Source organism: Blennius ocellaris (genome assembly GCF_963422515.1).
Source record: "Blennius ocellaris genome assembly, chromosome: 21".
NCBI classification, from domain to species: domain Eukaryota; kingdom Metazoa; phylum Chordata; class Actinopteri; order Blenniiformes; family Blenniidae; genus Blennius; species Blennius ocellaris.
Genome location: NC_137670.1, coordinates 9,004,321 through 9,065,229, shown reverse-complemented (window position 1 = coordinate 9,065,229; position 60,909 = coordinate 9,004,321). Strand labels below are relative to the sequence as shown.

Sequence of the window (60,909 nt, the reverse complement as noted above, 5' to 3'; positions counted from 1 at the left end):
AAGAAGGGTAAAGGACTTACTTCAAAAATAAACCCAAAATAAGTGAAGGAGAGCATTTGGACAAACTGAAAAAAGAAGAAGTACAACACAAATTTAGATAGACATCAAGATTAGGACTTCGGGAAGATGCTTAAAGGCGTTTGTTCAAAAGCAGGCAGATAAAGACGGAACAGCAAAGCTACAAGATAAAAGGAAATGAGGCACTGACAGAAAAGGTAAAGCGGGAATTTTCAATTTCAAGACCACCTAATCCAAGACTGTGTCTCGGGTACTTCAACACTAATCAGTCACATGAGGACAAACAGAGATTGACCATAAAAAAATATTAATTACATGTAAAACAGGAAGCATGGGAGTCATGAAAAGCGATCGCAGCAAGAAACAAGTCAGGGAAACATCAAAATGAGACAGACGGGGAAGACAGACACAGAAAAACAAATAAAACACTCATGTTCAAGGTAGAGTTGTGACTCACTGGACAATAGTGACAACTTTCTGAAAGCAGATTGAGGCAAAAGGGATTAAGAAACATGTTTGTTTGTTGTTGTTGTTTTAAATACTGAAAGAGCTTGAAACAAAATTGATATATGATGATTTTTATGTCAATTTATTGTGCATTTTTGGCCATGAGGACAATGAATGAGAGTGTGGGAGGAGGGTGACTGGAACCACCTGCAGCTCATCAAGGGCTAACCACCTCCTCTCCATAAGAGACTGGGAGAGTTGCATAGAGCCGAGCCGAGCCGAGCAGAGAAGCCCAGGAAACAGGGAGAGCACTCTGCAGAGGACTGTGTGATCTGGAAGGTAGCAGGACAGTAGGACAGTGTGGGTCTCTGGGAGAGCTTGATTCTGCCTGAACAGTGGTGTGTGGGTGTTGGTTGTGTGTGGTTCTTCAGTAAAGATGGTAAGCCGGGAAACTAAACCAGTGGCTCCAATCACCGTCCTCCCACAGAAAGTATCTTGCCCTCCATAAGACGTATTGAGTCAATCAAATTACTTTAGTTTGAAATATCTAAGACTCATCTTCCTGTTTATTTCATGTATTTATTTTTTCTTAGAATAGCAAAAACTTTTCAAAGCATAAATTTGTATTTTCACAGGAGGGTTTCTGTGGCGTCCCACAGGGGCCATATACTGTTCTAACTCCAGCTGTTGCCTGTGACTCAAATAATAATCCATTTTGGTTGGATGTCATGTAATTTATAAGCGGATATCATTCAAATATATTAGTCATTCAAACCCAAAGAGAGCAAGCTTTGGACCCGTTGTTTTTTTCAGTGGTTCTGAACAGTTGTCGCGTAAAGAGACATCCAAAATATAACAAAGGTTTTTCATTTTTACTTGAAAATGTTGTTGCATAAACGCCTGAGAGGAGTTGAAGTTGTTAGAGTGACGTGTTATAAAAACCAGAAAAATATTGATGCATGATGATATAACTTCAGTTTTAGTGCATGTACGTTTTCCTTTAAAATATCAATAGGATTCTACATTTTTAGGAGAGTTGGGGTTGGAAATATTCAATCACCTTCGGTCTAAAAGAAATTCTTAAAATCAGCTATAAAACTGTATCTCATATCGTTACGGTATCCATATAAAAGGGGTCAAGGAGAGTCGTAGTGTTTTTTTCCCCTTATTTAAAGCCCTGTTACATGGTGCTGTTTTGCCATCATGCATAAGTGACACATGTAGAAGAAATACGACTGGTCTTTCCAGCAGACACACTAAAAACAGAGTATATACTACACTGGAATTGGGCAGGGATTTGCATGCAATTTCTCAAAACTGTTTTAACTTTTCTTTACCATGACATATTATATGTTATTTCAGTTTCACTTAGTTCTCTTCTACCCTGAGGAACTCCAACTACATCTCAGGCAGATTCCCTCACTCTGCCTTCTATTTCTGATATGTATTTGTAGTGACCGAGAAGCTATACTGGACATGTGAGGAATGCTATATTTTTGTTGCAATGACGCTGGAAGGAGCAGCAATGTCCTTTCATAATCGCACAGATTTGTCATCCATTACTATTTTGGATTGCAAATGATTTCACCCGGTGTGTTAAATTACTAACCATGTCCAAACTGACAGAAATTTGAGTCTCTGTTACATATCACCTTGTTGAAATTAAGTAGGCCAACCATGACCTGAGTGGTGTTTACCTCCCCTCCCTACTGCAGACACTTCAAACACATCCGCTGTGCCTGCACCAACAGCCCACATCATCTGAACCAAGTCTCACCCTCAGTCTTCACAAAAGGCATTTCCTGGAAAGTTTCGTAAGGATGTGATCAAGTCCAAATCTTTTCCTAAAATAGCAACTGTTTTGGAGAATGGTATTGAAAATAAGTGGTGGAAATGGAGTCAAGATTGTGTAGAAGTTAATGATAATATTCACCCAATTTTCTTTGCAACCTTCCGTGGTAAACACGTCTTTGTCGTTCACTGTAGAAAACTAAACCTCTCTGGGAGGCTTTTTCTGATCCCGTTCACATTACTGACCGAGTAATGGTGAACCTCATTATCTGTGAGACGATCAACGAGAAACTTGTCCAAGAGGAGACTTATACCTTTCAGCAATTGTAAGCGGAGCTATGATTATTTGGGATGAAGCAGATCAAAGAGATGAATAGGTGAATGGATGTTCCAAAAGGTGTATTTTTGCTGTCGTCTTTATATGGCTCAGCTTTTTGCAGTGTCTTAAGGTTTTTTGAAACTGTATGGCTTCTGGGAATTAATCAGCCTAGTTTGTTGGAGCTTAATTTTTTGGGGAAAATCTCCCACTGTAAGCGAAAATATAATGAGAATTTAAAAAAAAAAAAAAAAATACTTTTTCAAAAAACAAAAAAAAAGCAGATTTCTAAATACATAGACATCTCATTATGTTTCATAAGCTTTGGTTTTGGAAACTACAAAATGTTCTCCAAATCAAAAAAATTGCTCAGCTATGTTTGGAAAGGAGCTGGAGAAATGTTGTCATTCTTACATGAATACTCTACAGACGCACACTATAGTTTCAGATCGAAGCTCATTTAATTCTGGTCTTAAAGTGGATCTCAAACATGTTATAAAAAAAAAAAAAAAATCCTACTCTGAACCCTTTATAAGCCTCAGTGAAAAAGCAACAAATGAAACACTGGGTGAGTTTTGTTCTCTTTCAAAAGCCCAAAATTACACCCTGAAGATGGACCTGGGGTTGAAGCTCCCATTGTGATTTCAAGTGAATCAAACATCTGACTCGACACGCCACTGTTTGAGAAAGATGAAAGATTATCTGACTTCTCTTTCTTAACGTCCCCACCGGCAGAAAGATCGTCGTACAAAAAAAGACTTTCCAGAATGTGAAGCACCATGACTGACACGAAGAGGCACAAGGTCGTGTTGTGGATGACGCAAGTACTCCCACTGTGAAAAGTCCCACTGGAAAGAATACAAAACAGGTACTGTCACATGTTGGCTGCAGCAGTTGACACATTTTACCAAACAAAAGCATCTAAATTATTAACGAGGCCACAAATATTCAACATTCATTAACAAAAAAAAAAGGTGGTGTCATGCGACTGACACAGACGAGTGTGTAACGGTTCATTTGTTTCCTGTCGTCATGCAACTTGGTCTTAACAACAACTATTCAGGAAGTCAATCACACGGAACGGACAGCACTTCAGGAGACTCCAGAGCTTCCAGCACCCGGTGGCGACTGCTGAACAACCTTATGCTTAAACAGAGCCAAGGCTTCTTAAACACACTTGTGCAGAACTGTGAATCCACAAGTGTCTTTAGGCGAATTTTTGTTTATGTATGCAAGAAAATAAAGGCGTCTGTTTGAAACAATGCTTTCATGATTGCCCTCATACTTCTTTGTCAGAAACTTTCAGGATTTTTAGATTTGTGTGTGCATTATCGAGATTACTGAAGCACTCTCTGCTTGTAAGGTGTTTTCAACAACATGTTATGTAATTGTAATACGAGACAATGAGTCTCCATTATTAAAACCTAAATATTTCCCAAGAATGCAAATTACAGTTTCCCCCTCAGCCAAATTTTTAATTTAGACAATCTTGATTCAATTGTTTTTTCAAGCATCACATCTTGCTATATTAAATTATAACTAAAGAAAATATGCAACTGAAATGTCTTCCTTTCAAGGAGATGTTTTGTCAAAAGGTATTACATGAACTGTGTCTGGAAAAACAAGAAAAATCATGAAAAGTCACCTTGCCTGTTGTTTTTTTTTTCTTCAGTGTTTTATTCAACTTGGAGCAAAACACATCATTTAAAACATCCCATTTACAGAATGTGAACATTGAATTAGGCATGACAACAATACACTAAGCACCATTAATGCACATTCAACTTATACTTATTCCTGAAAAGTCATCCCTGGTCCTCCAATTACACCTCTCTTTTGCAATTAATATTTTTTTAAGCTCAAAATCAACAGTTTCCTTCTAAAATATATCTGAACATTAAACTTTTCTTCTTTTTTTTTGTGCTAACATCAACACAAAGACTGTATTTAGATACTCTGGCAGCACCGGGTTTACCGTCAACCCCTTAAACCTGTATCTGAAGGTGACGTGAGACTGTAAACATGGTGAAAAACAATGACAAGACAAGCAAGTTGTGCTTGGCGTGACAATGATCGAACAGCAAAATGACAATATCAAACATACACCCATTGTGGTGATAAAAAAATGTTTCTCCTTTAAATGCATTGATGAGGTGAAAAGCAAGTCTCAGATGCTTTTTGTGTGTTTCACATATTCAATGATTGTTTTTTGGCAACGTGCATGTGTTTGTGTGCAAATGTTTTCTTTGCTAAACTGCATAGATCTGAGCAACATATGGAGGAAGGGCAGCAATACAGCTCTGACTGGACACCTCCAACCCCGTAATTCTGCACCAACAGTGGTGTGGTACATGTAGAATACTGATCCAGCATCTGTCAGTCCGGGCAGCACTGTTGTGTTTACGTATTGCACATAGTCACCAGTGAATACAACTCCGAGGCTAATTGAGTTTGTTTGTTTGTTGTTGTGAGTGAATCATGGACCACGGACTCACTGATGGAAGGCGGTACTGTAAAATGACCGATGGGTGATAAAGGCCACAGAAGAACCTCTTACATTTTTTTTTGTTGTTGTTAAGATTTTAAGACAGAGAAAACAAAGTGACTGGTGAAACCTCCAAAGGAAATAAAGACAACCTGGCTTTGCACATGTTCCAACGCTCAAGTCCATTCAGTCAAATCGCAGTCTGTCACGTTCAGTCTCGTGGTGCCACCTTGTGGTAAAACTAGTGAATGTCCTCTCCCAACTGTGCCTTCCTTTTGTGGGAATAAAGTTGAACTCTGAGCGTTTTGGGAAAATGTTTTCCCCTGCCAGGCCACCAGGAAGTGTCTTTTGTTTTTGCTTGTCGGGGGGGGGGGGGTCACTGCCTCTTGCTGTCCAGGATGGCCCTCCAGTCGTCCGCCCAGGACAGGAGCCGCCGTTGCGGCGCCTCCACTGCCAGGTGCTTGTTGTGGCAGGCAGTGAAAAGGACGTGCTCCCACGTGGGCTTGGACTCCACGCCTGATTGATAAACACACACACGCACGCACACACACACACACAAAACCGCTTATGTAACTAACCGACCACACAAATGTACCAAGTACACCGACACCGAGTCTTCAAAGAATCTGAGCGCACGTCCGTCCGTCTGTCCCCAACAAAGCTTTGAAGACAAAGCCAAGTAATTAAAAACCCACACGACATTACACGAACAGGGTTACACAATCCTCATCCTTCAACAGTATCTCCACTCCATCCTCATAATCAAGGTTTTTAGCTCCGACATTTACAAGACGCATCATCTCAGTTAAAAGGTACAACATGAAACATTTTGGAGAGAAACACTTCGATCTGAGGTTCCGAATGTTCGTCAACCACATGAGTCGTGCTCCGGCTAGCAGGCTAATCAAGGTGAATCTGCTCAATTTTCGTTTGTTTGGAAGATAATTTCTCAGCTGTAACAATGGTTCTTTGCAAAATCCTGTCCTACTGTAAAGCCCGATTTCTTCCCTTTTTGATGAAACATGCATTTGTGGGGGGAAAAAATCTGCCAATTCTTTTCTGCGAGTGTCAAACGGCTTCGAGGGATCGGCTTGGGCGCACTGTTGCTGCCATGAATTTGTCACAAATGCTGGTGAAAGAATGGGATCCATCCCACAGCAGTGTGTGTGGACAGGCTGGAGATCAATGAGGAGGAGGAGGAGGAGGAGGAGGCCAGGATGCTGTGGCTGTTTGAGACTCCCATTTATGCAACAAAGTTTCAAGTGAAAACGCATTGTTCTTGCGTCAGACGTGCTTTGAAAATGATGATTATATTGTTAGAAGACAAAAAGCTCTTGTGTTCTACCACCGGCTCAGCAGCACACCCAAACAAACGTGCGTGCACTCACCAACGATGTCTGGCTTGTCGTCGATGAGGATGTCGCCGCTGATTACCGTCTTGTCTCGGGTCAGGATGACCTGCTCCAGAAAGTCGTGGCCGAAATGCTTCTCAACCCAGGCACACTAAACAGACCAACACACAGCAGGCCAGCTGGTCAGATAAATGAAACGTATGAATCATTCCCGCGGGGGGGGTAATTGCACGTGTTGCTAATTAAAAAGAGGGCGTCACCTTCTCAAAAGGGCAGTGCTTGTATTTTTTGATAGGGCTGGTGCAGATAAAGACGTCTGTGCTGCAAGAGAGAAAACAAAGCATTTTTAAAATAAAAAAAAAAAAAAAGAAAAGAAGATTACAATCATGTTCATATTCCTGCCTCAAAACACGTCTGCTGTTCAGGAGTGAAATCCATGGGAGTATGAAAGAAGATGCAAAGGAACAGAACGCTAAAGCATGAAACTGTAACATGGAGAGAAAAGTCCCAGATGCAATTTGGGATATTTGCATCACACTATATTAAAAAAAAGAAGGGATACGCAGTTTTCAGGTGAAATGTCAGGATGCACTTTTACAGGTGAACTTAATGTGACCTTCGCTCAGCTTTTCAATGCACATGTCCAACTGTTGTCACCAGATGAGCCTTTGGTGGTGGTGTCACAGTGTGGACAGGCCTGCGAGTCAATACTGAACTGCCCCACACTTTGTGAATGGCACAGTGACAAACCCCCAAATTACGATTCAGTTGCACTAGAATTTTGCTCATGCAATGGTAATGGTAGTACACACGGCTCTAAATCAAGCTTAACTTTTTAGATCATATATGCCATTGTGGCTGGTAGATTTTTCAAAGTTACAAAGCAATCAGTGTTTGTACCAGACATTTCTATTTTATTGAAGAAATTAAACCCGATTGTAAGTGTCACTGAGTGCATTTAATCATTTAACCTGCATTTTGTAATAACTGTTGCAAAAGTGTAACAGGCACATTTTTATTTTATATGTTCAATATCACTGTAGCATAAACTTTTTTATGTTTTCCAGAAATGTCCCCTGAGATATCCCCAATGTTTTGTGAGTTGTGTATTATGTGGTTTTTCTTACAGCTTTTCTGACTGTATTAAATCTATCTTGTAAATAAATCTTTAATAATGTCCCAGACCACCGTAACAATGTGACATCAGACCATGTTGTCCAGTCAGATGCTGGCGGCTAAAAATACCCATACATTTCCAGTAGGAGCGTGAGCATAAACACACAATTCATAACAGTGCAAGCTATTTTTAGATACGCTGTATTGCAGGCTTTGGAGAAAGCAACCGGAAATTACATTCACTGCCTCCTTCGTGTTGATTCTGATTAGATTGGAACAATATATATATTTTCACCAGGGAGCATCAGGAGCACGTGGCTGGTTTGTGGTCTGGTCACATCTCTGAGTGTGGCTTTGCTGATCAGAGCTTTTGATAAGTGTCGATTGAAAAGGAGATGTTGTCAGAAGTACATGAAGCGAGAAGTAAACTATTTTTGCATTGCATTATACTCACACTTTTCTATTAAAACCAGTTTAGGTTGGATTGGACCAATTCGGTCCGACTTCAGTTCCACTTCACTTCCCTTATTAGACTACATTTGATCGAAACTTCCCACTGCAGACCAGTAACAATTGACAAAAGCTGCAGTGTCAGACCAGTGACATTTTTTTCTATTGCTAATAAATCAACCACCGAATGTGTTCATGCCAGTCGGTTCGTAGTAAATCTTTCTGCTGTGGAAGTCATTCCGATTTGTTCTCTAAACCCACAGCCCGTCTGCATGACATTCTCCCACGTGAGCTTCAGCCAAAGCCGGCTTCTACGTCAGACAAGCAGAGACGTACTTATCCATCTTGGCCATCTCCTGGACCGCCTCCACACCTCCTGGCAGCGGCTCCAAGTCAATGAAGAAGTCTTTGGATTCCCAGATACTCATGGCTTTTGCCTGCAGTAGGAGCACAAACACATGTTTCAAGAGTCAAGTATAGCTGAAATATGAATGTGTCTGTACTGTGGATAGGACTCCTTGAAACATTTGTGTCAACATCCCTTGATATAGTTCAGGTAAATAACATAGACTCCATTTTATTTTTCCGTCTCAAATAATGAATTAATACGGTTATTATATCCTCTTTTTTGTTTCTATGAAACGTCTGTTAATATGCTCCATTAGAAATGTCAACAATCCTGTTGTAAAACCTGTTTGAGCACAAAGTAGGTGGCGGGCTGGTTTTTTGAAGGCTGGGCTTGAGAAGTCAGGCATTTTCCGTGTTAAATGTGAAAAGTTATGTTGTAATCAGATGTAATATTTAGATGCTGCCATAAGAAGTGACTTTAAACTCAGGAGGATTTCATATTATTCCAGTTGGGAATTCAGAGTTTGACCTCATGACACCATAAGTGACTGGGCACTGGGAATGTCTGTAAGTCAGAGTGCGGGAAAAAAACAAAAAACACCTGAGTTACGATATAATAGAAATTTAAAGATACAAAAGTAACAGAGATGCAAGTCTAAAGTTTCTCAACCTTGCATTTACTTCTACTTTAATCACTAACTGGTGAATTGGGAAAGTTCTGACAAAACAAAAATGTCATTGTGTGAAGTGTGTTCAAAAAGTTCCACCTTGCCAACTGTTTTCAATTGGCTCCGAACACACCTAAAATGCAACCCCCTTTTTTTTCTTTTTTTAATTTTCACTGGAAAACCTTAGCCTTAACCTCAGGATAAATTCCATAAACGTCAGTCTTGTCATGTTTGATGCGTAGAAATGTCTCTACCATCCCAGAATTGATAAGACAAGTTGAAAAGAGTGATGTCACTGTGAAACATGGCAAAGCACAGTTGTACATTGCCCCTTTATCTATATTGCTTGGTAGGTATCTCTGTGTGACTGTTCACAAGGCTGGCTGCTGTGACATTGACCTCTCTCACCCGTGGGACAAATAAAGGTTTAGCTTATCTTAAAAATTAAAAAGCAAGAGGACCCAGGACTGACTCTTGGGACCACTTAATTTTTCCCAGTTACTATGAACGCATCATAAAGTTGGTGTTAAAGGAGGCGTGACCTGTCAAAAAACAATTACACAGGAAGGAAAAAAAGAAGAGTTCCTGGGGAACTTTCTTTTCTTTTTTTCAAACTGAGCTCCTAAATAGTAATTTAAAGTGTCCCAAGTTGCTCCCTGTCTGTCTGTAAACATTCAAACACAGCAGGTTTGTCTTACACACAAGTCGCTCCTCAGCTGTTGGTACTGCGTGGACACCCAGAAGCCCCTCCGCTCGTCCAGCGTGATGAAGGGCTCCTCCGGGTACCGGGCCCGGTACTTCTTCAGGAAGCCCCCCTCGAAGTCCGCAAGGACGCCGTCCATGTCCACCAGGACCCGCAGTCGGCTCTTAACGGAGGAGGACGACATGCTCATGGACGTCATCTTAACCGGATTACGGAGGGAAGTGTGTCCTCTTCGGAAGAGGCGTGTAGCGCTCAGCAGCGACATCGCCACGAACCCCCCCCTACGTCCCCCCAGCTGCTAATAACTGTCACAAAACGGCCTCTGGAAACATTAAATAAAGTCCTCATGGGAGTCTGGACGTTTTAACTGCTTTCTGCACTTCCAGTGTTGTTGTGTTACTTGTTTTTTGTTGGAGGTTTTGTGGCTTGGAGGTAGTAAACAACTGGTGCAGCGGCGGCGAGGACACACTGTACTACAAATCCCCTCTGCGCAAAGATACGGGAAATCAAGACGAGGGCTCACTCCGCAAAGCAAAAAAAATATTTCTACACCGTAAACTACAGCAGCATTCAAACAGAAGGCAAATTATAGTGCTTTGCAAGGAAATAAGGGCCATGCATGATACACGAGAGGTTTACATTCAGAAGAAAATGCGTGTGAACCCTGAAGGCTCTACATCTCCACGGCAACAGACGCTGATCTGCTTGATCAGCGTTTAAAAAAACAAACAATATTCGAAACGGCCAAATATATAAAAAGCACCAACTCATCTAATTAACAAGCTTCACATTTTCATATTTGAATGGTTCAAATTGACTAAAGATTGTAGGAGAAATAGTGCAGTAAGTTGCAGCAAAAGCAACTTACAGCTGAAATATTGCACTATTCTAGAGAGTTGCTTTTCACAAATACACAATAAATAAGCAAACAAATGGTCAGGTATACTCTTTTTTTATTCCTATCTCTTTTACTTATGCAAGTATTTCCAACAATACATACATGTTGATATTTACATGCTGTACACATTGGCCCAAGACTCACTGGAGAGACTATGTCCATTTGTCTTGGAGCAACTTGGGGATCACCCCAAGAAGAGATAAGCTGGCACAAGACAACGGTGTCTGGGCTTCATTGCTCTCTACACGGCCAATGTAACCATACGGAGGTGGATGGATGAATGAATTGAAACTACCCACACAGAAAGACCGAATTTTTTTGATATGAGATTAAATTGGGCTGTATGTGGCCCCTGAACTAAAATGTGTTTGACAACCCTGCTTTATCTTACACAGGAGCTCTTTCCCGATAAATGATCTTCGTTTTAAAAAAAAATATCAATCTTCGTCACTTCCTGTGCCAGTTAATTCTGAAAGGAAGTAGGAAGTAAAATTTAAGTTTGTGACTATCAGAAATAGCTAATGTTTACACAAGAAATATTATAGCAATATTAAATGTTTCTCATTTAAAATATAAGCATTAAAATTTAAAGCGATTACGAGTTGAGTTAATGGTGTGTGTGTGTGTCACTTTAAGAGTCGAGAGTTGTTTTGGTAAATCCCGTTGCAGTGTCTTCGCTCTCTGGGATCTCGCGATATCTTCTCCCCAGTGGCGGCTGTGTGGCCCCCTGTCTCATTCCGGACGGAGTAGTTTCTGACGTTTGAATGAAAAACAGTGCGCATTACCTCCACTTCGGACCCGGGAAATAATGGCTTCAGCCTTGGAGCAGTTCGTGAACAACGTGCGGCAGCTCTCCGCTCAAGGTACGGCGGCGGAAACTCTCCGGGAGTGGGGAAACTGTTAGCCTGTTAGCTCGCATGTGCTACCCAGTGCTCAGAGCCCTCTTTTTCTGCTTTATCATGTAAACACACCGCCAAAAACGGCTCTCCGCGGTCCGGAGAGACCCATAAACCACCGTCGGGAGGTGCGTTTGAGTGCGGGGACACCGGGGATCAGCTCTTAGCGGAAATGTCATCAAACTAAACGTGAAAATTATACTTTTTGTTTTTGAGCTAGAAAATAATTTCTGGGGACTGCCTACCGGTAGTCCCGCCCCGGCCGACTCCAATTGGCTGGCGGACCGAATTTGCAATTCTTATTGGCTCTAAGGCAGCTGTCAATCCCACTTGCATCGCTCTCTTGCAAGGCCTTGACAGGACACTTGACCGGCCATTTCTGTCTTAAATACTCCACAAATCCATTATTACAAGCTATTTCATTACTAAAATTCTGTTTTACAAACGTTTAGGAAACCTTCTTGGGGATCTTAAACCAGATCATTTAGATTTTAGCATTAAAAACACGTGGGACACTATTTGACTAAATGTCCTCTGCATTACATAGAAATCTCAAATTAAAAGAGTTTTATAATAACATTTGCAGCTTCATTATAACAATTTCTTACACTTTTATGGAAGAGCCAACATTAATAAACCAAATCGATTGACGTTCTACACAGTGATGTTAAATCTGAGCCTTAAAATCAGATTTATTATTGAAAGTCTGTGTTCAAAGATCAAAATCACACACAGTGGTTTGATCTGAAAAATGTTTTACTTTGTCTAACTCCAGGCCAGATGACTCAGCTGTGCGAGTTGATCAACAAGAGTGGGGAGCTGCTGGCCAAAAATCTGTCCCACCTGGACACGGTGCTGGGGGCCTTGGACATCCAGGAGCACTCCCTGGGCGTGCTTGCTGTGCTGTAAGTTCCCACATTAAGTTTCAACCTGTCCTGTCTTGTGTTATCGGCTTAATTTCCCTTCAAGGTACAATTCTGTGCCTTTTTGAAGGTAATTCCTGTAATAGGTAAAGTTATCGAGGCAGAATAAACCATCAAACCTCACTGCTTCTAATAATAATTAAGCTTGCAACTGTGTTTTGTATATGAAATCTTTTTCTTCAAGGTGAATTTTTGTGAGAACTGTAAAACTGGAAAGCTACCTGTTGCATGCTAAATTAATAATGTAGCTCTACAGCAGTGAAGGCCACTGTATCCTTTTATTTAGTAAGTCAACAAGTATTGTGTTGAACATTTTAACAGCTATGCGAGTGAGTTTAAGCAAGAGGTGTCAAACAGATTTTCATTCAAATTGGCTTCATGTTGCAATTGTAATAATTTTCAGTAGTAATTGATTGTTTTCTATGAAAATATAGATATTTCCATGTATTCTCTGCACAACAACAAAGAAAACATTTAAAGTTTATATTTAAAAGTTATGGCACTATTTTACCATTCTGGCCTTCTCAAATTGAAATGTATGTGGCTCTTGAAAGGAAATGTATGTAACACTCGTGGTTTAAAGCCATATCACACAAATATAAATAATTTGGAAGTCATCCATCTTCTTCCTATACTTTACATCTTTATAGTTTTCTTTCTCAACTTCCTTTGGTCTCTTTTATCAGAATAGTCTTTATTGTCAATGTTGGAAAAACAACAAACTGGAAATGCTCCAATTCTCAATAAGTGACTCTGAGAAGAATTTCCACAAGACCTGGGAACCTTTTCTGACATAGTTCCACAACACTCAAACAACAAGATGTAATATATTACAGCTCCCAACATTTGCTCTCAATCTTGATGGTACCTGGCTCCACAATCTATCACTTTTCCTTTGCAAATTACACATTCATGTCATATTTAATGGTGAACATAGTTTTTTGGTTTTATTTTGCCAGTGTCCCGAAGGGACTGTGGGTGGTGTCGTGTTGGGAGGATGGATCAATCAGTCAAACCTATGAATGTGACTTGTGACGTGTATCTGCCCCACCTCGGGATGATTGTTGGAAACTGTTAATAAAAAGATTTTGTAAAGAAAGGGAAAAAAAATAGTAAATGCAATCTGTGACTGTGCCACAGTTTAAATATATAAAAGGAGTTAGAAGGTTTAAAAGTGAATAATAAAGTGCAATAGCAGCATACAACAGTCATTTATTAGACTTTGATTTCCATTGTAATTAGTGGTTTAATCTGATTGTGGTCCTTGTGTAGAAGCTGTTTGGGTCTATTTGTCTGGTCAGCTGTTTAAACCATCGAGTGTCTATTAAAGTTTGTTTTCCCCCGCTGCAGATTTGTGAAGTTCTCCATGCCAAACATCCCTGACTTCGAGACACTCTTCTCCCAAGTCCAGCTCTTCATCAGCACCTGCAACGGGGAACACATTAGATATGCAACAGACACTTGTGAGTGCAGGTCGACTTTCAAAATCCCCGGGTTTTTTATTGTATTATTTTGATCCAATCTTCAGAATTATAACAAGGCACTTACTCTCTCCTCTGTATCTGTATTTGACGCAATGCTATGTAACCCAAACCGTCTCTTCTCATCCTTCTGTTTCCTCTCACAGTCGCTGGTCTCTGCCACCAGTTGACAAATGCCCTCGTAGAGCGGAAACAGGTAAGACCCTCAAACATCTCTTCCAGACTCCAGATTAGGCGGCGCTAATCTCCAACCCTAATCGTCGCACTATTCAGATTTCTGCCTTCTGCACTATGAGGTTTAGTGATCGCTCTCTGTTCAGTTCATCTTTGTGGTTTGGTTTTAACCTTTATTTTCAAAAGAACCATGCTGGGTGAGGGGGTCTCGTTCTGGTTTCTGTCTTTTTTTCTCCGCTGTTTTCACAAGAAAATCATGACGCAATTCATGATATGCAAACCTATTTAAGACGATACCATTCCAAAATACGGTATCGTGAAGATGCCTGCAGTGTAACCAGTGTGAGAACATGTTTTTCCTCATAGAGCTGGAAAGAAAATGACAAACTGGTGATTTCCTGAAGTTTTAACTGAAAATCTAGAGGATGAAATGACTTTATATTTTGAGCCTGAAGTTGCAGCTTGTTGATATCTTGACCTTCCACTGAGCTTGTTCATATTAAAACTGATATGTTAGTAATGGCTATTCAGTCGAAATGATCATTAAAAGGAGAATACAAGTTGGCTAAAAATAAAATTCCTTGTGACATTCAGCTTTTACCTGAGGTGTCAGGTTGGTGTTTCCTCCAAGATCAGGATTCAATGAGCAGCTCCTCATCAAGCGAACCCTTCATATTAAAACAAAAGTTGTGTCATGGTCTGAATAAGGCCACAGAACCACCTGAACTCCGAGCTGTTTTGGATGTCTATGGATGTGATCAACGTGAATAACGCCTGTGTTTTCTCCCACAGCCTTTGAGAGGCGTCGTCGTCCTAAAACAGGCAATAGACAAAATGCAGATGAACACAAACCAACTTACCTCAGTTCACGCAGACCTGTGTCAGGTGAGTCACGCTCGCTTCATATTGTCGTCATTCTGCCTCACACTGCGATGTATACCTCTTGTAAATCCAAAAACTGCACGAGCTTTCCATGATCCAGCAATTGTTTGTTCCTCATTATCGTCCGCAGATTCAGCTGAAACGTTACAATTGATCACAAATCAAAAAACACACCTTATATGTATCGCAAAAGTTTACAAGACGTGTGTTTCCACACACTGTGCATTCTAAATAACGGACTGGAAACTGCTTTTAATCATAATTTACGCATGAAAATTGTGCAAATTACTAATTTAAAAGTCGTAATCGATAGAGTCCGAAATGTTTCATACCTGGTGGTCACAGGGAAGAAGCCAAAAGATCAAAAATGGCAAAAATCAACCTTTTGTTGCTCATGTGGTCGAGTAGTTTGTTTTTTTTCTCCCATCATGCGTGTCTGCAGTTTCAGACTTGTTTACAGGAGAAAGAGCTGCTGGAATGGGGTGGGGATGACACAACTTTTTGAAAATCCTTTGCCTCTATCTCTGTCAAAACCAGAAAATGCAATTTTTTGAAAATACTCCGTCTCCATGGAAATGGGAAAATTGCAAGTTTCCTTACAAAACCACCAACAGCACTAACTCGCGGGCCCACATGCCAACTACATTGTTTTTCATAACGTTACAGTGAGAACGGGAAACGTTTCTGAAACAAGACACAAAAATGATGCATTTTCAATTTGAATCGTTCTTCTGAATCTTCAAGTAGATATGAGATTAACTTTAACCCCTCAACACCCGACACACAAGTGAACGAGTGAAATGCGCATTTAGTTTGGGATACTGACCCTCTCTTGTTTCTCCTCTCCCTTTCAGCTGTGCTTGTTAGCGAAGTGCTTCAAGCCCGTCCTGCCCTTCTTGGAACTGGACATGATGGACATCTGTAAGGAGAACGGCGCCTACGACGCAAAGCACTTTTTATGTTACTACTACTACGGTGGCATGATCTACACGGGCCTGAAAAACTTTGAAAGAGCACTGTATTTTTATGAACAGGTACGGAACGTGTCCGTCTGTAAGACAGTTGTCTCCTCCGCCCTGTGACGTTCTAATCATTTGACCTCTTGGCCCTCCCCCTTGCAGGCAATAACCACTCCAGCCATGGCAGTGAGCCACATCATGTTGGAAGCCTATAAGAAATACATCCTGGTGTCGCTCATTCTCCATGGGAAAGTGCAGCCGCTGCCCAAATACACCTCACAGATAGTAGGAAGGTTCATCAAGGTGAGCGAGGTCATACAGGGAGCAGATCAGGTTGACCATCTGATTTCATTGGGATTGAAGTCCACTTTATTATTTGTTTAAGACGAAAGCTATAAAATGTCTATTGTCCTGGTGTGTATTTTTAATGCTGCATGGTCTGATTGCCCGTTTCCCTTTCAGCCCCTGAGCAATGCGTACCACGAGCTGGCTCAGGTATACACCACCAACAACCCGGCCGAGCTGCGCAGCGTCGTCAACAAACACAGCGAGACGTTCACGAGAGACAACAACACAGGCCTGGTCAAACAGTGCCTCTCCTCCCTGTACAAGAAAAACATCCAGAGGCTAACCAAGGTGCACGCACGCACGCACAAACAATATTTTGGAGAAATAGGCCGTTTCTGTTAATAGAAAGACTCTTAAATCTTTGAGTTCACTTCAAAACTTTTGTCAAGTTAACAGGTTAAGCATCCTTCTAGTAATGCTTGAATTTTGCTTTGGGTTTCTACCTCATTAAAAAAAAAAGGGGGGGGGGTTCATGGAAGCCTATGTTGAGAGCGTCTCAGTGGTTTTATTTTTAATTTTTAATTATTCTATTTTTTGTGCTCTTTTTGCTCTTGTTTAGATATTTACATATGTTTACATATTTTATTTTAATTCTTTAATTTTATAATTTCTGCACCTTTTTACCTTAAGCTGTTGTAAGTTTGTGTTTCCCCTGGGGAGGAATAAATTCTATTCTATTCTATAACGTTGCAAAACAGCATCTTTGCAGGCTACCCCGACTGTATTCATACACATGTTCAGAAAAGAAAGTGGCGAGACTGATTTCAGCAAGCAAAAATCAGTCCCGGTTTGTTTCTCCCGCAGACTTTCCTGACGCTGTCTTTGCAAGACATGGCGAGTCGAGTTCAGCTTTCAGGCCCCCAGGAAGCAGAAAAATACGTCTTACACATGGTGAGGTGCTACTCAAACTCGTGTCTGTTCGCGTGATCCCAAATGTTTGCCCGAGAAATAGTTTCTTTTCTTTCCTCCCGCATAGATTGAAGACGGAGAGATCTACGCTAGCATTAACCAAAAGGATGGTATGGTCTGCTTCCATGATAACCCCGAAAAATACAACAACCCAGCAATGCTCCACAAAATCGACCAAGAGGCGAGCAGCTCTCATCCTCTCGGCACAAACTCTTGTTTTTTTTTTTTTTGTTTGCTTGTTTTTGTTCTTAACTTGTGTTTTCTCATTTCCAGATGTTGAAATGTATAGAGCTGGATGAGAAACTAAAGTCTATGGATCAGGAAATTACAGTAAACCCACAATTTGTGCAGAAGGTGAGGTGGCATTGAAGTCTATCCTTAAAATATTGATTGTTTTATTTATGAATCAGTCACTGGATTCAGTCATTTTAACACTGGTTCAAATGTTCAGGCATATTCCGATACAGAAAGATCAAGCTCAAATATAAGAAATATACAGTCATTGTTTTTATATGGTATGATTCACTGTGGTTTAGAGTGAGTGGTTTTTATCTTGGATCTGAAATTGTCTTGCCTCCAAATTTTTCATCATACGTTTGTCTTCTCTCTCTAGAGTATGGGATCGCAGGAGGATGATGTTGGTAGCAAAACGTCAAGTTATTCCTGAGGGGCCTCGGACATAGAGAGAACGCTGCAGCCTCCCCACCCCCCCTCACCACCACCACATCCCCTACCCCCCCCAACTCATTCTTCCTAGGATGAGTTGGATTTTTTTTTAAAAACAGGAAAACAAACATTCTATTGCATAAAAAAAAGGACATTGGTCAAGGAAATTCTAATTGTGTGGAATGATAAAAAAAATTGGTTATTCTTACTTCGCCCTGTCTTAAGGATAACAAAGAAATCCTTACAGAAAAGGAAAAAAAAAAAAAGATTTTGTCGGTGTTTTATTTATCAATGTTCAGGTTGGAGCGCCACTGCTACTTTAACAGAATCCACAATAATAAAAACTGGACTTCTTTGTTCCAAACACGTGTGGATAATCTCACTGTTTGTTTTTGGTTCTGCTGCATGACGGCCATGATCACGAGGGCATTACATGAGGTAAAAACAAGGAATAAAATCAGATTATATTCAACATTTGTAAAGACTTAGAATGATCGTTCTCCTTTTTTTTGTTTAGAATGTAGATATTATCAATAGCAAACCTGTACACATGGACATGTCCTTGACCAAAACCCGGCACAGTGGAGGAGTCATTCACAATCTGGTGCACTGTTTTTGTTTCCTTTTTGTTTTTCATTTCTTTGTTTTGTTTTTTTTGTTTGTTTTTTTAGGTGGGATCCACGAGAGGTCGCTAGAGAACTGTACAGTAAAAGCCTTGTTATCACAAGAGGTTTAAAGTCAACAGATGAAACCAAACTGTCATGTCATTTGGGGAGCTTGAGCTTTGCGATTGTGGATCTGTTAATAATAAATTGTTTAAGAATATAGATTTTACGGACTCTTCTTCTACGTGAATCTCCACGCTTGTTTTTGATTGAGGCCGATTTAACGCTCCAGCTCATCAGCGCCTTCTCTCGAACGGATGTGGGAAATGTCCACCAATCACATAGCGGCGTCTGTTTGGAATAGGCGGGAGTTCGCCGCTCACATACGCCAATCATACGGAATGTTTGCCTCTTATTGGTCCGAGAATCTGAACGAGGCGGGACTTTTACCTCTCTGAGACCTTGGGTGACACGTCAATCATACAGAATGCTCAGCGTTCATTGGTTCGCCGCGCTGATTGAGGCGGGACTTGAAGACGCTCCTCTTGAAATTCCAATGCTAACCAACTTTAGCCAGCGTGCTAACATGTAACACAACGAAGCGCACATTCAAATAACACCCATCGCTCGAAACCCTAAACGAAGTTGATCTTAATGTGCGTCTCGACAACTGCAACTGGGGACATGTGCAGGTAGCCTGAGTGGCGGACGACGAATCTGGCGGCGGCGGCGCTGCTCACCAGCCCCCCTCCGCGGCTCCGAGAGCCGTGTTTGCGGGGACCCGTGCGGGTCTTTTACCGCCGCAGCGAGGACCGCGACAAGCCGGATGCTGTGACTGCCATGAGTCCCGCAGGTTGCCCCCATGTCAGCGGCTTCAAGGTGGACAATTGGAAGCAGAACCTGAGGGTGATCTATCAGTGTTTCGTGTGGAGCGGTTCGGCGGAGACCAGAAAACGCAAGGTAAAGTGACCAGTATTGACGGTGAAGCTAGGGGTGAATAGAATGGGGGGGGGAACCCGGAGGAAAGTGTGTGTGAGTGGCGTGGGCACTTCCCCGCCCTTCCGCAACAACACACGCATCCGACACACTTATTGTCAGAAAGTACAGTCAACCTGCCACCACTCCACCAGAGCTGGGTGGGATGTACATCAGTTGGTGCTGCAGCAGCCGAGCTCCACTTCCTACTACCTGCTTCCCTGTCGGTTGTTGCCTCTGATACCATTGTTGTCCGAATTCGAGGCATCCCCAAACCTTCCTCTTACATCACAGCCGCAGATGCATGGCTGCGTCCCCTAATCAACAATATCGCTCTCTCTCTCTCTCTCTTGCATGAGTACAGATTGTCTGCCCATGTGTCTGCAAGAATAGCAATCCTCCATAATGTGCACACAAATACTACAATGTTGTGTTTTTGCATCTGCAGCCTGCAACATGTCCAACAAGCAGGGTGAAAATAATCTCCTCCACAAGCCTTGGCACATCCTCCTCATTAGCATTATCTTGGTGTGCCACACCATTTTTATTGATTGCAGCTCAGTTTTCCACCCGTGTCTTCAGTGGTTACAACAGACAGCAGTCTGGGTGGTTTCTCATGCACACCTTTTGTTTAGTCATCCCCATTAAAAATCCTCTGTTCGAGTGCAATTGCAGAGCAATTTCAGTTTGTGTGGATGGTACCTGGTGTTTTTTTTTTCTTTTTTTTTTTCTTGTCTCTCTTCTTGTCCTTAAGTACCCTCAAGCCCTGTTTCTCTTCCCACCTCCTTTACATGAGTCCAGTCTTCCCAAGACTTTTCATTTAATTTCCCTATCGGATGAGAAACAACTTGGCTTCTAATTCAAAAAGATGCAAATATATGACCTTTTGTCTGCTGTTATGTAACAGAATTTCCATGTCCATAGTGCTGGGGCTCAGTTAGCTTGCGGCAACAATCGTGATGGTATTTTTACTACCACAGAGCCCACGTTTGCTTGTAAAAAAAAGTATAAAAGGATGAAAACAGCAGTAGCTATTTTGCCATTGGATGGACCAGCAAAAACAATTCCTACAATGAATCTTTCACAGCAGTCGAATTGTGTGTTTGGTGCATTCAGAAGCCTTCGATTTCTGGTGCGCCCGACTCGTGTGCAAGGTTTGGACAACCTGGTTTTAACTGATCCAAACCTGAGTGCGCTGTGCTGACGTCATCCCAATTTTTCTCTTGTTAACGTTAACCCTCTGGGTGCGTATGTGTAGTTTTATTCCGAAAGCAAACAACAGTGCCTGGCATGCCAACTTCAGCCCTTCTGCCATTTCTGTGGAAATGGACATCGGTTCCAAAACATTGCAGTGGAAACGTGAAACCTTTCTGAAACAAAAAATGATGCGTTTTGACTTGATGCGTCGTGGAAATGGGGCCCATCTGTCTTCTCAACTGATGCTGATGTGTTGAAGTGTTTTCGGTCAATATCTTGAAGAATCATAACAGCTAACTGTTAGTTGAGTTCATAACTATATTTGTGTATATTCGTATGGTTATGGTTTGTGTATAAGGAACTGTAAATATCTCAGTTTTCACCTCCACCTCTGGCTGACGTCTCTATTTTTAATGTGAATTTTGCTCTCCTGCCATGATGGGGATTTGTCCATAATTGCAGCTTTTTTGTTGTTGCGGTCTACTCGCAGGCTCACTCTTGCCAAACTGCGCCTTTTGATCTCCTGAGCGTTGAAGCTTTTGTGTCACTTAGTAACACCGTAGCCTAGTGATATAAAACATAATATTATAGGAAATGGATCATCTGACAAAAGTGGCTTTGTGATTCCAGACAGAGGGCGAAGAAAAGTTGGCAGACCTGAAATTCCCAATGGATGAGAGGCTTGTGTTCAGGTGGAGGTGAAGACGGAGACTTTTATAGGTCCTCGCAGGCCTAAAGCAATCAAATTGTACGGATAAATCACAATAATTATTGTAAAAAAAAACAGGCACACAAATGAAGGCATAAGACAGCGTCTTGACTGACAGCTTTGTAAAATGTGGATGAATGGGACCGAACTCGTAAAGTTGTCTGAGATCAACAAGGTCAAACTGTACCACATACGTCCGTTTAAGGTTTTCATGTATTATTACTGACTAATGTAACTGGATATTCTGGGTCAGCTGAACCCACTTGATACCGGCTTTAGTTGGATGTTGAGGATGCCGCAGGGGTGGAGTGAAAATTCTGTGAACCATGCCCGTTGTCTCATTTGTTCCCCATCACCGTACATACTCTCAGCCTGCATCCGTCTGCTGACCACTGTGCTGCATATTGAATTTTAAGCACTCGTTCACCTTGAGAATTACAGGCTCTCCGCTTCGGGCTTTATCTCCAATCACGGGCCGCTCTTATCGCCATCGGAATGACAGACGCGTCGGATTTTATCAGCCGAACGTGAAGCAAACTGATTCCCCAGACACCTCCGTCGGAAACGTCGACTGAAAGATAATTCATCGTCCGTTTCAGGTCTTCAAGTGGGCAACACCAGTAGGCTGGTGGATTTTTAAGTGTGTGTTCACTATTTTCAGATTTTTTTTTGTGGTGGTTGAAATGTACCTTCAGTGCGATCGTGCCGTTCGAGCCTCTTCGGGAGGTGTGAATGCCATCATCTCAATGGGGGGAAAAAACATGGGACACTCTGAAAGCAGGGTCTTCCAGATCAGTTTGGTGTGGTTGGATTGAAGTTTAATACATCGAAGATGACTGAACACAAAGGAATCAAACGACTTTTAACACATGACGAACTCGCAGCTCATATTTCCTTCTGAAATCTTTCTCTGTCCTTGCGTAGCCTTTTTGTGAGTACTAAGATATCCTGCCTGTGTTTTGATTATTAGATTCTTTTCTTTTTTGGGTGTCTTGTCTACATACGATCAACCCAATAAGTGGATATCGCCAAGATTTCTCCTCTCAACGTTATCTCTGATTCCAAGATGAAATCATTCCATTCGGTGGCCGAAAGTCAATCTGACCTTCTGATTCCTATAAAATGTGACAACATTTCTGTGGCATTGAATGTATTGTGTTTAGAAATGAAATATCTTTTGAAAGCACTTTACGCCTGTTAAAAGGAGTATTATAAATTTATGTTCTGTGCCACATGAGAGAAAACGGTGTTATAGCCGCTAGGCTAAATTTGAACAATCAAAGTCGTCGGGAAATGTGGGTCATGAACTCCTGTGATCCTCCGTTCCTTTCTTGTGTTGCGTTAAAGAGGATATTTCTGAACATGATACACCGCTAACATAACAAAAGTGAAAAGATTTTTCTTCGAATTTCTTTGGGAGTCAATAAAGTCCGCCTCTTCATCACTTGACTACTTTTTTCTGGATTTTCCTTTGCTTTACATTCATTTCAGTCTCTCTCTCTCTCTCTCCCTCTCTCTCTCCACCTCTCTCTCCACTCTTTTTGCCTTTCCTTCAGCTCAGTTTCTATCTCTTTTATTCGCGTGCTCCGTAGGTAGCGTTCTGTCTCTTTCTGTCAGGCTGCATCTCTCTGCATTTGTTTATTTATACATTTCTCGCTTCCTGCCGTTCTGTCTCGTAATCTCTATTTCTCTTCATCTCTCTTCAAAGATCACTGTATCTATTGATCTATGGCTCCAGCTTTATCCCAGGCCCAGTTGATATACATTTCTTGTGAAAACGACTCACATTTTAGGAATACATTTTAAAAAGTTAATATTTCTATTTTTATAAACGGACTTGTAAATTTCATTTCCCGGCATGCTAATGACATCATTTTCAGCATTTCTGCCGTTTCCATGTAATGACGATGCAAAAAAAAAACCTTTTATTTGAAATGTCGTTTAAACAGGGCTTACAGCATTTTAAGGTTGTTTTGCTTTTACATTTCGTCTTCACTTGAACCCTTTCTGAAATGACGATTCTTGTCAATTGTTGTTGTATAAACAAGGCTCTCGATCTTCCTCACTTTCTATCTGGATCTCAGTTATTTCTCTTGATCTCTATTTCTCATTCTCCGTGTCCTCAATCTCTCTCATAGAAACAATATTCTGCTGCAGCTGATGCTTTATGTGAACCCTGAAAATAAAAATAGATTATGATTCATATTTGTGTCGGTATATGGATGCCAACTGCATTTTAAATACAAGCCAGTTGTTCAGGTTCTATTCTAAGTTGTTTAATCGCATCTTGCAACCCGTACACGCTGCCGTTAAAGACCCACGACATGATCGAGGCATTTCCGTTAACGTCCATGATGTGACTCCCCACTTCCACTCCATCTATTGGACTGAAATGTGGCGAATACAGAGTACTGTCTAGTAATGTTAGATTTCGAAAAAGCATTTTTAACCAGAGAAATGCAATCACGAGATAGTTCCTCTTTTTTTCCCCGCTACTGTTCTCTATAATCCCGAGAGATTGTTTGGCTGTGAAATTCCCAGTAGATCAGCAGTTTCTGAAATACTCAGACCATCCGGTTCCCTGTTCTAAAGCCGGGTTTGATCTTGAGCAGCTCATCTTGTCTCAATGCTGAAATACATAATGCAATTGTTGCTCGGTAACTGTCTGATTCGTGTTGAGTATTTAAACACATTTACCTCATAAAACGGCCAGTGAATGTATTATTTTCTATTATTAGGATTTTTTTTTTAATGCACTTTTTTTGTCAGAACACAAAGTTTTCTACTTTCAGAACTCTTCCTGGCTTTATTTTTAGATTAGATTCCTTTGTAACAATGCATCTTGGCAAGCGAGGTGTTGTTTGTAGTCGTCTCACAAATGTGTGTTTCATACAAATGTGCAGTTCAAAAGGAAAATAAACAAGTTTGGCCATGTAATCCGATTTATTACTAGAAAACATTGTCGCAACCGAGAAATAACACATTTGTGCTGTGTAAGTGCAGTTTGCACACAAGCCAACAGGTAAGACAAACTGCAGGTTCCAGTTTGTCATTTATCTTTCTGTTGTCAGACAAGCGGCACATATTGTGGAAAGCCCCTGAGATGCTGTATTTGTTGATCCTCTGCCCGGAAGGACGTCGTTCTTGCTTTTCTGGACTCTGTCCGACTCTGCATTCGAGCGTCCTCGTTCAGGTGTTGCTCCCTTTTGGCTCGCAGTGTAAATAATCTTCTTGCTTTCACTTCTCAAACCGGGATCTTTCCAACCCATTACCTCCACTAACGCGCCACCCCGCCTGCAGATGGCCCGTCGCCGACAGCCCGCCACTTCTCTGGTAAATGTGACAAGAGTCAGAGGCCTGTTGGCAGAGTCCCGGAGAAACCGCAGCGCCTCTCTGGTTTCACAGCCGTCGTTCCACTACTTCCACGACATGCCAGCCACTGCTCAAACGCGTTGCTGTCGGTCTGACAGCCGAGGACGTGGAAGAGGCATCTCAGATGAGCAGAAGACACAATTTCCTACAAGAATCCAGCGCCCTCAGGGACGGGGCGGGAGAAAGCCAGCGGCACGCGCCATAACCCTGACAGCCAGGAGAATGAGCGAGGAAAGATAGTTGCATATTGGTGCGCGTTTTCATAATTCATGTGCTGTCTAAGCACTTGCACATTGAGCGGCGTGTCTGCGTGTGGAGAATGAGAATCAGTTTTATTGGAGCCTCTGTTTTGCGTTTGTGGCAGGACTCGTGCTGGATTGAGAACATTGTTGAGCTGAGACCTCATCATGTAATCTCGTGGATTTTAAAGGGGATGGAGGGCTTTCACTAGGGGGCACCAGAGAGCTTTTGAGGTTCTGTGTGATGCCTTTTCCCAGCATTATTGCACATATCATTATTGTATTGTACGCTTTAGTGTACCAGTTAAGACAATTGCAGATCATATTCAGATTTTCAATTATTTACCATAATGTATTTAACTCAAGTGAACACACATTTAGTCAACAATATGTGATGGGTGTGATCGGTTGCCAGCACTTTGTCCACAGTGTCCACTTCTTGTTTACACAGCTGTTTCTGGTGATGCCCATACCACGAAACTGGTGGAGATTGGTTTGGTAATTTCTGAAGACAATCTTTTTCAACTGGATCATCCAAAGGAAATCTCAATAATTATTGACAACTAAGCATATTCACATAATCAAGGACAGCGTTACAATTCCGAATACTTCATTTAAATGTATTGAAAGGATGCAATAGTCTGCTTTTTTTTCACTTTCAGTGTTGGTGTGGACTGAGTTAATCAATAATTGATGATCTCGCTGCAGTAAGAGTTGCTTGTTTCAGTGTTTTCCTCACAACGGACAACTAAAGAGCCACATAGAAGTCCAGAAAGACGGATTTAGAAACTGCTTTCCCAAAATGTTCTGATGCTTTGTTGCCGTTTAACTTCCGTCTTTGTTTAGATAAAGGAAAATGCGACTTTTCTGAAATGCTGCTACTGTGCATGGTTACCATGACCATAGTATATGGTTCTTCTGCACATGCATGAGTAGATGGACAACAACAATGGCGGCCTCCAGAGTCGAATATTCTCCTGGGACAAACATGCATATTCGCCATTGTGAATGTTTCATTAATGTGTGTAGTTTTGTTACATATACAACAGCACCCACTTGTGGCCCTACCTGAAAACTACATTGTTTTCAATAAAAGATGCCTTGCGCTGAGCTGGCACAAACAGCAGTACTGTTTTCAATCAGCACAACAAACAACATATTTCTTCGACATTCTGTCAATTACACAATTTGACCTCCTCCATATGAAGTGCAACAAGTCTAAAATATGGAGACATGAACTTGCTGTGGTTTACGGTACGAGAGATCGTGTCAAAGGGATAATGAAATTGGGAGACTGCCGATCCACTTTATGGAGAAAAGTGTCAGTCGGTGCCAAAAAATTGGGTTTGAGGTGAAGCTCTTGAGTCTTTAAGCAGGGCAGTGACATCCGAAAATGCAAAAGAAATGGTAAAAAGAAGCATCTGAATATGGCCTACAATGAGACTTGAGACATAAACCCGCCAAATATTCTTTGGGGAAGACTGAAAAGCTTTTATAGCAGCAGAACAGATTAAATGTAAAACCTTTGGATGGATACAAGCGTTACTTGGAATCTGTCAAAGACACAGAGTTACACTTTGCTTTTCTATTGTGCTGTTTTGTCAAACTACATTCTGTTCAGCAAACTGCAGGTATTTTCATAAAACAACCAGTTCATTTAGTACCATCCATCAGTCTTTTCTCTTTTCGCCTCTCCGTTCTTTGACGGTTTTCCCCTTGTTTCTCATTTTCCTCGCTCTCCTCTGCAAGGCATTGCTAATTTCTTCTCACCTCCTCATTTTCACGCTGGCTCATTGGCATGCCAGCTTGTCATCTGCATGCTTTTGAACTATCACTATCTACCCTCCATCCACAGTCACACCCCCACACACACACTTTTCATTTTGCCTTTCCAGAGTGACTTTCAAACAGAATGTATAGGAAGCACAGTTAATAATTGATCGTTCTATCCTGTATTTCAAGACTGCATATTGATCACAAGAGTTTTATCTGAATCATGACATGTTTAAACCTGCCGGTATAACTCAAATAAATTCTAATCCATACTATATTGGGATGCTTAGAGCTTTTTGAGGCTACGTTCATGTGCTTAGTTCCACTACAGCCATGTTAGATTGCTTTCCCGATGCTGATTGTTATTCTGAACACATCACCAGCGATCAAAGAAACCCCCTACACCTGTGCTTCTCATTTCTACTTCATAGAAAGTTAGTGTTCGAGAAGCAATGAAGGTGAAAAGAGGAACAGAACAATGAAAATAGCTTATGACATCCAGAAATGTCCACAAAAAAGAATTTTTTTTTTTTCTTGCAATACTCTGACATGTAATGTCTTCTGCTTGCTAAATGGACTGCAGAGGTCCCTCAGAATATTTCAACCTGATTGAGTTTTAAGTCCAGCAATGAATGGATGATGAAACAAAATGGTCACTCTTCTTGTTCTACACGTTGAGAGGTGGTTTCGATTCACACCTTCACCCATAATTATATCGAGGTGAAGCTTAAAGCAAGAAGAAATTGACCTTGAAGTATTTGAGGCCTTTCAAATTGAATTTGGCACAAATTTTTTTGGAGCAATTTGGGAAACCTTGCAGTTTTTAAATTTCTTGATCGGTCAGCCGCCACTCGTAAACAGTACTCTATAAATGTTGTACTGGGATAATGCACCTCGATGGGGAGCTCGTTGAGACGATACAGAAACACCATTCCTATCTCCCCTGGTAGACGTCTGTTTGAGGTCTGCCAGGCACAACCAACTGGGACAAGAGCCTGAGGGTATCCCAGAGATTACCCATCCCAGCTGGCCTCACTGCAGCTGGGGACCCTGTGGGAGGAGCTGGAAGAAGTGAAGATTGGATTTATCTGCTTCCAAATTGTCATTTGAAACTTGTTTGTGAGGATTGATAAAAAAAAAAGATGTTTAAAAAAAAACAGCTATGACCTTGTCAAAGTCTGCAGGTACAGGTAGAGGTGATTGATGGATGTGAAGCGACAAAGAACATTATTGTGGAGTGGAGGAAGAAAACATGTAGTTGGTGCCATGTGTACGGATATATTTTTACTTAAATTATTGGCATAGAATGTTCTGTCTTAAACTCGTCAGAACAAAATTCATGGACGTCCTTGACAACGTTGTTCAAGTTCGGTGGCAAAGCTGCATTTGAAAACAAAAACAAATTAAAACTGTGTTCTGTTCTGTGTCATACCATCTCAGTGCTTGCATTGTACTGCACAGGTACATTTTACCTGGACACATTATATACCATTTCTCTATCCTTTAGAACGTCTTTCGATTTTCTCTATAAGTGGAAGTCAATAACCCATATTTGTTTGTTTTTTTTAGTAGCCGACTGAATTGTTTAGAATTTGCTGCACAACAATTACATTTCTTGCCCAGGACACATCAAGAGGATCGTTCGTGAAAAACAAGTCAGGATGAAAGGGACCCTACATGCTGCTGTTTTCAATGCGGGTCGCCACACGCAGAGCAAACGGGCAGTGTTGTTGCCATATTTGCAACCTGAAAACCATTGCACATTGTTTGTTTCCATATCGTTCAAAGATGAAGGTGTAAGAGTGGCACGTGCAAATCACAGTGTCGGATACAGGATTTTTCATAACCCCCCCCCCCCCCCCCTTTCTCTTTCAGGCCAAGTCATGTATCTGCCACATGTGCGGCGCCCATCTCAACAGACTCCACTCCTGCCTCTACTGCGTCTTCTTCGCCTGCTTTGCCAAAAAACACATCCACGAACATGCCAAGAGTAAAAGGCATAACCTAGGTACGTCACCCTCGCACCGTCTTATTGTATTGCCTTCAGTAGTTTCAAATTGTATTACTTGATTTGTCACGTCTACATATTCACTCACACTTGTGACAACTTGGGGTTTAATGTTTTCACACCATTTATGGTCGAACCTCAATCATTGGGATAAAAAAACACCTACCAATTCTATCTGCCTCATGTGACGCATTGATTCCTCTGTTTGTTAAATGAAATGTGTACCACCTGGAAGAGATGTGTGTTGGTGCACCCTCGTTTTTGGTGAATCTGCATGCTTGCAAATAAATGTACAACTGGACCCTGGAGAACATTCCTATAAATATTTTTCCATATAAAGATGACAAGCACTGACAAGCACTACACTTTTACATTTTATTAAGTCGTTGTTCACAGGCCCACTGCAATACATTTGTGTTTTGAGAAGCATTTAATCAAACCAACTAATCAAGAGCTGCTGAGCCCTGGGCTATTACGCAACCTCATGCAACGAAACTGCAACACAGTCCGGAAGGGTTTTGGCCTCCGAAGGGAGGTTTGAACGCCACCTGTGTGTTGTGGTCTCATCTAACTCGTGAGATATAATACACACATTCGCAGCCCTGCTAATGAGCAGGAGGAGAGGTCTGCCCCGGTCACTGAGTAGAATAAAGAGCATTGGGTCGATACGATTACTGAGCACACCTGCCTGCTTTTACAGACGGCCTTCTTTCAAAAGCCCTTCCAAACAAGCGTTGTGTATTTCTCGGCACAACAACGAGATTTGTCTTCGACTTGTTTTGACAGGATTAATATTCCAGGCCATGGAGGTAACTCCAAAATACCGCACGCCACTGCTTTTGCTGGTTTGCACTAGGTTTGTTCAAATATTCCCCCTTTGAAGGCTTCGGTTTGCAGGAGCCGAAAGCCACCGCGCAGAAGCTGCTTTGCACACGTGCACTCACAGGAATGAAACGGCGAAATTTGTGTTTTCCGAGGCACCGAACTAAATATTTGCACCAAACAGACACAATCTGGAAGGCTGCAGATATGAGCGAAGTCGTGGGTGTTTTGCTGAATATTAGGACCAGTTGGCTGTTTTCCCCTTCCGTCTTTGCACCTCCCACAGGAACACATGGCCTGTAACAGTCGAAATGCTGCTCAGACACGACTGAATTTATTGCAAAAAAGGACGACTGAATATTATTTGAACTCGGGCAGGAAACACAGCTGTTGAACGATCTATTGTACAGTGTGAAAAAAAAATCATTACAAATTAAATTAAGCAATAAATAAGGGGAAAAAAATTTGTATTAAACATTTGTCTTTTGACTCAGAGCTTCCAGGAATCCAGCTTCTTAGCATAAATTCTCCAACTGTTTACCGATGCGATTTTCATCGGCTCCGAGCATCATTGTCATGAAACGGATCGTTTTTCCATCTTCACCTGAAAATCTTGTGCAAATGGGGCCTAAAGCAGAAGTTATTATTGTCATCATATTATCAGAAATTGTCAAAACCCTAAAAGAACTACTCTTCTCTCAATGTAATCAGTAATTTTTTTTGTAGATTACACTAAGAAATTGGAAAAAACGAGAAAGTTACCAAATGGAACTCTTAATTAAATACAAAATACAATAAATCACAATTAAAGTATAAGGAATAGAAATCCTTAAGAGGAATAGCAATATACGGATGTCATATTTGAGGCTGAAATTGCTAAAGATGCAATAAAAATGGCATTTGCAAAGAATGTTAAAAACCTTGTCATCACAAGACAAAATAAAGGACAGACTTAAGCTAGAACATGGTTTAAACAGGACATAATCTTCATCCTTTTAATCTGAAATCAGCCGACAGGTTTTTTTTTTGTTCTTCTTTGTTCTTCTCCACATAAACAAAATTGGGCAGCGATTCAAGCCTGTTACACTGCAGCGTTTCAGGTGGAGGAGGACGATGTCGCAGCGAAGCCACTCGGGCTGCACATGTTGAGAATTTGCCATTTGTTTGTTTTTGTTTCTGGTTTTGGCTTTATAAAGCCTCCTTTACTTATGCATTAGCTCAGGAACACCCCCCCCCCCTCTTTCTCTCTCTCTCTCTCTTTGGTGGGTGTGTGCTCGATTCCCACAAAGTGTAATTGTGAGATTAATTAGGTTAGCAGCTGAATTGCTGGTGCAAAAATAGAGTGCGAAACCGTCTGACACACAGGGAGGGAAAGGCGAGAGGAGGAACAGATCTCAGCAGAATAGTGAGGAGGTAATTAAGTCGTCTTTAACAAACCCCATGGAATTAGCCTTCATTAAACCACAGCCCCTCCTCTGCCTTCCCTCTCCTCTGCCCTCCCCCTCCTCCTTCCCACTTCTCCTCGTTTGTTTGTTTTTGCCATTTCATCTCATTCACCTGCCTGTTTTATCCATATCCACTCAGCCATTTGGTTTTTTTCCAATCTCTCAGTCTCCATCCTCCTCTCTTCAGCCCTGCTCTTGTTCCCATGGTTACCCAATGACCCTTTCGCTATCCAGAATTGTCGAAGGACTTTGTCTCTGCGCGACGGTACCATCAGCCTCATCCACTATTGTCTGTCTTCCCCGTGGTGAAACCTCCTTACCTTGCTGCCCCCCCCCCCCCCCCCCTCCTCCCCTCCCCCCCCCCCCCCTCCCCCCTTCATGGCTGCAGGGGACGAAAGCCAAAATGTCCAACGGGTTTTTATTGCAACAACATCAAACCGGTAGCTGCAGGGCATGGAGCAGGTGTGGAGAGGAGTTGGAAAAACAGTTCCTGTTTGGACATAAACATTTAAGTGGCTGCAAGATTTCGGGGAGAGATCAAACTTTTCTTCTATTTCTACTGTGTGTCAGTTATGGACTGTTTGAAAAAAAAAATACAGCCGATAAAGCAATAGACCATGAAGTGGAAAGACTGCAGCTTTTATGACGTAATCCTGGTTTACAGTGGTCAGTACCTATCAAAATTGGTCCAAAGATGGAAATAATTAGTGTTGGCAGAGTCATGATTGCTTTATGATGCTGTTGTGGAACAAGGGCTGGCCCCATGTGGATGAACGATTGTCGCTCAGACAGCTGCAGGGTTTAATTGTCATTCTGATAGAAAGCTGCCAGAATTGGCCTCAGGATGCCCATGCATACACATGTCCTCTGCCAAAAGTGCCAGCAATGTTCAAATGAGCATCAAAGTCTTTACACAAGAACTAAAAATAGGATTTATTAGTTTTAATTTCTTATGCTTTTGTGGTTTTCCCCAATTGAAATCTTTATGGCCCCTGGTGTACTCCCATTCACAGAAATGTTATTCGTTGATGGTAGAGGTTCAGTAATGGTGTATGTCAGCTGATTCGCCCCGGCTTTCTAGCATTGCAGCACAATGGCAACGCAATCTGAACAGAATGAAAATGAATGAGGAAATGAAGTGGCACACCTTGATTACCTTCACACAGTCGCATGAACTGAGCCATCTCAGCCTTTGGAATAAAACGCAGAATCTTTTCTGTGTTTCCAGCTATCGACCTGCTGTACGGGGGTATTTACTGCTTCATGTGCCAAGACTACATCTATGACAAAGAGATGGAACAGATTGCCAAAGAGGAACAAAGGAAAGCATGGAAAATGCAAGGTAGGCGACAATCAACTCTACAGCGAGACACAAACACAATGTGGTCCATATACAGTACATGTATAATGACAGGCCCCGAGATTGATCCTTGCAGAACGCCACAAGTCCTTTTGTAGTTTTGCGACAGATTATTGTCATATTGCTGCTCTGCTGCTGGACTTGGTTGTCAGATTGTTGAGCAGTTTAAGGTGCCTTTTCTGTTTTTTCGTCAACATTTCAGACAAAATCAACATATTTACTCTTGTAAAACCATCCCAGTGAGGATTCCGACAAGCGACAAGGTGTTCAAGTTGAACAATGGCAAAAAGTATTTGTCAGTTTTTTGTTTTCTTCACTGAAATACTTGAAACCTAAAATATGGATTTATTAGCAGATTGGGAAGATATACTCTGGGTACATTCTCAGATTAAGCTGGGATTTCCCATGAGTACTGGCAGGAAAACACCTAACAGGCAAAGGAACTACATGCAAACTCCACACAGGAAAAAAACAGCCTAAAACCTCCAGGCTTCTTGTAATATAAATAAACTGAGGCAACAACTCATCAAATGTACCTATCAATGTCTTCCTGTGGCACGAATAGTGATGCGAGCATATTGACTGTGGGTTGTGTTTCAGGTATAGGAGAGAAATACTCGACATGGGAACCCACCAAGAGGGAGCTGGAACTGCTCCGCCACAACCCTAAGAGAAGGAGAATCACTTCCAACTGTACTATTGGTGAGTGCTGCAAGCTACCGTTCTGTAGACACGGACAGAGAGAGGCGTCGCCTGAATATTGCAGAAGCGGTAAACGACAATGCACTATTCATTATCGCCTGAGCCAGCCAGAAAATACTGCACATTATTTTTGTGTCAATAAAACATGCTTCCATGCTGTCTGAACTGACTGGGGGTATTGGAGTGACGCTGTCGTGATGGGATGAGGCCGCCTGTGGGAGCGGAGAGTGCTGGCATACATTTAACACCTTGTAGCAGCCTGCAGGGATCCGCTCAAGCACCATTAACATCTCTGGAATCATCTTCAGTGAGGGAAATTACAGGCCTGGTTGCTCATCTGAGAGAAGGCCACTGCTTTCCTCCCTCCTGTTTCCTCCTTCCCTTCCTTGTGTGGGGTGATTTGCCAAGGGTTTCCTAGCTTGCAGTCCAGCTTTGCCTCTGGGGCATTGGTGTGTGTGTGTGTGTGTGTGTATGTGTTTCTCAGTTAACGGCATTGCAGTATCGGTACTGCAGCAGCCGAAAAATATGGTCTTCCTTGTTTTCCTTTTCTTCATTCTTTTGTGTCGACTGTATTGTTTTGGGGATTTTTTGCCATGCCTGTTTTGACCGCTCTCCGTCCATCTTCAATCCTCAGGCCTACGTGGTTTGATAAACCTGGGCAACACGTGCTTCATGAACTGCATCGTCCAGGCCTTGACGCACACGCCGTTACTGCGAGACTTTTTCCTGTCCGACCGACACAAATGCGAGATGCAAAGCAACTCCTGCTTGGTGTGCGAGATGTCGCAGTTATTCCAGGAGGTAAAGTATATATATATATATTATTATTTTTTTATACCAACAAATTACTGTCAGGACGCCATATGACCAACAGGCCTAATGATGACCTTTTGTGTAATACAAGTTTTTACTACAAGGTGGTTCGTAGGGCTGCACAATATTGGTGCAATATGGGATCGTACTGTAACTAATTCATTGTTGTCACCACAGACCTACTCTACACCTGGAAAACCAAAATAAAACAAGTCAACTGTGATGTTTTCTGTTGCTCTAAACAGCTGTTGTGAGTGAAAACAATAACTTTGATCTTCAAGTTGACGTTTCTCAGAGGCTCGTGCTAATTGAGCATAATAACAGCCGTGGTCCTAATCTTAATGCTCCATCGTGGCTCGTCAGCACTGTTTTTGTTGTTGGTGAGTGCAGTCGGATGAGAAGTAGTTGAAACTAGCTCAGTGAGCTCATCTGTCCGTTGTATTTCATGCTTGAAGTGATCCACCAAATATTTTTACAAATATCTTCAGAACTCTTTTATTGAGAAGAATTAATCAAATTTTACACACTGTTGTATCACAAATGAAATAAACTAAGCATAATGCGAGAGTCAACCATTATTCAAACTTGAGTCTTTATTTAGAAACGTTACGTTTTTTACGCGTTTTAATATAGAGGAAACTGGTGTCCATTCTTTAGTTGATTCATCGTGATGTTCAGACAAAATGGAAAATAATTACTAATTAGGGCTGCACAAACTTTTTTTACATATATTTAGGTGCATATTGTTATCAGCATTCCACCCTCCCAATATTAATTCGACTCTGGCATAAGTGGCCATTCACTCATGGTCGATATCTGTACAGTGCGGGGGTGTTTAATTTTTCGAATAGGAAATGATTGAATTTAATGCCAGTGAATGTATTATCATACTTATCATGGTATAATACTTGCCTATTATTCGACTATTTTATAATATTATCATTAATTTAGAGGCTTCCACGGGACTCTATATTCTTGAATTGTACACGATTCTTTAAATCTCTTGAGCTGTAACAAACAGTATTGTACTGTGTCAAAGAAAATTCCTCGATTCTATATATTATTGCATCGTGACTCCCATGACGATAGCCAGCCCTATTAGTGATGGCAAACTGCCAATACCAAGAGCAGAACTGAGGTGTGATACGATGACATGTCTATTGTGTGGAAAAAGAAGTTGTCTCCATCACACACTCCTTCTCTTGTCAGTTCTACTCAGGCCACCGCTCGCCTCACATCCCGTTCCGCCTCCTCCACCTGGTGTGGACTCACGCCCGGCACCTGGCCGGCTACGAGCAGCAGGACGCCCACGAGTTCCTCATTGCGGCGCTGGACGTCCTGCACAGACACTGCAAAGGTCAGAGGAGAACGTAACACTGACAGGGAGAGGAGCAGGGTTTGCTGGAGAGATAAAGATGAGAGCGGTGTACAGCCTGACACTCGGCACTGATCACAAATCCCTCTGGAGTGAGTGTCTCTGAAGTCACGCAGCGTCACTATCTGTGACTGTGTGTGTGTGTGTTGTGTGTGTGTGTGTGTTCACACAGATGACAACGGGAAGAAAGCCAACAACCCGAACCACTGTAACTGCATCATCGACCAAATCTTCACAGGGGGCCTGCAGTCTGACGTCACCTGTCAAGTGTGCCAGTAAGTGTGTGTGTGTGTGTTCCTTCAGGTTTTTCTTGCATTGCAAGGACCTCCTTCGCAGTACGGGTCGCTAACTGCATTATGGACACTAACTGCAAAAATAATGCGAGTCCCATCATTATAGTAGCGAGATCATGATGAGTTGGCTGAAGGAATTGCGTTCGTGTTCATGTAATGTCCCTAAAAATCTCGAAGATGTGACTGTATGTGTGTGTGCAAAGCAGAACACACCCATTTGTGCCTCTGTGGAGGCCGTATAAAGAGATTAAAGTCCAACAGAACAAAGCCGTGGCCTTGTACAACACCACAGTGCAAAATGTCCACTATGAGCAGACGCATTTCAAAACTCCTTGATTCCTTGCCCTGAGGTGACAACTCCTCGAACACACCCCACCTCCTCGACGCATCCACTCTCCTCTATCATTGGCATAATGCACCATCAATCACACACACACACACACACACACACACACTGATATGCTACACTGCAGCAACAGGAAAAGCCTTTCATGGTTTACGTTCAAGATGTAAAGTTGGTCTTTACTTCCACCTGGTGGTTGGTTGGATCCATTGAAACTTTCACAATTGCTATCCTAAAAGATGGCAGGGAGGTATTTCACATAAAGGTACAGTTTCTTTAAGAATCGACAACTGTGGTACACACTTTCTGTTTTTCCTGATTGAGTAACAACAGGTAAGTTAAAAGGAAAATCCAAACCTTATTGTTCTGGTTGGATTATATGTCTGTGTTAATATTAGTCTGTATTTGATCATTTCTTACAAGAATTTACAAAGACGACAAAAGTGAAACAATACTTTTCGTACAGAGCTACACACACACATGCATATGAAATAAAGTGTTCACACGTCAGGTTCAAGACGTTAATGAATGTCACGCCAACTTTCAAGGTGATGAGCCGACATGGGATTGCTTGTTCAAACCCTGTAAAGGCTTCATTTTAAACGAGCCTTCACACTTTGATATTGTAGTGAAGAACCACAGCTGGCGCTGCCCCAGCAAAAGCCCCGGCAGCAGTAAACCCTCTGATCTGTATATGTGGAAGTTTTGTTTCTATGCTTGTCGGAGGGAAGCCCTTTCTGTCCTCGCTCTGTGAGGGAACTCATGCTCCCATGGGCCTTCTGCTAATTTGTGATTTATTCATTTTGGCATTTAGAACGTAATTGAAGCAAATACCCATGACATGGATCCCACTCAATCTCCTCCTTTAACTCCATAAATCCACAAAATCCATGGCGGATCTTCTGAGGAACACAGAGCAGCCGAAACCACATTAGTCACTGTTTGACAGCATTAGCCGAGCCACAAAGTTTTAAGTCACATAATGAGGCAACCTGAGGCCAAACCAAAGCACAAAGAGGTTTCAGTGTTCCTCTGAGAAAATAAATCATACTGAAGTTAGCTTGTGGCAAAATGTAGAAGTAGTTACTGATCTCTGTATCACTCCAGGACACCAACTTGTGACATCCTTTTAAAGAGCCTTTTCCCCTTCAGTGCAGTTGTACCACACCAAGAACTCCCTGATACAATTGAGCCAAGTTGTTCAAGCAAAGTCACGATTTGAAAGAAAGTCAGTCCCACAAAGCCAGCCGTGCAGTTCTAGAGGAATGCTGCTGAGTCTTTTATCTGAGCCACAGCTGCTTGGGATACCAGCACAACTATGAACAATTTGCTGGGGCTGAAAGATAAGACGGGATATATTTCTGCGGAGCATCTCAACCGAAACAAACTCCTCAGTTCAGAAATGATCATTTTACAGCACGAGGCCCTCTGGGTTTTAATCCACCTGCCACACGAGTTGTTTTGAGGTTGTGTTAGTGGGAAGGTCTAAACCTAATCAGTTTAAGCCAAAATTACATCAGTAAACATGAGAAAAGTCCACGATAATCTGGGTATTATTGGTTTTTCAAAGAAATAGATTTGGCACATTTAGCAACAGTTTCATCACATGTTCAGTCACACAATTGTCTCAGAAAATGAAGCTAATGATGAATACTAAATTAAAGCTGGCCAACTTTTATGATGCTGTCACGAAGACCAAGTTACTTCAGGATTAAGTATTTCTGCAGTTCCCTTTTTGTAGTGTCATCTTCAATAGTCTTACTTATGTTATCAACTGATAACTTTTATTAATTTTGTCATCTGTTGTGGTTCTTTGTCTGAACTTCATTATTCTTAGTTTGGGTTCTATTCAGTGAAATTGAACGCAATTTTCCTGAGTCACAAAAGCTTTAAATCACTTCAAACATCATGTTAAAGGGTTAGGGTTAGGCTAAATGATGGTTGCAGCAAACGATAACTCTTGATTGGAAATGGACAGTACATTAGCACTTCTTCACACACCATCTTTTCTGCCTCTTGTCTCTTCTTATCAGGGGAGTTTCAACAACTATCGACCCGTTCTGGGATATCAGCCTGGATCTGCCCGGGTCCTCCACACCCTTCTGGCCCCTCAGCCCCGGGGGCGATGGATCGGCCCTCAATGGAGAGAGTCACACCACTGGAGCCACAACGCTAACAGACTGCCTGCGCAGGTGACAAGACATGCCAAACAAACATGTTCAGAAACGTCAGCGTCAACGATATCTTCAGCTTTTCTCAAGCCAAGTTTACGGAATCGTCAAACTCATTGAGGGCCAGAACGAGCAAAACTCATTTCAGTTCATTTCAGCTTCACTGGAGCACGGGGAAATGGCTAAATCTCCTCCTGTGTCCCTTCCAGATTCACCAGACCGGAGCACCTCGGCAGCAGTGCAAAGATCAAGTGTAGCGGTTGCCATAGTTACCAGGAGTCCACCAAGCAACTGACCATGAAGAAGCTGCCGATCGTGGCCTGCTTTCACCTCAAAGTAAGAGAGTTCATGTTTGACTGCCAACTGAGGACATAACAGAGATGCCGTTCTAACTTGTGTGTGTGCGTATTATCAGAGGTTTGAGCATTCTGCCAAACTACGGAGGAAGATCACTACTTACGTCTCGTTTCCACTGGAGCTGGACATGACTCCTTTCATGGCTTCAAGGTGAGAACAATCTGAAAAGTGTGGAAAACCAAGGCTTCCATGTTGTTCTGGACTCGTTCTATGAAACAATGTGTCACAATCAAGGTGTTTAACTGAGTCCGTTGTGTCCCGTTGCGTTTCAGTAAAGAAAGTCGGATGAATGGGCAGTACCAGCAGTCTGTTGACCCCTTCAACAATGACAACAAGTAAGGCCTGCAATAAATGTGCTTGCGAAACTGAGTGACTTTGAAATATTTTTCGCAATTTTATCAGGAAGATGATATTTTTAGTGTACTGCAGCAAATTCATCAGGAAAATCTTTCAGTTTCTCTCACAGCTTCCCTTTTCTCCTCCCCAGTTCTGCTTTTACATTAATTGCCCTGCCATCCTCCACAGATTTTACCCAGGAGAATTCTCTGCCTGCTTTTTTTTTTTTTTGCAAGAATTTATTCTAACACTTGTTATGAATTTAGAAATTTCCAGTTAGGAAAACAGCACACTTGTTTCTCCATTAGCCCCACCTCAAGCTGCACTCGTTAAAAGTTTCTTCTAAGACTTGAGCAAGTGTACAGAAGACAGACCAGCCTGACACTGGGTTCTCTGTTCCAGGTACAGTTTGTTTGCAGTGGTGAACCACCAGGGGACGCTAGAAAGTGGCCACTACACCACCTTCATCCGGCAGCACAAGGACCAATGGTTCAAGTGTGACGACGCCATCATCACAAAGGCGAGCATCAAGGACGTCCTGGATAGTGAAGGGTAAGCACGTTTTACATCAAGTGTTCAACCCCAAGTAATATAATTTAGCGTTTGTAGATTTTTTTTTTTTTTGTTCCCTTGTTGAGACTTAAATATATCCCAGCACCATAGCTGAATTACCCTTTTGGTGTCTCATCGTAGACCAAAATACATTTGGTATCTTATCCTCATCAGATAATTTTCATATGTAGTTTTCATGATCAAGTAGATTTTATACGTTAAATCAACCCAAACATATATCTAAGAGTTTGAGTATTGAATTCTATCCATGTGGTATTAGTACCTCAACCTACCAATACATATCTAATCCCCACTAAACTAGTTTAGATCATGTAATCTAAATAAGTAGTTTTTCTGCTTTAAGTATCTAATCCTTTTCAACTGGTTTTTGTACATTAATCTACCAATATAGTTTTACTATCTTGTGCCACTGTTCTACTTTTGGGAATATAAGTTAAACAAGTAGAGTTGTTACCCGAGCTTAATCTAAACAAGTAGTTTTGTTGCCCTTCAGACAACATGAAAGTTTAGCACGTCAACCCAATACAATGTTTATTACCAAAAAGCAGCAAAGAAATGTTCATACCTGAGCGAAAATGTTCTTTTCTTTTGTGCAATAGAGAATATAGGTTATTTTTAAACTTTGTTTATGGATAGTACCTTATTTGAGCTGTGACTGTGCTAAAGAAATAAAGTAGAGTTACAGTGGTTCTGTCTCCCACAGGTACCTCTTATTTTACCACAAACAGTTCCTGGAATACGAATAGCTGCCTCCGTCAGCCTGCCGGAGATGCCATGGGACGCTGCAAGGTTTGGTCACACAGGATATGGTAACGGAGTGACAAGACCGGCGGGGGAAACTGAAACACGAGCCTGTCATCGTCACTCAAAGCCGCAACTGTCTCTTGAATCACCCCGACTCCACGCTAACCTACGTTCTTTGTACTACGTTCAAGAAAGAACCGCCGAAGGAACACACGAGACGACAAATGTGACGGCCGACTGTAGGAGCGACATTACTGGAGAATCCTTCCAATAAGAGATGAAGAGTTTCACATTGCCTCGTTTTTAGTTGCAGACAAGAGGAGCTGTTTTTCCTCTTCAAACCCGGTTGAAGATTTTACTTGATCACAAATGCTGTCGCTCACCAACGTCTTTGCCACGCACTCGCACAGCTGCAATCACAAACACCCAGGGCTGCCGGGAGGCAGAGCGGCGGGCCTTCCAACCGAGCTGCGAGGCTCCGCTTTTGCAAAAGAAGTGGACTTGTTCATTCGTTTTTCGACCGGCAATCTTTTTTTGTGGGCACAAGTACACTGGTCCTGACACAGCCGCACTCCTCCAGAAGACCAAATACTTCAAGGACAGAAGTCGTCTTATTATGCATTTAGTTTTTGTTCAGAGTGGATATTGTGATGGGAGAAAAAAATTTAAAAAAAATTAAAAAAAAAGAATCACCTTACTAATAGTATTCTGAAGCTTATTCCATTATCTACTTGTGAGTTTGTAGGATGTGAAGGGTTTGTTATTTTCTGCCTGTCTTGCTGCTTCCAATTGTTCACCAGGGAGGAATTAGAACACAGTGAAGAATATATTTTTATACATACTGCGGTTCAAAGAAAAACTTTGTTTACGGTTTTGCATTCTCCCGGAACTCTCAACTTTTGTTCGTCCGTGTGACATTGTGTCTTTGCTCATGTTGTTTGTACACAAAATGCAAAGCAAACAACAATAGGAGTTGTTGCAACAGGGGGCGCTATCTAGAGAGGGACACACTGGGCAGGACAACAGACTCCCCCCAACACACTCTAGATATCAGCATATTATCAATTATTTTCAAATTTAGCAAAAAAAAAAAAAAAAGCTATTTAAGTAGGTTTACCGGCCAAAGTAGATTTAGTTCCTTAATCAATTAATTATGATGTTTCCATATACTTAAGCATTATGATGCCAAAACCTACTTCAGTATGTTTAGTACCGAAACCTACCCAAGTTTCTTTGGTAACATAACTCCCTTAAATTACACAAGTGCATATTAGAATTTGGTGTTGGGACAATCTCAACATAATTAAGTGTTTTTTTTTTTATTTTAAAAGGTACTCATTCTCAATGACGTACATCACAAACAAAGTCATTTCGAGGGACTGGTCTCCTTTATTGACACACTAATTCACTGGCAGTTCAGAGATAGAAGTGTGTTTGTACTAGTAATTCTGGAACAGTTGTACTGTTAGTGCACAGTCCTTCACTAGATGGCGCCCCCGTCCCAATATGGAACACAGTGCAAGGTTTTCTCCACATCCTCTGTTTGCTCATAATTTTCATTCAACTGCTGCGTCAGCTGGGTTCTTTCTTTCAATTGGGTCTTTTTTTCAAAGACATTTTCTCCTTGACACCTTATTGTGATGCTCTTTCAGGTAAATGGCAACAAGAAAAAAAAGAGAGTTTGTATAATGGGTCAGAAGCTCAATTCTGCAGTGTTAACCGTCGGTCGCATGTTGCTCTAATTTGATGTGTTCATCCGTGTGTGAATGTTTGCCCGTGTACGTGCCCATGAAAGGAAAACAAATCAAACAAAAGTACAAAAAAAAGAATTAACCAACCAGGTGTGTTTGTATAAAATGTGTTGTGCGAAAAGCAACTGAGGGGGGGTAAAAAAAAACAACAATTATTGTGTGTATGTGTTACCGTTTGTATGCACGTGTGTCGTGCGCGTGCGTATGTAACCTACCGTATGTTCGTGTACTGAATCAGTACTTGCATTCAGCATGCCGTCTGAGCTGGGTATCACAGTTTGATAGGATGTTTATTGTTTCTGGGTTTGTTTGGGTTTTTTTTCCACTTGTTGATTACGTATGTAAAAGTATATATGTACAGTTTGTATGTAGAAGACAAATGGTGAAACCTCAAAGTTTTGTTCTTCTATATTGCTGGATACAGCCACGGGGGTGGGGGGGGCGGGTTGGGTGGGGTTGTCATCAGAAGAATCGTTTTTTTTTTTTTTTTTTTTCTTGAGCCGGTCAGTCATTCCTCGCACACACTGTTGCAAGAACTGGACACAGTGATGGAAAGACATTAAATAAAGAAAACTCTATATCTGTAGACATGTGTATGCTGTGAATGGAATTTATTACGTTCATTTATTTTCCATGTCTCTTTCTGCTGCTTTGATTTATTTTTTTTATTTTTTTTTTTCTGCAGCATATTTTAATGTTTTTAGTTCAAATTCTGCTTTTGGTCACTGGGGATTCAAGGTTATTCAAAATGGATTTTAAAACAGAAAGACAAATTGGGAAGATTTTAGAATGTGTTCATATTTTTCTAGCACTAAAACTAAGGGGAAAAATTTTAATTGTCAGTATTTATTACATATTAAGTTATGTGGCAGTTAAAACCTGTACTTTATGTGGCCCCTGAACCAATCGTTTGATTTTGAAAACAAAACCATGCTAAATACTTCAGTATGCAGCATCACTCAGGCCACAGTCATTATATATAATCCAAAAGGTTTTTGTTTTTTTTGTTTTACATTGGTTTAATCGCACACATCATCTTGTACAACAAAGAACAAGAATGTCAAATGTGAACATATGGCTTTCATTTACATATGTTTTTTTATTGTTTTTTTTTTATTTGCAAAACATACACTCGCATGCAGAGGGGCTATCATATACTTTTTAATGAAGGCCAGCTTGAATATAAAGTATAGATACATTTTTATGATGGGCTTTAATATGCAATATATATGCATTATTATGCAAAGGGTGGGGGGAGTAATAATGACATGCCATTTTTCTTTCACCGCACAGAGCTTCACAGGTGAAGTTAAAAAGAGATTGTGGGTGGAGTTAATTACATTTACAGCCAGGGAGGAGCTGATGTTTGACATTTGGCTGATTATTTACAAGAGAAATGAGTGGAACAGCAGGTGGCTGATGGAAAATTCTCTACCAATGCCAATTTAAACTATACTCCCATCACGAGCTATCATTTTTTCATGCGCTTGGTGTTGATTTGCACCTTGCTGCAGCCTTGCACTACAGTCCTATATTGGTGAATTTGTGCTCCAAGAATGGCGGAAAAGATTGAAAATGTGGTTTGAGGGATCAGCGGTCAATCGTCAAGACGAGCTGTTTGGATCATTGAACATCCCGACAAGGCTTTCACAAGCTGCACAATTTTATCAGTCTTGTACGTTATTTAATCAACGCATTACAACATGGATTTCATAAACAGGAATAATGCATGATGATACCAGTTGCATCTTTTGGCGGATCCTTTGGACATTGTCGGCTTCTTTGGACGTGGCATCGATGGGACCCTGATCGTTGTGTTGAATTCCATGGCATTTGGACGGTTTGGTTCGTAGCTGTGCATTGCAGTGAATTCCTCGGGTTCCTGACACTTTCAGAGAACTAATTCAGTAACCCGTCTACAAATCCGTCTGAGATTCGACTACAGATTTGAAGCCGACGACCCATTTACAATCTTCTATTCGAGACGATCAAAACCGTAAAGTCTCGCCGCCTTAAGAGCTCCTACCAATTAATCCATCTTGATGTTATCACATGTTCTCAGTTTGCAGTTGGTTTTCTTATCACGTCCAAAATGTCAACAAATAAAAGAAGCCAGGTGACTTGAAAAGAAAGAAAAAAATAAGCGGCGGTAAGTCTTCTCCAGCTCTTTTATAAGTTTAGGCCCTTAGCAAGTAAAAATGTGATTGGATTCAGGTTGGATTATCAATCAACCACCCAGCAGATCATCCTTGTTTGTTCCTATCAAGTCTTTTGGGAATAGAAAGACCCTTTATTGTCGATTTGCACTGATGTATTTTTGTTGTTTCGGCCGGCTGGTCATATCGTATACAAACAAGCTAGTTAACATTTTTGTCGATTAGTTTTCTGTCACTCTCTGGCAAAATCAGGCGGGATTGTGTCCAGTACAACAACCTCAACCAACTCCTGGTTCCGCTTGTACCTCTGTCCAGACGGGACCACTGGTTTGGTTTCTCTGCAGATTAGAAGGCTGATTGAGGGAAATCTTGGCACTCGACAGTCTGCCATTGGCCTGACTGAGGGAATTCAGGTCAGGGAAGCAGTGGACGCACACGCAAGTCTCAGTTGGGATGGAATCATCTGTTGCCTCATAGCCAGCCTGGTAGCCTGGACTTGGACTGGCTGTAAATGGAGAAGGAAGGAAAGTGGGTGAGACGAAGGTCAGTAAGTCATAGTACTTGTGTGTCATTGTCTGCGAGCAAGAATGAAGAGTAAATCAAGAAAAATCGAGCAAAAGAGGATATTTGTTCACCATTTCTTACCTAAATTACAACATGGCTACAACAGACCCAAACCCTATTTATGTGAGCTCTAGGTAGTTTTGGGGTGGATTTTTGCACTTGAGAATGCCATAACTCATACTACTTGCTAAGAAAGCAAGCTCAAGGGAGTGCTGAAGAAAAGATCATAGAATGGAATATAATACGAAAATATAATATACACAAGTGTACTACACGATTAAAACTTGCTGTAATATAGATTCAAACACACAGAGAGACAGTAACACAGTCACAAATTGGCCTCAAATATGTGTCGTTGGAGTCTGGGAAGAAACCAAAGTAGACAGAAAACCCATGGAGAAAATCTGAAACCAAAGTCTCCCCAGCGAAGAGGAACCGGGGTGATTTTCACCGATGTAATATTTCCAAAATTAGACACCTGCTGACTCAGAGTGAAGCCAAAAAATGAATCGATGCATTTGTTATTTTGATCAGACTACTGTAATGCCTTGTTATCAGTATGTCCAAATAACTGCTTAAAAAGTCTTCAATTGATTCAAAATGCTGCAGTGAGAGTCCTGACAAGGACCAGCATCAGAGATCAAATCACTCCAATACGAACCTCTCTTCATTGGCTCCCTGTTAAATCTAGAATAGAATAGAAAATCCTTCTCACTTATAAAGCTCTTCACAACCAGGTCCCATTATATCTTAAAGAACTGTTCGTCCCATATCTCCCCAGAAAAACACTTTGTTCTCAGAGTTCTGGCTTACTGCAGGTTCCTTGGTTTTCTAAAAGTAGAATCGGAGGCAGAGCTTTCAGCTTTCAGGCTCCCGTCTTGTGGAACCAGACCCCAGTATCAGCGAGGGAAGTTGAAACAGTCTCTGCTTTTAGGGCGAGACTCAAAGCTTTTCTATTTACTGAAGCTTACAGTTAGGGCTGTTTTAAGACATTAACACCTGCCTCTCTCTCTACCTATCTCTCTACCTCCCTCCACCCAAACCAGGGTCTGTTTCTCGCCAACCACCCAAGTCGAGGTTTGTATCTCCTCCCGAATCTATCCCTCTGTCTATCCTATCCTTTCCTCTCCTCTATCCCCTCACCTCAACCGGTCAGCAGAATGCCACCACTGAGTCTGGTTTCTGCAAAGGTTTCTTCCTGTTAAAAGGGAGTTTTTGCCTTTCCACAGTCGCAATAAATCTGCTCGCTCGTGTGGATTCGTTGGGTTTTTCTCTGTTAAAAGCACCTAGAAATGTATTTGGTGCTATATAAATAAAGTTTAATTGAATTTAATTTAATTTTCACTGTGACCTCCCAACCAGATCACCACTCTGCAGCCCACACTTGTTTACCAATTTATGGTATTGTTGATCACAATACATCAGGACACATCTTGTTGTGTGACCATACTTGTGGTGTTGTGGATCTCAGCAAAGGTACTATACGTCTACTCTTTCATTGTGATTCTCCTCACTTCGCTCTTCAGTTCCCCGCTGACCCTTGGCGTTCTTCCCCTCTTGGATCCCCGGAAGCCTGACCTCCTGCCTCGGCTGGACCGCAGACTTCAGCGGTGGGTTTACACTCTTCACCTTCTTCCCCCTCAGCAGCACGGCCAATGCCAGAGACAGGCTGGAAAACAGCAGCAGCATGCACACGGCCAGGAGGGAATAGAGCACGAGGGCCGAGTCTTCCAGCGCCACCGGTCCTCCGGAGCTGGGTACGTGAGGGGTAGCGGCAAGCAGGAGCATCTGGGTGGTCATGGGAGAGGGCAGAACTGGGAGGGGAGAACAAATGATCTCAAACGTGGTACAGAAACCTTTTCCATGTGGTTGAGTGATGAAGAAAGAAACAAAGTTTGAACAGCAGCCGGAGAATAAATAATTCAGGATGTCGTGGAGGCTGGAGGCTGGGTCAGTACTCACCGTGACAGTGCTGGGAGCACGCTGCCGGATGTCTGCCACAAATCTTGGTGCAGTTCATGCATTTCTTCACCAGGGGATCATAGTAGTGGCCACGCAGGGCCCTACAGTGTGCCGATACTGACACCCCAGGGCAGAGTGGAGGTTAGCACACAGAGTCCAGGATGAACTATCGACTGATGTTTCAGAGACACTTCCAGTGGCGAAAGTTTGCTGGGTTGCTTGTCTTTTCTTTAACTGGTTAAACAGGCTATGAGACTTCAGACTTTCTATAAATATACAGTGAGACTATTCTTTTATTATGATTTGGACTTATCATCCTTACAACATTCATAAAATTTTCAGCTACAAATGTCAGTAATTTTTTACTGACATTTGTTGGTTGGTTTTTTTTTGCAACAAGCTCAAACTTGCATCCAATTCAGATTAAATACTGACTTATGTCTATGTTGAATTTTGTGATTGGATCTATCTCAAGGTCAGGACAAGGCCTGTTCTCCAAAAAGTTTTTAAAAAGAGCTTGATACCGATACACTTTTGCGAAGCTGATTTACTGAGAATGAACTGAAGATTGAGTCTGAGTACAAAGTAACACATCAAGTATATCTACCAGATAATGCCAAATATGGGCGTAAATGTACACAATGTGGTTGGCATGGTCTCAAAATGGTTATGTTAATGGTTGTGAATTTTAATGGGTTTTGGAAAGCAGGTGATTATTGTGACAAGAGGCACACAACTCTCATTTAAGTGCTCATATTTGCAGGTAAAACATGGTTTTATTCTTTGTACGCAGTTTAAGCATTTTCTTACTTAAACAAATTCTTACTTTTTTGGTTTGCCATTTGTAGCACTTGTAAAAATAAAATTTATAAACTTTCAAAAAATTTGGGGGGGATTTTGACCTGTTTTAACAATTTTTATCTTAAAAAAAACCTTTTATACATTTCCCCTGAGCTGGTTTAACTATTTTTATACATTTTGACCAGTTATAGCCATTTGTAGCCTTTTTTCAAAATGCAGTCTTGGAATATTTTCAGGATGGTTTCAAATGCTTTTGCCATTTCTAGCCTTTGTATTTGTTTTTGTTTTTTTTACTAAAACATTTAACAGCTTTAAATTGTTGGCTGTTTTAGCTAGTTGTGACATATTTTCCCCCCAAACTATTTATTTATTTATTTAAATTTTCACCAAATTTCTCAACTTTCCTGATAAAATAAATGTTAAATTAAATAAATTGAATAAGAGCTTTAAACCGTTTTTAGTCATGCTATTTCTTTACATAACAGGTAAAACGATGTTGTTTGCAGCTTTTTTTTCCTGTGAGACTTTTGTGGATTTAGCCATGGTTTGCTTACTGATGTGGGTATGAATAAATCCAATCATTTGTCATGTCAAACATCAAGATAAAAATGATTTTTAAAGATTGTCTGATATATATCAATTTATATTAAGTATGTAGCTCAAGAGCCACGAGATTTAGACACCAGTTGCAGGCCGATATCCATCAACGCACACAACATTTTACTTCATGTTGTCTTTGGTACAAGATTGACAAGTTTCTGTGTTCCACGTATTGCGCCAGGATGATAATCTTAATACTCACCACAGTAACTGGAGCATCTGGCGATGACGTGTTGCTGCCGACACACTGTATGACATTCTATGCACTTTTTGAGCAAGACATCCCAGAACTGACTGTCGCGGCAGTCTCCACCCATCACTGACAAAACACACACACAGATACAAAAAAGGAAGCAGCAGTCTTCTTCATGTCGTTACCTGCAGATTTGTGTGAGGGTGAAGGCTGGACATTTTCATGGAATAACAAAATAAAGGATGTGAAAAGTGGACATGTCCACAGTGGATTTGATTATCTGTTATTTGCTAAAGGTAAATGGTTCTTGACATAAGAGTGTTCAGATCATTTAAGCTATTTGAGTAATGAGAGGTGTGTGAACTTGAACTGTGTGCATCTGTGGAAATGGTATTTGTGCTATTATTTGTAGTGTACCGGAAGTAAAGTAGATGGGTTACCGAAAAAAGAATCGGAGACATTCAATCCCTTGTACTAAACCTTTGCAAACTCTTTAGAATCACAGAAATCAAACCGTCTTCTCCATCTCAGCACATTTTATATATATATATGCACCCATCTTCACAGAGATCATGCCTCTTGGACTAGTCTGCTCCACTCCAGCGAGCACTGAGTTAGCGGAGTGTGAACCTCCTCCACCCTCCACTGCTGTCACACATGGCGCTGAAAAGCCTTCTAAGACTTATTTTCGAATATATCTGTCACTACTCAATAAGCAGCTCCCAGCAGTTTCATTATACACACTATTAAACTGCATAGGGGAGGCAGTCTATCGGAAATACTCTGACTTATAAATGTCACCTATATGCAGAAGAAAATAGTTCAAATTTGAGAAGTTTTTACAGATTTAATTACCTCCGTTTTTGATTCCCACCTGTACATCGACCCTGCAGTGGGTTAGAAGGGTTGCATGGAGAGCTCACTCACCTGGAGAAGGAAGTCGTGAGGATTCTTCATTTGAGAGCGACGAGATGCTGTTTCGGCCTGGAAGCTGACTTGGACATGAACTCACTGTGTGTTGTGGGATTTCCCCCACTCGTCTGTGAGGAGGATCCCTCATCTGAACACACCCACCTTTTCTCAATCAAACCATTTACCATATTAGCACCTAAGATATAAAGACAGCAAACACACAAGGACAGCTGGGGCTGTTGTTTTCTTTTTTATCTATTTACTCTACTCACCCCTGATCCCAACAGCCTTTGAGAGTTCTTTCGCTCTGTAATTCCCTCTGTTACGTCGTTGACCTTCATAACCTTTTAAGAATGTTGAATGTTTTAACTCTTTCAACCTTTTTTACTTCATTTTAGAAATGTTTAACCTGTTTTTAAACTATAATTCTTAGTGTGTGTTGCTTAAGAAAACAGTTTAAGGCTCTGGTATTTAACTGTCTGAGTCATCTTTTGCTCTTTTAAACTTTGATCATCTCGATAACAAACTATTCGAATAATTGACAATAACAGAGTTTCCACACGTTGGTTGTTTCGTCTTTGCTCAGGAGTGAATGCAGGGGATGGAGCGTTGTGACTGGACCCACTTTCTTTTCATCACCATGAAACTGTTGGGCTTTTCCCCCTGCATGTGTTTCAACCTCTGCTGAGCACTAAACAGGACTTTTCACCTGGGCCTCACTTCTCTGTACGTCCGGACATGTGCAGCCACATGTGAAACCAGCTCGAACAGAGACGTTAGTCCTGCGTAGCATTTCTGTGCAGCTGTCAGAGAGGACGGAAACGACGGGCCGAGAAGTCATCAAAAGGTGTTAGTTTTGCTTTACAAATCTCTCATTTAGTACAAATATCAGGAGAAGTCGAGCAACTGCTGAAAACAACAGGTGGGAGTCTTCTTCCGAGTATTTGTAAAGCCATGAATGGTTGTCCAAATATGACCGGAGCCTTAAATTTACCCAAGGAAAATGAACTCTCTCATAATATTTGATTAATTTACATTTTAGCCTCACGTCAATTCATAGTGAAATAGCAGAAAACTCCAAATAAAACGTGATTGGTGTCACATTGCAGCATCAAATTTTGTCAAAGTTTAACTTGTTTTTTTATAAACCCTGCAAGGTGCTCACTACATCCACTGGGAGAAATTTGGGGGTTCAGTGTCTTGCTCAAGGACACTTCAACATGTTACTTGTGATGATACTTACCTCAGTAATTTCATCAAGCACAGTGATGGGCAGACTTAGTTTGTCCAGTTAAACTCTTACAAATTACAGCTGTCCCCCCTCTCCTCTGGTGTTCCCCAGGGCTCCGTCCTGGGCCCCACCAACCGCTCTTCAAAACTGTCTACAGGATATCAAATTTCAAAATTATGGGTTATCAAAATTATTATTTTGAAACTTCCATAATTATTTTATTAATTAGTCAACTGAAAACAGTGTAAAATCTAAGGTGAGGAAAGGCGTTCGGAACAGGCTACGCTCTGGATGCTCAGTCGTGTGACCGTAACATTTATGCTTAGGACATAATTAAAAGACTGTCAATCAGACCACTTCTGCATATTTACTGCAGAAATTGATGAAAAATCAGAGACATCTGGCTCACAGATCGCTAAGTTGCAAAACAAACCCCTGATGAGGTAATGAATGAGAGACGGACATTTAGGCAGGATAAACTGGACGTCAAGTAGCCCACATACTGCACTCAATGTAATTGTGCACATTTTCTGTTCCCTGTGTTATCTTGAAGCCTTGCCTTCCCCTCATCATGTCTGATTGATGCTCCCTGCTCTGATTTGACTCACCTGTGTCTGAGTGTGTGATTGTCCTCACCTGCTGCCTGCGCTATATATTGGGCTTGAGCTTTGCGTCGCATTCCTAGTACATCTATGTTGCTCTATTCCCTGCGTTCCAGTTTCTTGGAGGTTTTTGACTCCCTTTGTTAATTTTGCTCCTTTGTTTTTTATTAAGGACTTAAAGGAAACATTTGATCAAGCAAGCCTGCCAATTTTAAAAAGTCTACCTGATTAGACCATGAACCGAACCTCCACGGACAATCAGAAGACTGATTGTCGACTGAGGAGCACAGTTAAAGACATACTAGTCACATCTGGACTTCCAGTCATGAAATGATGTTTGAAAGGGCCATTGAGAACACATTTTTTCCAAGGAAGACAGCTCATGGATGAAATCATTTATGATAAATGAGGTCTGGCTTTCCTTTGAAGAAACGACAAAAGAAAAGACATCGAATCAGTCCATGACCTCCATTTGTTGATTAGCTGATGATGAAATGAGAAGAAAAAACCTGCAGGGCAATGAAAGAAAAAGTGACCGACTTGATCTCACACTGACTTGTCGCCAATGCAACTGTAATGAAGCGAACATCATGAAACCCACCAATGTGAAGGTAGTTCATGATCAATAGTGAAGTAGAAACACCTTCTTCGGTAGTGGTACTGCTTCAAAATTTTTTTTTTAAAAAGCATTCTAATCTGAACCCAAGCAATATGAAGCATTTACTTTCATCTGTATGAAAATCATGCAAGCTCATTTTGATTCCACTGAAAACAAATTTGAACATTTCTGAAAAGTTGAATTTGAGGAAGCTGGTACAATGATGACTCAGCTCCATGATGAGTCACAGTGAAACCAAAAGATTTGTCATCAGATGGTCCTTGATCTTGAGAGAAGTGTTTTTTTTACTGGGGGGGGGGGGGGGATCTAATGGTGATTTGTTGGTAATAACACTTAACCGTTTTCATGGCTTTTAATCTGCAACTGTTTTTGAACTTGTGGTTCGGCACTTAAGTTAATCACATCTTCTCAATTCATCACCAACATATTTGGTCATAAAATGTGTGTTTTTAATAGAATAGGTAATGGTTTTTACCTTTGGACTATTTCTTCATACCAAGATTTCTTCGGAAAAGATATTCCATTGACACCCAGATTTTTTTTACCACTGCTTTGACCCACTCCCAGAGCTCTCTCCCAAACCCCAGGGGGGCCCCTATCTTTGTGTTATCGGTCTCACAGCATTCAAACAAGCAGGTAGACAGGTACAGTTTGTTCTGCATTGCTGCGTTTCTCAAAGTCTCCAGAGAAGCTGCATGTCAGTCATTGATTATAATGAGGAAGGAGTGTGCAAGAGCATCTTCGAGCAGCTCTTTATTCAACATGCAAATGAAAGAAGGCATTGAGAACAACAACAAAAGTCAGACGACAGCATGTTTGGAATGAGAAATGTACTCTTTTTGCATTGTCTTAGCAAACAGAAACCAGAGCTCATCCGGAATACACTCACTGCAGGTGGGTAGTCAAATTCTGAAAAAAGGAAAAGGAAGCCATGAGTAAAAGAGAGATTTTTTTATTTTTTTTGTTAAACATAATCCGAGCTATTGTTCATGTGAAACACATAATTACCTAAAGACCTTGACTGGCCCGCTTTTGAAATCAGTGAAAAAGGCAAACTTTTAATATTTCTGCATCATATATACTTGAGAATTAGTGTTTGAACGTGTGTAACTTGTCTCATGATTATTAGGGGGGGTGTTTTGAGATATTTTACGGGAACAGATTGTTTTAATTCAGCTATCAAGCTCCTCTCACGTGGAACCAGCTTCCAGTTTCAGCTTGGGAAGCTGACAGTCTATAAGATTAGGCTTAAGACTAAATAAGGCTTATAGTCGGGGCTGGTTTGAGTTTGGGGCATTTTCGAGTGAAACTACTATAAGTCTAGACTACAGCGAGACCTTCACTCAGTTTATTTTAGAAAAGGGATTTCTGATATTGCAATGAGTTAATATTGAATGTGTAATTCCTTACACACACACACACACACACACACACACACACATATATATATATATATATATATAATACTTGAAAAAAATACTAGATAGACTGAATTTGTAACAGATTCCACTCCTTTTATAATAATGTAAGTTGACGCTTTTATGAGCGTGAACTTACTACAAAGTTCTGCATGTTCCATCCACACCCAGCAGATGGAGACAGCCTTCAGCATATAAAAAGACAAACTGCTCAGTGCACAATTACTACTTCCTTCCTCCCCAGTACCTGTGCTACTGTGACACACCGCAGAGGTTCATGCACCATTTCTCCTCTTAGAATTACCGTCATTACCTTAGAGAAGCCCTCATCAGCTGCGATCCGGTAGTTGCCAAGACAGCAGTGAGATAACGTTGCCGGCGCTGTGCTCTGGTAGAGGGGGATGAAAAGAGCCCTTGTACTAGAGAAGGAAGGTATTGACAAATGAAGAGGTATGATGAAAGGAACAAAAGTCTGAATTCTGTGCCGGGCTCCTCTGAAATGTCCACCGAGACCACCAAACGGGGTTTCCAGCCACGAGGGCCGTCTTTGTCAGATCAAAACCGGCTCGGAAGTCCTTTGCACAGCGCTGCCGGAAGAATCTGCTCACACCTGCAGTGAAAAAAGGATCTCTGATGTTTGCTTTCAGCGCTCTTGTGAAGTTCCGCTAAAGCAAACATGCTTCCCTGTGAGAGCTGTTTGTTCTTCTTCATGCATTTCTCCTAAATTATAGAGAATGCTTATAGAGAAAGTGCTTCCAACTTTAAAGATTCAGTTCAGTCCTGAGTGATTGTTGTAGGTCTTCAAACTCAAAAGGAGACTGGAAATGAACATCTTTGACCATATGACAAAGCTTTGGTTACCGTTAGTTTCCGTCGGAGACCATGAGACCATTTTTCAGTACTTGACGTGTAATTGTGTTGGCTTTAAGCATGAGCTATAGCGTTGTAAAGCTAATTGGAGCAATAAGCAGCAATAAACAGGCCTTCGAACGCCCATGCATGTTAGAACGTAGTACATGGTGAGGTTTGGTGTACATCAGTGTTTTCTGAATCAATCAATCCATTGATTTTACATTAGTTTTTCCAAGTTTTTAGGTGGGGCTGTGCAGCCACCTTGTCCTGCCAATGCCTGGAACCAATAAAATACACAAACTTTCACAAAGCCTGATTTTTGCTCCAAATTCTATCCTCCCAGGTCACACCATTGATTTTATATGAATTTTTCAACATTTCCAGGTGGCGCTGTGGGGCCATGTTGCCCTGACCATATCTGAAACCAATGAAATACATATTTTATGATTTTTGTGCCAAATGTCATCCTCCTACATGAAACAAAAGTTTTTTCATTTCTTTTTTTCAAGTTTGTAGGTGCTATGCAGCCTTTTTGCCCTACCCACATCTGAAACCAACGAAATATGTGAATTTTCTTTCCTGCTGTTGGTGTCGCGTCTGCGTCTGCTGTTGGTTGTTACATATCACTTCCTGTTTCATGGCGAACCATCAGATATTCATTGGAGTACCATGGCCACAATCTTTGAGTTTATAGTTACATTTTTATATGGTTAAATCAGGAAGGCCTTGTTCAAGCTGTACACATTTCACATTTTTCATTCTGCATTCAAGTCATTGCTCTATTTCTTTTTGTTTTTAGTAACTTTCTACCTCTTTGGTGTGGTTTTGAGACTTTTTGTGGCAGTTTAAGTGATTTTCCATCAAGAAACCTTAAGATTGCTTCGCAGACTAACAATAATTTACACTTACCTGGATTATTTCTGGGGTTTATTCCAAGAAGAGATGGTTAAAACAAACATACTTTCTCATTACCTTGCTGCTATACTTGGCTGAGAGACCACATTTCATTTGGTGTAAGAAGACCTTTCAAAAGAAAAAAAGTTTTGTAGTCACGCTTCTTCTCTTGGATGGGTTTCTCTGAAAAGTTTAATGAAGTTTTTGGCAACTTCAGATTGAGAGCATCACTGCCACTCCTTTGGTAATTTCTTTTATAGTGTTTTTATTACCTGCGATTCCAGAAGATGGTGTTTTTCCTCTTTAAAAGCTTCACTTCACAATGTAAGAAATCTCTTCAGTAGAGAGGACTGATAGGTTATTGTTGTACATTCAGAGGTTGTACAGGTCTTGATGGACAATGTGTTCACTGAAATCAAAACCTGAGCTTCCTGTACTTTGTTTCATCTCCCTAGAGGACAATGTGACAATTCACCCTTTTCTTCTTTCAGCTTTCAATCCTTCATGTCGCCTCACCTGCCACCGTCACCCCCGCCATGATGAGACACCCCTGTGCACAATTCGCTCGTTACAGCAGCAGATCTTCAGCCGGGCAGATTGGCGCCCGGTTGCAGCGTCGTGAGTCACGCTGAGGCGACACGAGCAGGAGGAGAAATGAGACGTGATGTGAGGGAATGCTGCTGCCAGGAGGCATCAGATTGAGCCTCGCTGTGGATCGGGGAATGTTAAAATATGTTCACAATAAACTGTGGAGAACAGACATACAAGGAGTTTTATAGAAGATAATGTTCAAGGAAGGAGTGAACCTCTGTGTAATATTGCAAGGTCTTGACCTTATTATGTAAAGTGCTGTGATTGAATTGAAGTGAATGATAGATTGTCAGTCATAAACCTCGACAGAATTGTCTTGACTGCAGATGCCTCATGTGCAATTGATTTCCAAATATGGGTTAAAGAAATCTATGTTGAAGCAAAACACTGAAACTATTTTGAGGCCTAGTACCACAGCTTGAGAGAAAGTTATGGTTACAATAAACAATGCAGCCAATTCACCCTTTACGGCAACCCACCTATTCTCATAAGATGTGGTAATGGCAATCATTTTAAATAATGTTAAACTAGAAAAAAAAAACATTGCAGTACAAGAATGTATAAAATATGTTGAAGTGGATATGACCAAAATGAAAATGAAATCTGTAACGACCCAAGTGATTAAAACGTCCATACCAGATGTCTCAATTATCAAAGGATGTTTTTTAAAAAAAAGTTTGTGTATAAAATGTTTTTTGTTCATCCAAGATCTCTTTTTTCTTTTTTTATCTAAATCATCATCATCTCTCAAAAAATCGGAAGCTACTGATATTTCATTCATTTTTCAAATCCCCGGGAACGTCAGTTTCAGAATTAGTCTGACGTTGATTAGGTGAATCTCTACAAACTGATACATGCAAATTAATGGTTGTATTCATGGATTTCTTACTGGGATCCACCCTAAACTCACTCAATTGTGACTACTCAATACTGAATCATATACAGAACACTGACATAATGTCTCATTGCCATACTGATTCTGCATTCGGGTGTTTCATTTGTACTGTGAACGTTTGTCGATGAAAAACAAGTTGCAACCTGTAACTACCATCACAATAACAATCACTGTCTTATTCATACTTGGGTGTAAAGGGGTGATCCTGTCTGAATAGGGCTCAATCAGTCAAGTGGACTGGGCTGACAAAAGAGCAACTGGTCTTCACCTGGACTGATTAATATTGGTTTTTCCACGCTAACATTTTTTGATGTCGTGTATTTTAAGCGAACATGCAACCTGATGCGTGTCATTGTATTAAATAAAAATAATGATGTCTTTCTAATTGATCCCATCTCTGCGTTTAATACAAGAAGCGATGTTCTTCAAGTTAAAGGGGCTTTGGTAGATGATTGAATCTATAAATAAACGTATTTGTGTTGGTGCATGTTTTTTAATTGTGTTTTTTAACTTGACTAAGAATAACATTAACATTAGGTTTGGTCGCAGCTAGGTTTAGTATTGACGTGATACAAAACACTTGAATTGATGCATAAAGTAGCAGTTGTGTATTTTGTAGATTTTTGAGCTTCCATGCATCATATCCATTACCATTAACCTTTTACTGCTTTTAGCAATAACATTAAACCGTGTTAAAAAAAACAAAACAAATGAAAGATATGCATGTTTTTGCTTCATCTGTACTGTGTCATGTCTGCTCTTCCTCTCCACGTGCCAGTTCTGACAACTTAAATGATGAGTTTGAAGTATTTCTGTGTTGAGGAATTTCAAACTCCACCGGCCCTTTACTGGGTCCAATCTGTAGCATGTGGTTGTCTGCATCCTGTGTTTGAGAATCGAGGAAAAAAATACTTTAGAGTTCCTCCAAAGGATGTTTGCCTGAATGATATACAGAGAGGACGGGCCCCTCAAGTTGCATTTCCAAGAACCCATCGAAGATATGCAGCTGTCATCAGTCAAACACAACGGGGCTCACTCACTGACACACACACACACACACACACACGGGTTTGACCACGGTCTGCATTTTAATCGCAGGGACAAAGGCATCGATCTGCCCATTACAATCATTGATCACATCATAATCTACAGTATGCAACATTAAAGAGTCACAAATAAAACATCTGTTTCCAACATCAGATTACACAAACGAAAGCTACGTAAGCAGGGGAAAGAGTAGAAGTGATATACAACAGGCGTCTGTTATGATTTGGTCGCTGATGTGTGTACAAAGGCCTTTGGTTGGTTGGCTTTCGGGGGAACCACAATACAATGTTGGTTTGCTGTACATTGATGTCGTCGCATGACGCTAGTTAAGTTTTCAAGGCACATAGATCAAAGTAACAGCACAGAAATGTACATATCCTCAGCTGTACGCTGCCAGAAACAAAGATATGACCAGCTCGCCAAATTTGTCACTTGAAACTCAAACTGATTTCACCTTTAAAAAAAAAAAAAAAGCTACAAAGTTGTGCCTCTTGCTCATGAGTCTGAAGCCACGCTGAACTGTACAAGCTGAACCTTCACTTTCCGAGAAGCGTATCCAGTGTATCCACCCAATAGAATGTATGACTCTCCTTTTTTTTTTTTTTTTTTTTTTTTTGGTTGGCGAGGAGACACAGATGGTGGGAATACTTCCCCCATGCAAGAACAAGCAGAGGATACCATAAATATGAGTTTAGAATAAACGGTGCATCCTCACGGAGTGCACGTAATAGCCCTTCACAAATAAAACGTACATCTCGAAGATCAAGAGTGCAAGAAGGCAGAGGTGTTCCCTCATATGCTTCCGCTTCTCTTTTGTACACTATACAGTGGTGGGATCTGGCCAGAAGTCCAGATAAATGCCCCTTATAGACGCCTCAAATCAAGTTATTCGATTTTTTTTTCTTCTTCACATAACAAGCTCATTTTAAAGAGTTCACAAGATGAAAGAAAGCAGATACTTCCATCTCTTGGGCTGTCTTCTTAGCGCTACATTTGCACTGACTTTGGCACAAACCGTATTTTTTTATCGACGTCTATTAAACATCAGAATGGCCCATTTAGTACTTTAAGTCCATTATGTACGTCCAAATAGCCGGCTTCATCAATAGGCATGGTTCAGTGTGTCTCCACTTGGCTTGGTTTGGGTGGGGGTAAAACGCATATCGGCTCGCGTGAGTTCTCAGTCGGCTGTACACACACCAACAGTGGAGGGAGGGAGGGAGGAGGGACGATGGAACGATGTCGAGCAAAAGTATTTAACTGTGGATGAGGAGAGGAGTGTTCCTACACTGCAGGCTCGAAGGCGCTAAATACTTTTGCTGTGACATGAAAATGTGTTTGTCACTTTGGCACAGACACACACAAACACAAGAGCATACGGAGCGATGTGGCACGTTCTGTTCGAACTTGCGCTGCATGCATATAGAAATGATCTATCTGCTATCGTGGGTATCCGTCATGTGGGTCGCAGTGGCTCCCCTCATGTGGAGCTGATCGCCCTCATTGTCTTAGTCATGACTAAAACAACGGTACAAAGAGCTTACGTCTGCGTGGCACATTGTGAGCAATGACCATATGGACCTGCACCAACAGAGCCCGTAAATATCAACTGAAGTCTTTGTAAACGTGTCTTTCTATGCCGCTTGAAGACGTGACTGGTTCTACCCACCGCCAAATCTGGCATGCTGATTTTAGTGTGTGTGTGTGTGTGTGTGTGTGTGTGTGTGTGTGTGTGTGTGTGTGTGTGTGTTGCCTGGCATAATGGTTGTCAGCAACAACCTCCCAGGGCACACGCTGTCATGTCTCCTCATTTCTTTTGATTGCACAGATTGATGGCTTCTGACGTGGCTGACGCACTGAGACCGAATCAATGTGACGCTGCAGGATATGGTCGGCCGCCTTATTGCAGAGGCCTTGCTGGTTATTTGATGACTCTCCCAGCAACCAGGTGTCGGAGAGAAGTTGCTGTGGAGAAAAAGACCGATAGCTAGAGAGGAAGTGGTGGACTGGACTGGATGTCCAGCTCAGTGATTATGGAGTGATAAGGTTCAAGGTTCTGATTGATGTGGTGTGTTGAAGCTTCTGTTGCATGTTCTTTGCAAGAAAGCTGTTGGCTTATTGGAGTGGGTGCTTTTAACCAGATATATAAGTCTTGCTTTAGCAAGCGTATAACTAACAAACTAACGTAGAAAGCTAATCATACCATCAAATAGTTTAGTTTGGATGGGACCTGGAAACATTGACAACTGAATTTCATGTGCATCATTTTTGCATTTTCATTTCAGAAATATTTTGAGTTTACATGTGAACGTTTTGAAAACGGTGTTTGTTCTGCAATGGCCATGTGTAGTAGCAGCGTTTCAGAAAAGTTGTCTTTTTTACACCCCTTCACACAGAGATGCATACCCAAAACAAAATGAAGTAACCAGGGCCTAAAACTAGTGATTTCCCCCTTGGTGGCTTGTTGCCACAGAGATTGTAAATGCTACCATCTTCATGTTCGTACACGTAAATAAAATCAGAGTACAAATAAAGCTTTCCATTTTTTTGTTTAAATTTGTGAGGTATTTTATGCCGTATTGTGCGAGTCAAAATTGGCAGTTTTTTTTTTTTTATAGATTTATACGTAAAATACATCAAAGGTAGATGCTAATTGCACATAAAGCTAAACATACCAATTTTAAGGGAAATTTGTGAAAGGCTCAAATTGTTCCTTAAATCAATGACCTTGTGAGTTCTGCTTCAATATTTGGTGAAGTTCCCATCTGCTGTGGTCTAAACCGTAAGGATGAGTTACCTTTGATTTTACTTCCACCACTGAATGACTGTTTCTCTCTGACAGCAATAAACAAGCATCAAAGCTCATCTTATTTTGGAACAAATCATCGATCCATGTAGGAAACTTGTGAATTTTTACGATTACAGGATAAAACTTACAGAAACAATTAAAAAGACAATACACAATGAGTCTCAAACAAGTTAAACAGAAACACGATGAGCATTTGTTCTGACAAGCATCCGAGTGTAATGCTGTTGACTTGATATTGAACTATGGTTGCCTGGTGATTGTTTTCATCCTCCAGGTCATTGTATTTTGTCCAGTCGCTTTAAATCATGATCGCTTTTATGAAATCCTCTATTGAAAACTGAAGCATTAAATCTATTAAAAGGTGGGTTGATCATCCATAGCACCAACGTAACTGAGTCAGTGGTGGGTGAAAGCAACATCTGCATTTTGTTTATGACTTTGTTATGCATGGCGGTTCTATATGTGGGTGGAAGCTGTTTATGTGTGGACAAAAAGTGACCTCGGTGGGAAAGTCCTTCATAAGCATGACAACGTAGATTAGATGAGTAACCTGCTGAACACCTATATTCTCCGTGTTGAATATGTAATCATCCCGTTTTTAATGTATAGTTTGTGTTAAGGATTATGGATGTAAGATGTGTCGCCTGACTGGATGGTATTCTCAAAGCTATCCCATGTTAGACTTTTCTCAGTTTTTGCTTTTTTGACAAGCCTTTTAAATTTGTTCTTGTCAAACACTGTACTGTTTGGATCGGCCAAATTACCATATTTATGGGCCTTCAATATTAAACATGGACAAAGACGATAGCTGCATTTTCATGAAGCAGGAGTCCAATTACAAGCACTCGTTTTCTGGAAGCTGACCAATCACAAGGAAGCCTCAGTAAATTTAACATCATGACATAGTGGCTGGGAAGGTTTCCTTCCAGGATAGTGGGTGATCTAAGAGCTGCATAAAAATACTTGTTTT

General features: G+C 41.2%; 4 protein-coding genes across 5 annotated transcripts; 2 read left to right on the top strand and 2 right to left on the bottom strand.

The window, feature by feature from the left end:
• Window positions 1-4,280: 4,280 nt before the first annotated feature.
• Window positions 4,281-10,151, bottom strand: nt5m (5',3'-nucleotidase, mitochondrial). Its single transcript, XM_080517447.1, has 5 exons — window positions 9,690-10,151; window positions 8,312-8,412; window positions 6,670-6,730; window positions 6,446-6,560; window positions 4,281-5,573 (listed from the first exon to the last, which is right to left on the bottom strand). Exons 1-5 carry the CDS (start codon window positions 9,957-9,959, stop codon window positions 5,434-5,436), a joined length of 687 nt encoding a protein of 228 aa, XP_080373573.1. The 5' UTR covers window positions 9,960-10,151; the 3' UTR covers window positions 4,281-5,433.
• Window positions 10,152-11,296: 1,145 nt separating this feature from the next.
• On the top strand, window positions 11,297-18,194 carry cops3 (COP9 signalosome subunit 3). The gene is made up of 12 exons (XM_080516907.1): window positions 11,297-11,455; window positions 12,264-12,393; window positions 13,762-13,874; window positions 14,039-14,088; window positions 14,859-14,951; window positions 15,803-15,982; window positions 16,070-16,210; window positions 16,370-16,543; window positions 17,060-17,146; window positions 17,232-17,345; window positions 17,438-17,518; window positions 17,778-18,194. The coding sequence occupies exons 1-12, from the start codon at window positions 11,401-11,403 to the stop codon at window positions 17,829-17,831; spliced, it is 1,272 nt and encodes a 423-aa protein (XP_080373033.1). The 5' UTR covers window positions 11,297-11,400; the 3' UTR covers window positions 17,832-18,194.
• A 1,081-nt stretch (window positions 18,195-19,275) lies between these two features.
• usp22 (ubiquitin specific peptidase 22) lies at window positions 19,276-40,656 on the top strand (the record flags this gene model as incomplete). Of its 2 annotated transcripts, XM_080517608.1 has the most annotated exons (13): window positions 19,276-19,400; window positions 28,548-28,708; window positions 32,204-32,317; window positions 32,936-33,037; window positions 33,672-33,838; window positions 35,060-35,207; window positions 35,398-35,500; window positions 37,895-38,053; window positions 38,242-38,368; window positions 38,448-38,539; window positions 38,662-38,724; window positions 39,128-39,277; window positions 40,002-40,656. In XM_080517608.1, 13 exons carry the CDS (start codon window positions 19,276-19,278, stop codon window positions 40,042-40,044), a joined length of 1,554 nt encoding a protein of 517 aa, XP_080373734.1. In that variant the 3' UTR covers window positions 40,045-40,656. The 2 variants fall into 2 exon arrangements, with proteins under 2 accessions (XP_080373734.1, XP_080373733.1); XM_080517607.1 differs by lacking the exons at window positions 19,276-19,400; window positions 28,548-28,708 and having other exon boundaries at window positions 32,204-32,357; window positions 32,901-33,037.
• A 3,571-nt stretch (window positions 40,657-44,227) lies between these two features.
• On the bottom strand, window positions 44,228-48,193 carry tnfrsf13b (TNF receptor superfamily member 13B; the record flags this gene model as incomplete). Its single annotated transcript, XM_080517029.1, has 4 exons — window positions 44,228-44,454; window positions 46,028-46,327; window positions 46,476-46,592; window positions 48,079-48,193. 4 exons carry the CDS (start codon window positions 48,191-48,193, stop codon window positions 44,228-44,230), a joined length of 759 nt encoding a protein of 252 aa, XP_080373155.1.
• Window positions 48,194-60,909: the final 12,716 nt, after the last annotated feature.

Bases quoted from the DNA above. Each gene is read 5' to 3' on its own strand.
- nt5m (XM_080517447.1), bottom strand. From the start codon at position 9,959: ATGTCGCTGCTGAGCGCTACACGCCTCTTCCGAAGAGGACACACTTCC. The intron at 6,731-8,311 runs GTACGTCTCTGC...TCTCTCTTGCAG, and splicing joins GAGATGGCCAAGATGGATAA to CACAGACGTCTTTATCTGCA. The intron at 6,561-6,669 runs GTGACGCCCTCT...TGGTCTGTTTAG, and splicing joins AGCACTGCCCTTTTGAGAAG to TGTGCCTGGGTTGAGAAGCA.
- cops3 (XM_080516907.1), top strand. From the start codon at position 11,401: ATGGCTTCAGCCTTGGAGCAGTTCGTGAACAACGTGCGGCAGCTCTCC. The intron at 12,394-13,761 runs GTAAGTTCCCAC...CCCCCGCTGCAG, and splicing joins CTGGGCGTGCTTGCTGTGCT to ATTTGTGAAGTTCTCCATGC. The intron at 13,875-14,038 runs GTGAGTGCAGGT...TTCCTCTCACAG, and splicing joins TAGATATGCAACAGACACTT to TCGCTGGTCTCTGCCACCAG.